This window comes from Lygodium microphyllum, unplaced genomic scaffold (genome assembly GCF_053477565.2).
Source record: "Lygodium microphyllum isolate KBCC unplaced genomic scaffold, Lygodium_microphyllum_v1.1.10 scaffold_32, whole genome shotgun sequence".
NCBI lineage: Eukaryota > Viridiplantae > Streptophyta > Polypodiopsida > Schizaeales > Lygodiaceae > Lygodium > Lygodium microphyllum.
Window position 1 is genome coordinate 213,439 of NW_028229515.1, and position 72,089 is coordinate 285,527.

Sequence of the window (72,089 nt, forward strand, 5' to 3'; positions counted from 1 at the left end):
ATATGGGTTGAGAATTTAAAGGATTGATGAAGCTCATAAAGGAAGCATAACTGAAGTAAAATCTCATGTTTGGATGCAAGCATTAGATTGCATGGAAAATGGAAAAACAACAAAGTCTGAATTGGCTGATGGAAGTCAGAATATATGAGGGAGAATAGGATGGAGTGCACCAGTGGACTCATTTTAAGCCTATGCTTATTTGGCCGAGGTTCATAATCAAGAAGCTCTTGTGGAAGAAAAGAGAAGAAGAGATGAGGACACTGCTGGTCCTTCCTCTTCAGGCCCATCTAAATGCATAAGACGAAGTAAAATTGAGCAACAAAAAGAGACTGAAAAAGCCATACCTGAGCATGTTATGGATTATGCATCTCAAAAGAATAAACAAGAAGGGAAGAAAAGGGGCAAGCAGCCCAGTTACAAGTTACTATCAAATCTTGAGACTGCCACAAATCTTAAAAAAGTCTTGGAAGATCACATAATTAGCAGTAGAGTGGAATTCACACTTGGCAAAGTTCTTAGAATTGCAAAGCGTGAATTTCATGATGCAATCATTGATGTACTGAAACGAAAAAGATAGTTTGATGGTGAAGTTTTGCAAGCATTGATGCAGGTTGACAAAGACATAGAGAAACATCTTCAGAGGGAATATGATGATGTATGTAATGCTGTTTTGGAACATGCTAATGCTAAAAATGGGTTAGATGGAAGTATAGATAGCAAGCTTGTGGGCTGAAAATGGTATTATGGGCAGCACTAAGCATAGAGAAAAGGCTATGTATAATAGGAATGCCCATCAACAAGCACATGAAGAAGAAGATGCTCATTTTATTCCAAGCAGTCATTATTCATGAACGCATTGGGCTTGTGCTACAACATAGACAATTATTCAAGTGGGAGAAAGAGAGACGCCTTGCATAGCTCTCTTGGATCATGGTTCTGAAATCAATGTTATGGCACGCAGTTTGTATGAGAATGGAGGTTGGCCAATTGATGTAGATCCAAGATGGTGCATGCAGGCGGCAAATAATTCAACATGGGATCTTTATACAGCTTGTCCGAATTTACCTGTGACTATTGGAGATGTTAGGGATGAATATCATTTTTTTGTGCAAGATTCATGTAGTTATCCAGTGATTTTGGGGCAGCCCTATATTTCAGAATCAAGGCTAGAAACAAAAGCCTTGGATAATGGTTCTTCGTATGCTTGCATTCGAAGTAAAGATAATACAAAGGCAATACAATTTCTCACTGTTTGTGTGAATCATCCCCGCAATCGGGATAAGCTGTGGGATAATCCCATGCCACCTAATGCACAAGATTTTAAGGCTTTTTAGATAGCACTGTTGTAAGGGGAGGCTATGGCAGTGCCTCTAGGAAGATAATTATGCCTCTAAGAAAGGGGGAAACTATGTTTGTGTCTAGATCGCAGGAATGTATAGCATGTAGTCTTGATAGTTTTAAGAATGTTTCAGCTATATGCAGGGCTGAAAAGAAATATGTAGAATGGGCTGAAAAAGAGCTGAAGACATATGGTTTGATGGCTACAAATGAACGTATTTTAGGGTTGTTTTCAGGGCTAATTGATGTTGATACAATGGCTAAAAATTTTGCATAATTTAATGCTGAAAGCATGGCAGAAAAAGAGGTTATTTATGTTGACACTTTAGAAATGTATGAAGTCATCCAAGAGTTTGCTAAGCATGAATGTTATGGGCTGCAAAATAGGGCTGAAGCAAGGGTGGATACAAAGTACAAAATAGTTGCAAAGAAGGTTAAGCCTATGGATTTACCTTTACCACCTAAAAGTGATGGGTTGGCTGAAAAAGTGATTCAACAGCCTAGTTTACGTGATCCACATGGAATGGGACATAACTTAACAGTTGAAACTTTACAAAAGCTAAAAATTGGTGATACAAGTTTTCTTTTACATGCAGAAAGAGCTTGTTTCTTGTAGATGTTGGCAAGGCATGGGAAAGCCTTTGCATTTCAGCCAGATGAAATTGGATGTGTTGATCCTTGACCATAGTTGCACCTATGGTGATCTTTACAGTACCTCATGTGCCATGGAATTTAAAGCCTATTCCAATACTTTGGGTATATTTGCCTAAGTTGTTGAAGCTCTTGAACGAGAAGATCAAGATGCAGATTTTGGAGCCCTCTTCAGCTCCATATTCAAATTGGTGGTTTACTGTTCCAAAGAAGAATGGTTCTTTGAGGTTTATACAGAATTTGCAACCAGTTAATAAAGTCACTATAAGGAATGTTAGATCAGGCCCGATAGTGGCAAAATTTGCAGAAGCATTTGTAGGCAAGGCAATTTACTCTTTGGGAGATTTATATTCAAGATATGATCAGTTCCAGCTTGCATTAGAAAGCTAGGATATCGCTACCATGAAGACACCACTTGGATTGGTTAGGATGTGTATGCTTCCATAGGGGGCAACCAATTCAGTAGCGCATATGATGAATGCTATGCATAAAGTTTTGAGGGATTATATTCCTCAGTTGACCTTACCCTTTCTTGATGATGTGCCGATAAAAGGGTGTGATATCCATGAGAAAAATGAAGAGCTGAATGATCAGGGGTGTAGAGGATTTGCAGCTGATCATATCACTGATTGTGACAGGATTTTGAATCGTCTTGAAGAAGTGCATTTGACTCTGTCAGGAGAAAAATTAGTTTTTGGAGTAGAGGAAGTATTGGTTGTTGGGCACATGTGTGGACCATATGGAAGAAAGCCCTCACCAGTAAAGATTGATGCCATAAGCAGGATAAGGGAGACATGTTCGAATATATCCGAGGCAAGAAGATTTTTGGGTGCATGTGTCTTTTATTTGATATGGATTCCGCATTTTGCTCATGTGGCTGAAAGTCTATATCAGCTCTTGAGAAAAGGGCAAAAGTCTTGGTGGGGAAAACAACATACAAAGGAAGTTTAGAAGTTAAAGAGCTTATTGATTTCAACCCCAACACTAAAGAGAGCAAATTATGAGAATGGGCAACCTATTATTCTCACTGTGGATACAAGCCCAGTTGGCATTGGTTGGGCAGTGGGTCAGGATGATGCTGATGGGAATAGATATGCCATTCAGTTTGGAGCAAAGGTCCTCAATGAACATGATGGGACCTCAAATGGGCCGGCACTGGCTATGGCACTAGCCGGACCTCATGCTCATAATAGACAAACACATCCTCACGGCCTCGCGGACCAGGAGCGTCTATATGCCTGCTAAAGGATGAACTGTCCTAAAGCCTAATCTATGTGTTTATAGTTTTATAATCCAACGTTTCCCTTTCTATAAACTCCACAGAGGGAGAACCCTTACACATTGGCAATAAATACCACGATAATCACATACATGGGAGGCAACCTCTCGGTGGAAATACCGCGGCCTCACTGCAGCTCTCCTACATCGCAGGGATTAGCCCCTTGATGTGCTGCTCAACATATAAAATAAACGAACAAACTCCACTCTTTCATTTCGAAAGTAGTCCAAGAGATACCATGTGTCCTTACCAAATAATTCCCCAAGAAACGAACGTCTATCCTACAGCTTAGGATGCCTTTCCACACTCAAGCGTGGGTCATCATAATCGAAAACAGGTGCTATGCATCCAGGTTTTTTTTTGTGATACCATGATTAACATGCACATGGAAAAGTGGATGATCCTAAAGTGCTCAAACATAATTTTCAATTAGAACCCTGCTATGCACAACCAGGCTTTCCAATGCTCATTCACTAACCCGTTACGGTGATGTAAGAATAGCATCGAGACAACACTCGTGCTACTATCCTCTTAATTAAAATATAACGAACTCTATGTCATGATATGCATAAAAAAATGAGCAACAATCAACACGCAAATCACACCATTCAAACCTTCCAACCCCCTACGTTTAGGTATTGCTTTCGTTGCATAGGTGTAGGGGGTTCATTTTGTCATGTTTTAATGTATAAAAAGCAATAAATCACAAAATTTGACAAGGAGATAGGGTAAACTGAGGCTAAACCTCATGCTTTGCCACTACCATACATCCACAAACAATCATTATATTTTTCCTTATTTTTGTGAGACATATTTCTATTTTTTCCTTTATTTTCCCTATTTTCTTGACTTATTTGGCAATAAAATATGCTATTTTTTGATTTTTCTTGTTCCAATCACTTCAGCATACTAACATTCAATTTATCTTCCATTTTTTCCCCATGGAAACACCTTTCACCCACCTGAAACGGAAAAACTACCATTTTACTGCTTAAAGACCGCATTTCGGATTTACGGGAATTAAATAGAGCATGTAAATCATTGAAAAATCAAAATTTTTAAATAAAAAACAATTACTCATGATGCAACCAGCACACAAATAAAATTTCGTCCAATAAGAACATAATTATCATCATAAACTATCAAAAATCCTTCATTTTCTTTATAAAAATGGTCATACCGTGTTTTTACGTAACCCGAGATGCCTTGAATGAATGCATAACCAGTAGACGGAGCCTCCATTGCTCTCAATCCAATGCTGCCCATCAATCTTCAGCATCTCCATCAATCTCCATCACCACTTTCTTCATTCTCCCTCCCGATTCCTCCTTCAAGATGGTGCACATGAACAACCCATAGAGCGGAGAGAGAGGGAGGAGAGAGAAAGACTAGATTCTGATCTCTTCATCCAGACAGCCATATCTCGTGCGAAGACCAGCGATAGAGTCAGGCAAGAGGGAGAAGTTGAGGCCCAATCTCTGTTCCATGAGGTACTTGCAGCCTCCAAATCAAGATCCATAAGGGGGAGGGCGCATTTTTCGGCGCCTGCTCATGCCATCTTCCTCCACGCCATGCTCACGTTTTTCTTCACAAAATTTGGGGGGGGGGGGGGGGGGTTAAAAATCCCAAAGGGCACCCCCCCTTTTGTCCTAAATTTTGTCCACCTCTTCGAATCTTGGCCAATTTTCGGCCTCTTCCACGTCCGGGCTCTATTTCAGCCTTTGAAAAATCTTGCACGTCCATCTCGGCATCCCACACTAACTGGTAGCTCCCAGCATCCTGCACTGCAGTCGAAAAAATTATCAAAAATCCACAAGTGTCTCTCGAGCACCCTTTAAAAGCCGTCTTTCACTTGGTGCTTAAAATCGTCTTAGCTGTAGCCGTCGCCTTCGATGTTAAATATTTTTCCCCTAAATTTTAGATTTTTTGGCAAATTTTAGGCACATCCCGAGCTCAAAACTCTACTCTTAGAACACCAACGACGGTATTCTCAAGTCAAAAAAGAGCTTTGGGGTGTAGTGACAACCCTTAAGTGTGATAGGGAGTATTTTATGGGAGCTCATATAGCGGTAGAGACTGATTGTCTACCTCTATTGGGCATGATAGCAAATTGCTCAACTCCTGATATTGCCATGTTACAATGGATTGCATATATAAAGTCATTTAACCCTGATTTTCAGCATATTGCAGGTAGAGAAAACCTCATGGCTGACATGCTTTCATGAGAGAGGTTTGAAGATGAAGAGGAGTTGATGGAAGATGAAGAGGATGATGTGATAGGTGCTGAAAATGACTTTATGACAATAGGGAATGAGTATGCAGCTGTTGTTACTGCAGGTACAACTGTTGTAACAAGGATTTCAGCAGTAAGAAAAGGGCTTACAACCATGGAGAAGAAATGGGCAATAGAGAGAAAACATCATCAGTGTTATGCTTCAGTGAGAGCACAATTTTTGGAAGAGTTGTATGAGGATGATTGACTGAAAATAGGTCAATATCTCAGCCTCATGACAAAGAAGGCTGAATGGTTTGAAGCTGAATTCAAAAGGATTAAAAAGAAAGCTTATGAGTTTTTCTTAAAAGATGGATGTTTATGGAAGCATGCAAAGAAAAAGAGAGGAGCTCTAGTATGAGTTTTGGGAGATAGGGCTTCTCAACAACAGGTGATGCAGGAGTTTGATGAAAGCTTATGGGCTGGACATAGAGGAGTTTGGGGCACATTTTCCAAGATCAAAGAGAAGTATTGGTGGCAAAACAAGATGTGGAACATTTTGTGGAATCATGCAATGTTTGTCAGATGTATTCCATGGTAAAGCATAGAGATGGGTTACAACTGACCTATCCATTGTCTATGCATTACAAATGGATAGTTGATTTGGTTACCATGCCTATAGGTTTATGGAATATGAGATATCTTGTGCTTGCACAAGAAGACTTGACAAATCAAGTGGAAGGTCGAGCTCTTAGTACAAAAGACTACTCAAGCAGTTTGCAGGTTCTTATTGGAAGAAGTCTTTTGCAGGTATGGTTGTGTTGGTAAAGTGGTTGCTGATAGAGGAGAATTGGATGTGGATGATGCTCGTGACTTCTTTTCATGATTGGGTATCAAGCTGGCTTTAACTTCAGCCTGCAATCGTGAAGCAAATGGAAAAAGTAAAAGAGGTCATCAGCCTATCATTAAGGCATTAGCAAAGTCATGCAAGGGCAGGATGAAAGAATGGCCAAGAATGTTACCCTTTGCTTTGTGGGCTGATAGGACCACTCATAGAGTAGTTATAGGGTATATGCCTATTGAATTAATGTATGAACAATAGCCAATCATGCCTGTTGAGGAGACTATTGCTACTTGGAGTGCTCTACCATGGGAAGAGGGTTTGAATAGAGAAGAGTTGTTGATCCTATGCATTAGACAATTAAAAAGAAGGCCTAAAGACATTGAGATAGCCATGAAAAAGCTAAAGACTGCAAGGATCAAGAACAAGAAGAGGTTTGACAAGCGACATAGACTTCGACCATGAGCTACACAAGAAGGAGACTGGGTGCTAGTTTATGACAATAGCTTAGAAATCAGCATAGTGCCAGTTGGAAGATGACAAAGTGGTGGTTTGGTCCATATGTGGTAAGATTTGTTTTTGACAATGCTACCTATGCATTAAATGAGATGGATGGGACAACTCTAAGGATTCCAGTGGCTGGAAAACATATCAAACTCTTTAAACATATGGAGTCTTCGGCATATGAGCTGAAGGAGTTGGATACTCAGCATGAACATGAGAATATGGAAGAAGAAGAGGTTGAAGATGAAGACATTGACATGGCAGAGGATACTTCTTCTGACACTATGGATCCATAAGACTTTGGCACATGCCAAAGGATGTGCATGTTAGGAGGGGGTGGACGTCGTGCCACTACGAGCACACCATGTGAAAAACTCTAAAGTGTGGCTTTCTTATTGATATTGAAATTTAGCTTTAATGATGCAAGGTCACCACATCCTACATTGCAATCTAAAATGGTGTCACCTTCTTTTGTGTCCTGATAGTGCAGTGCACAGAATAGAGTGACATGTCCTGTGGTGGTGATGGCAGAAACCCATCCCATGTGTGTATAGGAAAATGGGAACATACTTGACTCCAAGTGTCATAACGTCCCTCAATCCTCACCTCTCAATAATTGATTGAGGAAACACTAGTCATGCTGAGTTCCCCCTCTATCTCATGCTCTGTTGATAAATACAGGAGGGCAGCCCATTCCTGAAACCCAGTAATGTAATCCTCACCATCACTTGTGCAGAGGGTGTATGCCTTGTGCACAATTGATGGTACAATTGTGCATCCTACTAGGTGCCAACATACGGTGCAAGAAGGAAGATCAGGAAGCCTTATAGTGCCGTGCACAAGAACAAGTTTGTGATTTGTGCATTGAGAGGCCCATCACCCGTGTGTGCAACGCTCCATTCACACATCTCACCTCTCTATTGAAAATCAAGAGCAAGGACTGGTCACTCACCCCACCCTCTGTCTCACACTCTGTTGATGAATATAGAGGGCATTCCATATTCACATCTCCATCTGGTTAGGATGAAAGTTCACTACGCTCTAGGTTTGGTGAGGAAGATTAGCTTTGTCTATTGCAAGTTTCAACATGGATTGGTTGATGAAGAAGCCTACCCAAGGAGGTAGCCAACCAATTCGGTGCTTGGATTGCATGTTGGAAACTTAGTCTATTTGTAGGAATTAGAAGCACTAATGAGGTTATAGGATTTAGCACACCAAGGGAGGCGGCTTGAAAACTTTGTCTGTAGGAGTTCGGCTAGAGATTTGGCGATCCTGGACTATAGGGTATTACCATCTTTTCCACATCCATCTTCCCGTCCAAGGGTGTGTGTGCCACCTTGTCTTGGAATGAGGCGTGTTATGATAGGGAATTGCTTCCTTTTCTCCCATAATAGTTGTATTTTATTTTCTTGTTTTCTTTTCTTTTCTTTGCTTTTCCTATTTTCTTTTCTTTTTACCCTACTCCCGAGGGTGTTTCCACCTTTTCTCAAGGAATAGGTCGGCATGACAGGGACCGAAGTCCTTTTCTCCCATGATTGATATATTTTTATTTTTATTTTTTCTTCTATTTCCTATTGTCTTTGAAGCATCAAATGGCAGGGACACCATATATCAAAACCATCCTCACCACCTCTGTTGCATTATATAGAAAGGAAACCAAGGGGGAGGAGAAGGTGGCTGCAAGGGGCTACAGGAAGAAATGAGAGCATCAAGATCAGCAAGAGAGTTATCAAGAGCATTAGGTAAGGCATATCAAGCTTCATACAAGGAATGAGGAAGCTATCAATGGTGATTGTCAGGATCCCGAGGGGGGGTAATACTTCTTGAGGCGATAGCCATTAATAAGAAAGGGATCATCTGAAGCATCGACTATCTGGACTGAGACATTTAGATTGAGGACAAGTACCTTATAAGGACCCATCCAACATTGTTGAAGATTTCCTGGAAACTTGCCAAATCGGAAATCATAAGTGAGGACTAAGTCACCTTCCTCGAACTCCTTTTGCTTGATGAAGCTGTCATGATATACTTTTCTGCAAGCTTGCATGCCCTCCATGCACTGTAGGGCCATCCTGCAGATCTCATCATGACACTCCAAGTGCAAGAGATGATGTTACAGGGACTCGTCATCTCCTAAGCCTTCGTTGATGGCCACGCATAGAGAGGGTAGCTCGAGTTCAATAGGAAAGACGGATTTTGTTCCATATACCAATGGAAAGGGAGTTTGTCATGTAGCTACCTTATGGGAGGTTCTGTACACCCAGAGGGCCTCTACCTCAGACATACCTAACCTAAACCTGGGACTTCATGCCTTGGACGCCGGTCCCCAACAAGAAAAGAAAATCCCCTACAATTACACAGACACATATAGCATAAAAAACACGTTACTCGTAAAGGAGAGATATCACCTGGAGAGGGCCACGAGAAGCTTCCGCGCGACATAGGCTCCTTCCAAGCTCTTCTTCAAACCTGTCTAGCACAGAACTAAAACAAGAAACCATTAACCGCACTTGTACTAAACAGACAACTGGCCCTCTTGGCCTAATGAAATATAGCATTGCACTACAAAAACGGATCGGCCCTCTTGGCCTAATGAAATAAACCATTAAAAACCTCGCAAAACTGGCCCTCTTGGCCTAACGAAATCAAATAGAATAGCACCTACACATCCCTCCCCGAAATAGGATAGATATACAATAATATACTCCTTTCCAAGGAGAAAAAAATAGTAGGGCTCACAGCCCTAAACTAAATGCATAAGATTATGACCCATCCCTCTTGCATATATAGCAAGAGGCGTATGCATAACATGTTGTCTAATCAGCATATGGGTCCAAGATAACAACGGTAGATTGGTCTCGGCTACTCTGTGCATCACCCATATCAACCATCGCCTACCATATATTGCATGCTCTGATAACATTCCCCACAAGCAACCGGGTCCTGTCTCATTATTGATAGCAATATCCAAACTAGGACCACAGTTGAAGAAAATATCTTCTTCATAAGCAAGATTTGCCAGTGAATCCGCAAACTGATTCCAGTAACGTGGAATTAGCTAAAAAGACACTCTCTCAAACTCCTCAAGTAGGGTCATCGCAGTTCGATGATACATACAAAGGATGGGATTCTACACTGTGTACATCCCATCTAGCTTATTCAAAATCAACTGGGAATCCCCTTTTACTAACAACCACCGAATACCACCTTGTTTGGCAATATGCAGTCCCATAATCAAGGCTTTATACTCCGCCATATTGTTAGTGAATCCTACCCCGAGATAAGCAACTAACTTCATCGTAACTCTACGTTGGGGATCGCGGATTACTACTCCAACACTCCCTTTTTTATTAGGGCCCCTAAACGCCCCGTCAAAATATAATGTGTACGTCCACAATGGGTTTACATAGCCTGCCATCACGAGTGTAATATCTCCGCACAATAAAAGTTAGTTGGTTGGTTCGTAAGTTAGTTAGTCAATTAATAAGTTAGTAAGATTACTAACTAAAGACTAACTAAGGTAAAAACTAACTAACATTAATTATTGATAATTTTTATTTAATTTAAAATATTTTATTTAGAAAAATCAAGAGTCGTAAATTCGATATTTTTCTCGAATTGGCAAAGACCGTAGCTACCCTTCACGTAAATTACAACGTGAACGAGACTTATGAATTATATTATCACTAAGTTCATGTGTATAGTTTGGAAGGTCCAAAAACATTAGATTTTGGGCAAAGCTAGTATATTTTAGATATTTTAGATATTATCCTTGAAAAAAAAAACGATATGGAACTGGATGTCATTTAAAAGAAAAGACAAGTGATATTTTAGTTAGTTTGAAGATTTTATAAAAAGAAAAATAAAGAAAAGTGACTGGCGAAATCGCGCGCGCCGCGATCGCAGTTTACAGGTAGTAGACAACACTTCGAACAGAGAAAAGAAGAAGGAGTGAACTAAGAGCTTTCTAACCAAGTGTCTTGGAGTTTTACCCCCCTTTCGGAGCCAATGGAACCATCAGATTTATGATCTGAGCATCAGATCATTGATCTTTCCAAGATCCTCCTCCACAAAGAGCTCCACTTCTCAACCACAAGCCCTCTTCTCTAATTCACTATAGATATGAGGCAAGAGAGAGGTAGAGAGGAGGATACTCCTCTAAGAGATTGTGAGGAAGAGCTTGAAAGAGAGCTTGAGAGAGAGAGAGAGAGAGAAGAGTCACCCCGAGAGGCTGCAAGGAAGAGAATTAGCTCAATTCCTTCTATCTCGATCCTCGACTTAACCAACTTCTCTTACGATCTTCCATCTTGAATCTATTCTACCTTCTTAATCTCTTGAGTCTACCTACGGACGATGGCCTCCAAGCAAAGAATGTCGCGTGTGGATGACAATCCTGTAACCAGCAACAAGGCTTCGGGCAAAGGCATCACTGTCAATCCAACTGCGGTTCCAGTCGTAAGTAATGTATTTTCAAATTAGATGCTTGCTTTGTTTCTCGTATGAGATACGTTAGGTCCCACACTACGATGCACGAGAATAGGTCATGGAAAAGTATAAATTTCATCTCACCTACTCGGAAGATGGAGTTTGTGAAGTGCATATATCAAGGGAAGAGATTTGCACCTAGTTACATATGACTTATTTGCTAGTAGAACAATTACAAGGAAGAATCAGTCAAGCGTTGTGAATGGCATAGTTGTCAAAAGAACGACATTAAAAGATTGGGCATATAAGTGCTAGATTAAAGTATAGTCAAGGGTTATAGATAGCATAATTGCTAAAAGAATATGACATTAAGAATCATGAATGGAGAAGTACTAGTTTAAAGTTTAGATACTTCAAAAGTACTTAGCCTAACATGCCAAATATTAAGAAAAACTAGATTCTAGGTCAATGCGAGGCCTATTGGAGTCTAATTACTTGAGATCATCTCGCACTTATCTTATCAAGTATTTATATGTTATGCCTATAACATGTTTGATATATGAGGATAAATTTCTATTTGCCTCATGACTTGACTAAGAGCTAGTACAATAAATTAATCATAAGGGTTAAAACTAAGATATCTTGAGATCCGTCGGATAACGATGACTTTTGCTAATCCAAACTCAGGGTTGGGTTATCAATCAAGGTAAGTGACCTATAGAATTGACATCATGAATAGTGTTTGAACCCTTAACATATACCCTAGCCGAAGGAAGGAAGTGTTAAGAACATTTTTGCATAATATTACTCTTAGATCCCAAGGGGAAGAGCAATTATGCAATGGAAAATATTATTTCATCTACTCTTGCATTGTTTTGGAAAGAATGCAATTGGTTTTGTTGGTTGATCAAACAATATCCTAAATGCTTTTACATTCAACTGGTTGTTAGTTGTTATTTGGATGATTATTCCAAGTGCTTGTGATTTATGGTAAATGCATGGCAAGGGTCTGTGATGACAAGACGCCATGGGAATAAAGGAATGTTTTCTTGGAAAATGATATTAGGCTGAATGCCTTGTTTGTGCTTGATTCTTAAAGGATTTAATTAAGGAAGGATATATTGTACGGGTGGATCACCTCCATGGTCGCACCGCGTAGTAACCCGAGAGGGCACTGCTCGATTCATGGGCCGAAGGTCGAGTGGTGAAAAGGCCAACCACGGGAATGATGTTTCGCTCCTAGACAGCTTGCATGTCAGTTGGAGCTCTAGACACCCCTTGCTAGGTCTAGAATGGAGTTGAAGACCTTCGTGGCCCCCAACATCTGGGCATGTTGGGAGATCCTATTCTAGATAAAGGATTGAGTTTTGGTGCCATGTGAATTGGACCAGTTACTTCTGCAGGGCAGAAGGGATACTTCTATTGGACAGAAGCGAAACATAATTTCTCCTGTATGGGCGGGAGACAAAGATTAACTTGAAGATAAGTTAAGGAACTTGTTTGATCTTGTTTGTCAATAGATTGCTTTGCTCTGTTTTCGTGTCTGTGCTATAAGTTATGCGAACGAACCCTGTTCCCTAAAAGGCTTAATTAATGAATTTGATTTTAAGTGTCACACATAAATGTGGTAGGACCTAATTAGAAAACTAAAGCTATTAAGGGAAGCGGGTGGGCGGAATCCCCGACGGGTCCGTCCTATGGCAGGGTGGTCCCAGAGAACTGGGAGGCTTCTCACAAGGTTTACCGTCTTCGACCTTAGAAATTGTTAGGATAGAACCTCGATTCATGCCGTTTTAGAGGACCGGAATGGGACTATACCCTATGGGCAGAGAGGTTGAGCAGCGCATCCCTCTCGTTTCCCATTCTCTTTGAACCAAGTGCGGCATGGGTCTGCTTCGGATTGGGTATCTCTGCATAAAGTAGGATGTCCAAAACCCGATGCTAGAATGCTAATAGGAGACCTTGACAACTAGGAACCCAAATTTCAGGTCGATCCTAGTGGGTTCGGTCGTGAACGTTCCGTTGCGAGGCGGATTCGGGAAACCCTAGGCGACAAAACTCGGAACATTCCTTGGGAGTGCCGAGCAGCGACTCTTAGATTTGTTTCTCGATAGACCGCTAAAAGAGTGCTTGGAATGTCGATGGGCGGGCACCTCACAACGAGCTCCTCTATTCGTAATTATGATAGTCAAAATTTAACATGTTTAGAGAATGAACTGACGGCTCCATCCCACCTTCATTAAACTCAACAGGGATACTTGTCAACATTCGTAAGCAGTGATGGCAGAAGACTTTGATCTCCCACACAAAGGTTCCGTCTTCTTGCTCAATCACTTTGTATCCTTTGCTCCACCAGATGAGTTTACCCTGATGGTATCCCTACTCCAGATATGGGTGCTCCAAATAAGGAATTAACTGCCCCATCAACCAGCTTTAAGCTCTTTTGCAGGTCTCAAATCAGCCCCAGCATGGACTTGCAATGCATTTCTCTGTATTAGCATACTTAGAAATAATAAGGTTTAATCTTATTAAGATTAACCTTATTTTTAAATTCTACTCACTGCAGATCAGCTAGTAGAGCCGTAGACCTATTTTTTCCTATCCTAACAATCTTATAGGGGCCATCCCATCTAGGTTCCAGCTTCCCTAGAAACAACTCCCTACGCGCATCATAGTACAGAACTAATTGCCCTTTTTTAAAGGTATACTTCTTTGCTTTAAGGTCGTGCAACTGCTTCATCCGACGTTTAGCTACCTCCTGGTGTAATAAGCTCTGCAATTTCAGTTCATCCAGGTGGACTATGGTCGTGAAACGTTTAAAGAGTGAATCCTCATCTCCCAAAGAGTGGTTAATTGCAAACCATATGGTTGGCAACTCGATTTCGAGAGGTAACACACACTCTTCCCCATAAACTAATTTAAATGGAGTATGGCATCACTTGAATGTTGTATTATACGCCCATATTGCCACATACAACTTCCTATCCCAGTCTCGTTTCTTCTCCGAGACTATTTTAGACAAGATACCCACAAGCTGCTTATTAGTACTTTCGACTTGCCCGTTTGCTTGCAGATTATAGGGGTTCATTTTATTGTGCTTGATTTGCCAAGCTTCAGTCAAGCTTTTGATCACTTTATTCAAAAAGTGGGTTTCACGGTCCGACACTAGTTCCTTCGGTGGACTGAAACGGCAGATAATCTGCTCTAAAAGGAAACTTGCAGTCTCTTTTGCATTTTTCTGCCTCGTCGCCCGTACTTCTGACCATTTTGTAAAATAATTAGTTGCTACTATAATGTACCTCTTCTAGGTAGTAGACGACGAGGTGATAGGACCCACAAAGTCAATGCCCCACTTCTCAAATGGAAGGATAGCCATACTAGGCGTAAGTGGACGTTTCCTATTCTCTTTGTTGTCATGTCTTTGATAGGTATCACATCTCTTAACGTACTCAAAGGAATCTTGGAAGATGGACGGGCACCACTATCCAGCTCTTAAAGCTTTTTGTGCCGTCCCAACCGTCCAACGAAGTGCCCTCCGCACGCAGAGTCATGGCACTCCTCCAAGATAAAAGGAACCTCATCAGGCATCACACATCAGTGGTAGATATCATCAACACCCTGCTGTTATAGTGTTCCTACGATCAAGGAAAACTTCAAAGCCTGTTGTCTGATTTTTCTCTTCTCAGATTTTGATAAACCAGCTCCAGTCTCTCCCGTTGATAGATAATGTGTTATAGCAGCATACCAAGATGGAATAGAAGCTATATCAATTTTAAACATTTCTTCAATATTCACAACCATGAAGACTCCCTTGGGGTTAGTACAGATGTGTACTCTCCCACAGGGTGCAACAAACTCAGTGGCACACATGACAAATTCTATGAATAGGGTACTTAGGGATTTTATACCACAATTGACAATGCCCTTCTTGGATGATGTTCCAATCAAAGTCCAATCAAAGGGTATGCAATGGATAAAAAGAATGAAGAGATGGATGCTCATGGATGCAGACAGTTTGTTGCAGACCATATTATGGATGGTGAGAGGATTTTGACGCGTCTAGAAGAGGTGCATTTAACTCTTTCTGGACAAAATTCTGTCTTTGGAGTTGAAGAGTTTTGATTGTTGGGCATTTATGGGGAGTTGTGACAGCCCTTAAATGTGATAAGGATTATTTTATGGGTGCTCATGTAGTCATTGAGACTGATTGTTTGTCGGTATTAGGTATGATTACTAGTTGTGCTACCTTGGACATTGCTATGCTCCTGTGGATTACATACATCAAATCTTTGAACCCTGAATTTTAGCATATTGCAGGAAGAGATAACCCAGGGCAGATATATTATCTCGAGCACGCTATGAGAATGAAGATGGGATGGTGGATGAGGAGGAATAAGATGACTTTCTTGCAGGTGAAAATGATGTTGTAAGAGTGAATTTAGCAATGCAAGATGTTGCTACAGCATTAACAGAAGCTTTGACAACAAAGAGAAGACACTTTAGATGTTTTGCATCTTGTGTAGAAGTGTTTCTGGAAGACAAATATGGAGGAGAGTGGCTAAGAATCGGTCAATATCTCAATACATTAACAAAGAGAGATGAATGGTCAAATGAGGAGTTTAAGAAGATCAAGAGGAAAGCCTATGGGTTTTTCTTTAAAGATGGATACTTATGGAAACATGCTAAAAAGAAATAGGGTATGCCATTGCGAGTTTTGGGTGACAAAGCTTCACAAGTAAATGTTATACAAGAGTTTCATGAAATCTTATGGGCTGGTCATAGAGGTGTTTGGGGTACTTTTGCAAAGATCAAAGAAAGATATTGGTGGCAGGGTATGTATAAGGATGTTGCTCACTTTGTGCAAACATGTATGACATGTCAAATGTATTCATCCGTGAGACATTGGGATGGATTGTAGCCCACATATCCATTGTCTCTTCATTTTAAGTGGGTGGTGGATTTAGTCACGATGCCTACAGGTCTTTGGAAAATGAGATATCTTGTGCTTTCCTGTGAAGACTTGACTAATCAAGTGGAAGGGAGAGCTCTACGTACTAAGACAACAAATGCCGTGTGTACTTTTCTCTTAGAAGAGATCTTTTGTTAGTATGGCTGTGTGGGAAAAAATATAGCAGATAGGGGTGAGCTAGATGCAGATGAGGCTCATGATTTCTTTGCACGGTTGGGGATAAAGCTTGCTTTAACTTTAGCCTACAACCCTGAAGAAAATGGAAAAAGTGAAAGAGGTCATCCACCTATTGTGAAGACATTGGCAAAAGCATGTGGAGAGAAGGTAAAAGAGTGGCCACGATTGCTCCCTTATGCCTTATGGACTAATAGAACAACTCATAGTGCTGTTACATGATATATGCCTGCAAAATTTATGTATGGTCAAAAATCTATCATGTCGATAGAAGAGATGGTAGTCATATCGAGTGTGCTACCTTGGGAGGAGGAGTTGAATCAAGAGGAGTTGTTGGCCTTGTGCATTAGACGGTTGGAAAGAACGTCAGAAGACATATAGATAAGAATTGCAATATTAAAGGCAACAAGGATATAAAACAAGAAATAGTTTGACAAAAGACATAGATTGAGACCAAGAACCATACAAGATGGGGATTGGGTATTGGTTTCCATGCACAAAGTTTCCAAAAGATGGTTTGGACCCTATGTGGTAAGATAGGTGTTTGATAATGCTACTTATGCATTAGATGAGCTAGATGGGATAGTCATAAAACTTCCGGTAGCATGGAAAAGAATCAAATTATTCAAGAAGTGGGAACCTAATGCCTATGAGTTGCCAGAATTGGAAGAAAATAGTGGCCATGATACATGGGGAATCCAGGAGGATATGGAAGATGAAGAAGCAAAGGATATGGTTGTAGAGGATGAGGAGGACTCAAAATCTGGTTGACAATTAGGATTTTTTCACATACCGAAGGATGTGCAGGTTCAGAGGGGGTGGATGTCGTGATGCTATGCAGACACAGTGTGAAAAAAGCATGGAATGCATCATCATCCAACTTTCTTATTGTTCAAGAGAGTCAATGTGATCTGAGTCATTAGTACTAGTGTGAATGGCATGAATGGTCCAAAAATACTAGATTTTTGGAAAATTTTAGCCTATTTTTTATCTTATTTATTGTAAAAATCCAAAAAAGTTAGAAAAACTTCTAGATTAAGATGGCATGCAAAAAGCAAGTGGCTTTTTCAGCCAGTTATGGGATTTTTCATAAAAAAAGACAGATTGGCAAAATCCTGTGGGTCGCGATCGCTGTTGACAGGCTAAAAACTGCACTTTGAATTGGAAGAAGAAGAAGGAGTAAACTGGGAGATCCTTGAGTAGGTATCCTGAAGTTTTACCCCCCTTTTGAAGCCAATAGAGCCATCAGATTTGGGTTCCGAGCAATAGAGAAGGAGCTATTATTTTGAAGCATGTTTTTGGTCTACAAAAGAGCTCCAGGAGATCTAATACCTGGAGATTGTTTCTGAGTAGTGCCAGACAAAGAATTTCAGGTGTTGTCTATACATATTGATTCAATTTCATTGTGCTTTGTCTTTGTTGTGTTTACCTCTTGTCTATTCTTTTTATTCTCTTCCATCTTCTATCTCTACTTTCTTCTACCTCTGATCCCCGGTGGATTCAACCTTTTGACAAAAACCCCTCCAAAAGTGTATTTAGGGGTGGATTTAAGCTATCAAAAAATTTGGATACTTGCTATGAAACATCCATCGTAGGTGGATATTTTAGAAGACTTGCTACAAATTTGGAGTAGTAAGATTCTAAGCTTAGGGTTAGCTACTTTAGGTTGAAAAATTCTTTCATCTTTTGGGCTTGATATGGGGTGGAAGGTATCTTCCACATACACCATCCTTAAGCTTGTCCCAAGTGATAGCGATTTCAGATGTTCTTTGGTCCTTGCACCACTGTTTCCTCCACCAAAGACAGGCATCTCCTATGAGGTTTAGTTTCGCGATCATTGCTTGATTTGACACTATAGTCCCTGCATCAATGAAATAGTCTTCCATAGATTCAATCCATGTTTCGGTCTCGATTGGAATATCCCTCCCCTTACCATCAAATTTCGATAGCTTGTACTGCTTAAGAAGAAATTCCTTCTCTTGGGCTTCTATAATATTGAGGTTCAAGGTGACATCCTAGGGATTTAAGCAATTTTCATGATCAATTTTTTTCCCAATAATAAAAAGATAATAACTTGCTTAATCTATCTCATTAATTTAGAAAGGGAATTATGTACTAATGAGTATTTTTAATAATGATTAAGGTTTACATATTAAGAGAGAGTTTTAATCTCAGTCAGACTTACATGTGGATCTTTGGTAACTTAGCAGACCCCATCAGTTGGAGTTTATGGGCTGTATATCCATAATTTGATATTTTAGTGGAAAGGTCTAGATATTCTTATGATGAGGGTTACTCCCTAGAACAACAATTCCATTGATCAAGATGAACTTAGTTGGTTTTCTGCTTATGCAATGATTTTAGTGATCTAGTCGGTCATTAGTATGAAGAATGGGATCCTATCTAGGGTTGTCAAGGAGGAATGGTTCAACAAGCCTTTGAGTTCTCCATCCATTAGATTCACCTAAGGTTGATCTTTGGTATAGTCAGGGTAGTGAACTTCAACGTATCCCACATTGCCATTCTGGATATAGGAGAGATAAGAATTGTATATTCATTATAAGATAGTTATAAAATTATTTGGTTGTTTGAATGCATGGCGGATATATACACAACTTGAAATGCAAGGAATTTCTTCTGAATTTTTCACCTCTATTAGTTAACTCTATTTCTACTAGGGTTTAAAAATTTCATCAAATGGATAATATATTATTATGGGAAGAGGATTCCCTACTACAACCTAGGCATGGCATTGCGATACATCCATTACATAATAATTAGCATTCTGGGAATAGATATCCAGAAATCTATATTTTAGGGGAAGATCAGGTAATCCATCTTTCTTGTAGTTGTGACAATTGGAACATCCTACAACCATTACTCGTTAGCCAATATAACCTTTATAACCTCCTCATAGATGTACTAATTTAATTTGACTTGTCGTCCTCCATTGAACATGTTCGAGTTTACTCTAGCCTCATAGAAGAGATAAATCTTAGCATTCTTAAGGTTTTCCATCCATCTTAGGCTTTTTAAATTGTTTTGGAGCTAAGCAAGACAATTTGCATCAATGTAACAATACCCTTTTCTTAACATCCATTGTCTTTTGTAATATAAGGGCAAAGGATTGTACATCTAATCTAATATTTGCATCATATGGTTTCTCCAATAGAGAAGTGCATTGCTGACATAAACATAACTTGGAAAATCAAGAATCATTCCCAAGGGTTGTCCCTCTACCAAAATCAAGGACATATATTAATAAGAGAAGAATTCACTAGTTAAGGAAAATATATCTTACACTATAGAAAATTTTTAAAAAGAATGAGTTTTATATACTTGCGTCATATCCTATATCAATGTACACTCTGGTACGAACTGTAATGTGCCTGCTCGAGCCAATTCCTCATTGGCACGTTCTTAGTAGCCCATCAAGTCATATCCTAGAAAACATAATCTAGGATTCAATGAGATACCTTCGAGTTTGCTATCTAGGCTCACTCGAGTCTACCCAAAGAAGCATAAACATTCAAAAGTTTGATGCCCCAAACTATGAACAGCATGTCTATCCACAATTATGAATCATGGCTAATTATTTTTGCCCCAAATAGTGCCCAAGAAAAAGTACACTAAGAGAAATGCCCAAAATCTAAGCAAGGTATAGGAGGAGTGCCAGGAGCAAGAGGCTGCAATGGATACAAGAAAATTGCTTTAAAAATTGTGCTTGAATTTTTAGGTTGCTATCATAGGGGCTATTTCTACTATGTCTAATCCCAATTATCATTGAGCAAATGATTACATTTCCCTCTTGGATTTGGGAAAGAAGTTGGAGAAAGTGGGGAGTTACTGCATATCTCAAATGGAAAAAGAAATGGTTGCAATGAAATCTTGACTAAAGCTCTATTTCCAAGGTGGAAATAGAATGGTTGAAGATCCTTGAAGGCTTGATACCACATGAAAGGGTGAGTAGGAGTGAGAATGAGAAGGAAGAGCACAAGTGAAAGTAAGAGAGCTATGGCTATAAAGATTTGAACTCAAGAGAGTAAGACTGATATGTGAAACTCCAATAGTCACAATGTGTGACATGCCTTCTCTTTATTATTCCATAGTATAGAATAAATAATAGAGATGATAGCGATGGGTGGCCACCACTTGCAATGTACAAAAGTTCATGCATTGAGTGCAAGGTAAATATAGGCGACTAAGTACGGGTGACCTTTAACCCCCAACAATAAGTTTTAGGTGATCAAATAGATTGAGCAACACTGAAGCTTTTCAAGAAAAGAGAAATAAGCATTCTCTTCCATTTTCTTTCGAGCATTCACTTTAAAGCCATTGAATCCATTTTGAGCATTCACTTCCATTTTCTTTCGAGCATTCACTTTGAAGCCATTGAATCCATTTTGAGTGGATATAGTGCATGCTATAGAAGTCATGGATAATTATGGTGGCAACTTGATAGCACTTCTATATTTTGGCAATAACTTTTGCATATGAAATCATATTGAGGTGTCCTATAACTAAAAAAGAATAGTGCGATAAGATCTAAGCAATAATAGAGTTGATTCTAAGTAATTTTTAGTTCTCTATTTTACACAAAACATCATAATTTTGATTTGGACAACACTTTTGGGTAGTGACTCTCACTTAGAGGCTCCTAGACTACTCTAGACTTAGGATTTAATAAAAATTTTGATGGAACTTGAGGATTTATCATGTTGGCATTTGCTCATTTTGCAAAGACGATGTAGGCTAAAATTGATATGTAAAAGTAAATTGGATGTATTGGATCTCTAGTGGTTGGTTGTTTTATGCTCAAAAGCTTGATGCAATACTTAGAAAAGCTTGCAAATAATGTATATACCCTAGGATATACTAAAATATAATTTTTGCATCATCTTTATACTAGTTTGATATTTAAAAAATTGTTGTTTAGCATTGTAAGACACTCTATTTGCAAATTTTTGGTCTATTTTGAGCTTGCAGTTGGGTATTCCTTATTATTTTTAGTATGCAAACATACTTTTGTCATTATGGCTTCTTCATTAAGTCCAAAGAATGCATTTTTAAATATTGAAAATCTTGATGCTACAAAATTTTCATACTAAAAAGAGAAAATCTACAATGTATTGGTCTAGAGTAAGTAGGTAAATTCAATCAAATATAGTGGAATTACACTTGAGACATGAGTGCAGATATATGGGAGAAATTAGATGAGTTGGCATGCTCCATTATTATGGTGATTCTCTCAAACACTATATATTTTAATGTGAAAGACATGGTAGATATATATGGTATAAGGAAAAAAGCTTGGTGACTTGTATGAAAAAGTAGTTGAGAAAGCTCATTGATTTCCAAATGTAGGAGGGGCTGCAATACCTAAACAACTCAGTGAGTTCAACATCATTTTTAGTCAACTAACATCTCATAATATATTTTTTCATTATTTAGTTTACTTAATCTTGTTAGATACATTTCTTGAGAGTTGTCCATTAGTAACTCCACACCCACATGTCTTCTTACAAGTGCTAATATTGAGCACAGTTTGCTTACTGAGGAGATGAACAAAAAGAACAATGTAAAACCAAAGAGCACCAGTGCAATTATGGTGAGAGGAAGGTCAAATGCCAAGGGAAACTCTCTTAATATAGGCAAGTCAAGAAGCATGTAGCAAAAATAATGTAGAATGCTACTTCTCCAACAAGAAGGGACACATAAAAAAGGACTTTCAAATGGAAGAACAAGCAAAAAGGAAAGAATGAAAATGAGAATGATGGAAAAGAGAAAAATAAGGTAAATTTTGAGGAGATAGATACATATGGCAGCTCGATGATGGTAATGTTTTATTTTTATCCTCTTTTGGTAACACATTTTTGGTTGCCATAGATAATGGTGTGTCTCAAAACAAGTTGATGGATTATGGAGCATCATTTCATGTTACTCCATGTAGGGAGTAGTTCTCTACTTATGATATTGGAAAGATAGGATGTGCCCATCGTAGAAAGAACCATGCATGTAGTGTTATTGGCATCTAGATATACATTTATCATTGTATAATAGTTCTTATTTTGCATTGCAAAATGTACAATATATTCCAAACTTAACAAAAAGTGTGATCAATACATGACAGCTTGATGATAATGGCTACAAAGTGATCTTTTGGTGATCATGTGTGAAAGATTTGCAATGGATTTGTTGTTCTAGCTAGAAGTCCAAAATTCAATACTTTGCATCTTTTACATAAATTTTCTATTAAAGGATCATGTTGTGGCTATTACTAAACAACATATGTTTCTTTATGGCATCACTATTTGGGGGAAATATCAGTCATTATAATGAAAGCTTTGGGTCATTTAAACTATATTCCTTATCTAAAATTTTTTAATCTTTCTTTTTGTATGAGCATTATCTCTTTAGAAAGTAAACAAAAATGCCACATAAGAGAGGTAGTGGGATTAGAAATCACATTATCTTAATTGGGTTTGAGAAGGAAAGACCTCTTTCTTGCATAGGGACTTGCAAGAGGATATTTGCATGCAGCATCCTAAAGAATTTGTTGCAAAAGGAAAGGAGTAGTTGGTATATAAGCTACATGAGAGCTTATATGGTTTAAAACATGCTCCCAAGGAATGGTATCATAAGCCTAATGCCTTTATATAGTCTTAGGGGTACACTAGGAGTGAGATTTATTATTGTCTATACATGCAGAATGCTAGGGATGGTGACCTTATGGTCTTGATTCTTTATGTGGATCACATATTAATTATTGGAAATCATTCATGGATATGGATCATTTAAAGAAATATTTTCATGAAACCTTTGACATGAAGGACTTAGGGAATGTTGGCTACATTCTTAGTATGTGCATTATGCAATATCAAGACAAAATGATAATGCAATTGTCTTATAAGGAATACATTGGAGGTATTGGAACATTTCAATATAGAGAGAGGAAAGGCTATTATTGTTCCATTGCCTCCATATTTGAAAATTAGCCAAAAGGATGACTCCCAGTTAAATGAGTAGAAGACTAAAATGACCAAGGTTCCCTATGCATCCACAATTGATAATTTGATGCATGCCATAGTTGCTACACGTATTTACTATGTAGTGGGAGTGGTTAGCAAATATATGGCAAATCCTAGCAAGAAGCATGGGGAGGAAATAAAGAGTATCATGAGATACTTGAATGGCACCAAGTCTATGTGCATATGCTTCAATAGAAAAGATACATCTATTCTTGGTGGATATGTGGATGTTGATTTTGCAAGGAGTGTAGAAGGTCTACTACAAGTTTTTTCTTCACTTTCTTAGGTGGTGTAGTCTCTTGGATCTCTCAATTGCAGTCATACATAGCTTTATCTACTAGCAAGACATTGTATATTGTAGCAAAACTGCAACCACATTGTAGCCATGTACATCTTGTTAAGAATCCCAATATGGGGTTAATCATGTTGTGTACAAATTGATTAGCATATAATTACAAAGGATTATAATAGACAAGGAAATTCATAACAAAAGATAGAGGAGACATGCAATATGCACACTCAACAATTGTTCTCTGTATTTTCATTGCATACAATGGCTTTATAGAGAAGATAAGTGTCAAGAATCATGTGGTGGGGGGACTTGCGTGAGAGCTACTGTGCCAAACACACATCGTATACACAAGAGGTAGCTCACTCAAGAACACAAGAAGAGAGATGGAGGCAAAAAAATTTGTTTGCTGATTTTTTATTTTTCTTCCACACACAATACAATGTACACAAAGTATAAATAAGATACAACATAAATGAAAGTGGCCTACTAAGTCAAATAGTGCATAACTAACTATACTAGTTAACTCGCGCTATAATTATGCTAATTGTAGGTAGGCTCAACAAATTAAATATAATAAGTGATAAGTCAGTGGCCATGTGAGAATCGTAATGACCATTTATGTGCTAAGTGTAGACATGCAAACCCATCTAGCGACACAGTCCATCATCAATGTCTACATGTGTTGAGCTTGCCATCTCAAGAATAAGACCTCATTTATGTACCTTCACACTTTCCACGTCTTTCCCCATATGACACACTATTACTTACACTTTAGATGTGTGCACCTATGTGGCATACTTCTCTCCACACCTTATGTCTATATTCTCACACTATACAATCTCCAGTACATAGAGTGCTTTCACACACATATACACACACCCACACACACTGAGATTACATTCTCAACTCCCACTCTTAAGCAATGTGTTTACCTTGTCTTGTTATACATCCAATGTAGCATTGCACAACTACAACTGTTACCTTTCAACACTCCCCCAAATGCTATATTGGAGTGCTACCACATGACTAGACACATCTAGTCTTTTTATGCATGTCTCCTATGCATGTAGGATGTTTGTTCGAGCACCAAATGCTTGGGTGAATCTAGCCCATCCTCTTTGAACAACCATAAGTGTTCTGGAAAGGTATGACAAACCCATATCTACATCCAACATGTGCACAATCTCTCATATCACACACTCACATACTTTTGAGATATCAATCTTGAATAGAGAATCCCATACAACCCAATCCTTGTGCAATCTCATATTGAACACATGTCGAGATTTACTTGCACAAAAATAACCACTTTTGAGCTCTAGGTGGCTTGATTGGAGAACCCTTATGTTGCCATGGGCGAGTTACAATTTTTGTTTTCAACTCTTGGGGATTGGATATGGTTATCCACAATAAAATGTGATCATCTTACATGGGAATACGTGTATAATTATTCACTGATATTTTTCACTTGAGACATTTATATGGTTTCACCTTTTTTTCCATGCAAAATAGGTTTTGTACATTCATTTTTCCTTCTAAATTCTGGAATGAGGATTTTGTGGTGAGCTTCATGTTTGTCTACTGCCTCTTCTTCTTTGGCTCTCTATTTTCCTAGGCCTACACATACTCCTCTCTCCTTCTTTCTTTAGATCCGATTGGATGCTTGACACTTTATGATGTTGCAAATGTGAAAATTTGGCCTTGAGCTCATGGAAAACCAAAGAGTGGTACTACTACTGTTGCAACACATATGTAAGATGCAAGGTGACAATCATCAGCTCTCACAATTATCAACCATCAACTCATCATCATGAGCCATCTACTCCACTTTATATTGGAACCTCTACCTAACTTCCTACTTGGAATGATTAACTAACCCTACTATAAAGTTTTTCAAGACCTTCTTAATGTTTCCCCTAGTAGGTTGTATGGGGTTTGGTTCAATGGTGGTGCATGCTCCTTCAAACAAAGGAGACTAAAGAGTAGCAAGCATTCCTATGATAGACATGGGAGGTTGTCCCAACAATTGCACTATACCTCTCCTTTCTTGTTAGCATTGCAACATGCCACACGATTTCATCTACATTTGCATCTCCTTGATGGACTTCATAATCCAGGCTGTGCAACCTTCTTCTATCACATCTACTATTTTATTCTACCTCTTAGCATCCATGCCACTTTTTAGTTGTGTGCAACTACCTCCAATAAATTTGCCTCTTTCCTTGAGCTATTGCATGGCAATCATCAAAAGTTCTTGCTTTAACACTTGAACTAAGAATCTTGTACTCATAGAAGTCTTGTCTCTCCAAATTAGGTGCTCTTTATTGAGCTCTAGGATTGTTATCACTCTTCATTTACTTGCTTTTGAAGCCAACCTACCTTTCATTTCTCATGCTCAACAATTTAACCATCCACAAGATCATCCTTGTTTTGATGCACACACATGAACTCTTAAATAAGCCATGTCCTAGTAACAAGCTTATACCTTTGTGAATTCTTGTTATCCAACCTATATGTAATATCCCCCCCCCCCCCCCCCCCCCCCCCCTTAAAGGTTTTTTTTAAATTTAAGGCAAATTTTTTTACTCTCCCTCTCTCTCCCCCTGCCGTACGCATGGCCAGGGGAGAGAGAGAGAGAGAGAGAGAGAGAGAGAGAGAGAGAGAGAGAGAGAGAGAGAGAGAGAGAGAGAGAGAGAGAGAGAGAGAGAGAGAGAGAGAGAGAGAGAGAGAGAGAGAGAGAGAGAGAGAGAGAGAGAGAGAGAGAGAGAGAGAGAGAGAGAGAGAGAGAGAGAGAGAGAGAGAGAGAGAGAGAGAGAAGGGGGGCATGCAGCCCCCTAGATGGAGGGTGGTGCTATCTCCCCCCCTCTATAAAGCCCTCGTGGGGCTGAGGCACAATGCCCCCTACTAGGGCTGCAGCAAGCCCTCCCCCTTAGACTACAGCACGCCCCCCCCGCCCTCATCATCCTAGACGCCCTCCCCTCCGTCTGGATAGCGCAGCCTCCTCCTCCTCCCCCGGCTGGAAAACAACCCCCCTTGTGGCCTCCAGCAGGCGCCGCCCCCTGGCCGTGAAGGAGAAGAAGAAGAGGGAGAAGAAGAAGAAGAAGAAGAAGAAGAAGAAGAAGAAGAAGAAGAAGAAGAAGAAGAAGAGGGAGAGGGAGAGAGAGAGAAGGAGAAGAGAGAAGAAGAAGAGGAAGAAGAAGAAGGGAGAGAGAGATGAGAAGAAGAGAGGAAGAAGAAGGGATAGAGAGAGGAGAACAAGAGAGGAAGAAGAGGGAGAGAGAGAAGGAGAAGAAGAGAAGAAGAGGAAGAGGAGAGAGAGAGAGAAGGAGAAGAAGAGAAGAAGAAGAAGAGAGAAGAAAAAGGAGAAGAAGAAGAAGAAGAGGAAGGAGAGAGAGAGAAGGAGAAGAAGAGAAGAAGAGAGAAGAAAAAGGAGAAGAAGAAGAAGAAGAGGAGAGAAAGAGAAGGAGAAGAAGAGTAGCAGAAGAAGAAGAAGAAGAGGAAGGGAGAGAGAGAAGGAGAAGAAGGAGGAGGAGAAGAGGGAGAGAGAAGAGAAGAAGAAGAAGAGAAAGAAGAGAACTTGAAGAGAAATCAGAAGGCCAAGCACGAAGACTCATTTGCGGCCATCGAGAAATCAAGGGCACTCAGGGTTATGCGGACGCATGAGACTAGAAGTCTGTGGTCATGACACCTAGCAAGATGACATAGACTACCCACTCGAAAAGGGTGTCCTCTAAACCTCCCACTATTCTTATTACTTATTGTTCATGGTTTTTCTTCCATACTTAAAGTGCATGATTATGAAAAGTCAGGTGCATGAGTTGCATGAAATATTGACTAGCCTAGTACATGAAATATTGTTGCATGAAATATTGCAAATACGGGATGATTGCATGAGAGTCAAGTGGACAAATAGAATGGATTCTGCATGGATTGATGCACATGAAATGATAAGGTTTTCATAAATTTTTACATAAAATGATAGACCTTTGCATAGAGCAATGACGATTTGCATCTTCTGTGTTTTACCCAAAACTGGCACTTCAAGGGATTCAAGGAGAGATTATACAATCTAATTGGTCAAAGATTGCACAAAGTTTATCTAGGTGTTCCCTCCAACTAGAGTGGACACATAGATTGTCAACGAGTACCTCCAAGTCTTGCCTAAGCATGTCTTTGAAGATGGCACACATGAAGCACTGAAATGTAGTTGGTGCATTTGTCAACCCAAATGGCATGATTATGTAGGTAGATATACTCCATTTGGCCACAAATGTTGTTTTATGTCTATCGTCAGTGTGCACCTGCACTTGGCTGTTGTAGCTTGAGAAGACTTCCAAAAAATTGTAGGCTTCTTTCCTTACCACTCTTATGAGCATGTGCTCCATGTAGGGTAATGGATAATTATCTCTCTTAATCGTAGTGCATTGACCATTTCATAATTCATAGGCACTCTAATCTTTCTATTCTTCTTCAAGACCATTACTATAGATGACATTCAATCTGTATGCTCAATTTTGTAGATGAATTTGGCCTTCAATAGATTATCTATCTCCTCCTTAATGGCATGTGCATGCTTCTGATTCATCGAGTATGGTTGCTACTTAACTTGAATTGCATCGAGAGTCATAGGGATGTTATGAGTCACAACCCTCATATCGACTCCTTTTAGTTCATCTAAGGACCAAGCAAACAAATCCATGTACTCTAGTAAGATTGTAATGAGATCAACCTCCTCTTTCTCAGTAAAGGTTGTCTACTATGAACATGGGTTGATGCTTTTCCCCTTCCCATGCTAAGTTAATTTCCTTGACCTTAGCAGGCCCTTCTATTTGTTTTCTTGACTATCCTTGGCTCTTAGCTCCCAACAAGATCACTATCATGTCACCCTTTTTGTACCTCATGAAGCGCTTCCATAGATCTTGGGGCTTTCTTTGGTCTTTGGTTTTTGAGCCCTTTGACTGCATCCCCTTTTCCTCCTTCAATTGCCCATGCCTTATGTGGACTAGCAGGTCCCCTTTGGTGTGTTTGGTACTAGGTGGTCGACGTATTTTTGAATCACTTTCAAAGCTCACTTTTGACTCAAAGTTAAATTTGTAACCTTCACTAGAAGAAGATGTTTCCCCTGGTGGTGCAACTCTGAGGCTGATTCAGTTCTAAAGAGTGGTGTGGTACTAGGTTGAACTAATCCGGCGGCTTGCTCATTGTCTATTATACCTAGGGGGTCCAACCAAGTATGGTTGCATTCTATCCTAATGACTCCTCTTTTAATCCTAAAGATGTCAACTTTTTGTGGCTTGGAGTCTACTCGTATCTATTCAATCACTCGATCGTTTGTAAGTATTGTATTCTATTGTCTCAACCTCTTTCTTATTTTTCTCATTTGTAGAGTGGAAATCTTCATACTCGTCTCCTGAATCATCATATTCTAACTACCTGTCATTTCCTAGGCTTTCATTATCATCCTTTTTTTTATTTGTAATTAGTACCAAATTGCACAATGTGTTCAAGTCATGCACTTTGGTCCACTACCACTTTGGCTCCTCCATTAGGTCCTTGAGGGGTTTGAGATTGGCAACTGGCTTACTAGCTAGCTCTCTCATCAAGTGTTCAAGAATCCCATGGAGTTTGAATTTGTTAGATAGAACATGATGTCAAGATTGTGGGAGAGAAGGAAGGAGTCTCACTTGTAGCTTTCTTGCTTGCACAATGGGGGAATACACACAGAGGTGGAGGCTGAAAACAGTTTTCCTCTTCTTAGTTGTGTAAGCCAAAAGAACTCTAGTACAAAGAAATAGAAGAAGTCTCAAACCAAACTCAACTAACTAAGGTGGCATACTAACTGAGCCACGAACTAGAGTAGATAAGGATAGCTATCATGTAGCTATTATTCATGGGCGGTGTACCAACCGCATCTGCAACTAACAAGTCGGTGACATAAATACACAACGGTCACCCTGGCGTATCACGAGTGGAGCTCGATATCTCAACACTCCCCCTCGAGCTCAATCCCAATTCCTGCACACCAAGTAGGTCTCTGAACTTGGGCAGCTTCTCTGCGCCCAATGCCTTCGTGAATATGTCAGCTACTTGATCCTCTGTGCTGACATAAACTAGATTAATAAGACCTAGTAAAACCCTCTCTCGCACATAGTGATAATGCACCTCAATGTGCTTTGTTCTAGCATGATAGACTAGGTTATTTGCCAAGTGTATACTACTCATATTGTCACAATAAATGACAACTGGTCCGTCTGTAGACTGATGCATATCATAAAGTAGCTTATGCAACCAAGCTACCTCACATGCAACCATTGTTGCACCCCTGTACTCAGCCTCTGTGCTCGACAAGGCAACTGTAGGTTGTTTCTTGCTGCTCCAAGTGACTGCAGCACTCCCAAAAGAAAACACATATCCATTGGTAGATCGTCTATCAGAAATACTACCAGCCCAATCAGCATCAGTGTATCCATGCAACTGTATCTGAACCCCAGTCTCATAAAATAGTCCATACTGTAATGTGGACTTCACATATCTGAGTATGCGTCTAGCTACATCCAAATGTGATTTCCTTGGAGCCTGCATAAACTAACTTACCAATCCAACAGCATAGCTCAAATCTGGCCTGGTAATAGTCATATAAATCAAACTTCCTACTATGCGTCTGTACATAGTAGGGTCTTCTAGAAGCTCACTTGCATCTGTGCTCAGCTTCACATTCTGCTCCAAAGGAACTGAAATAGGCTTACAGCCTGTCATCCCATATTTGGACAGCATGTCCAATCCATACTGCCTCTACAAGAGCTGTATCCCACTTGGTGATCTAATCACCTCAATACCCAAGAAATAACGCAGCTCTCCCAAATCCTTCATTTCAAACTTCTGCTTCAATAGCATTTTTACATGAAGGATATCTTCATCACTGTCACATGTCACAATCAAATCATCAACATAAATGACAAGTAGCATAATACATTTCTCTGTTTTTCTCACATAAAGTGAGAAATCTGCCTTGGAAATCTGAAAGCCAATAGTGACAAGATACTGTTCTATCTTGTCAAACCATGCTAGGTGCTTGCTTCAAGCCATTCAAGGCTTTCTTCAACCTGCAAACAAACTCAGGATGAACAGCATGCACATAACCTGGTGGTTGCTCCATATAGACCTCTTCTTGCAAATCACCATGCAAGAAGGCATTCTTTACATCCATCTGATGTAAAGACCATCCCTTTGATGCAGCCATAGCAATGACTGCTCTTACGGTTGCCATCCTTGCAACCGGACTGAATGTTTCTTCATAGTCAATGCCATATGTTTGTGCATACCCCTTGACTACTAATCTTGCCTGGTATCTGTTCACAGAACCATCTGCATTGTGCTTCACCTTATAAACCCACTTACAGCCAATTGCATTTTTACCTTTAGGCAAAGGTACCAATTCCCATATAGCATTTGCTTCCAAGGTATCCATTTCTTCATCCATGGCTTTCTCCCATTTTTCTTTTCCCATGGCTTGCTCAAAAGAAGTGGGTTCTAGTTCTTGTATCACTTTGACCATATATGCATAGTGAATGGCTGTAAATCCATCATATTTCAACCTATCCACAGGATACCTAGCTCTCGTAGACCTGCGCAAAGTAGGTTCACTCCCAAGTGCTCTCAAAACATCCCTGGTCTTCCTTACTCCAGGTGTAACAATAGAAGGAATACCCAATTCATCATCAATGCTCTGTTCTGAGCCACTGGATTCACCATCCACATAAGAGTGACCTACATTCACATCAAACATGGGCTGATCTACCTTCTCTTTTCCTTTTCGTGATACCTGCATACCACTATCTGCATTACTTTGAGAAGATTCTCCTGATCTCAATCTGCTTGTCCATGGCGAAGAATGTGAACCACTGCTAGAGGACGCTCCAGGTCCACTAATATTTTGTGACTGCTGCTGTGAATTCTGTGCAACATTACCATTTTGTGCATCTACATCATCAATCACATTTATTGGTTTATACCAGCTACTCATCTCATCAAAAACAACATCTCTGCTCACTGTAAACTTACGAATAGAAGGGTTATAGCATCTATACCCTTTTTGCTGCAGAGAGTAACCAATAAAGATGCACTTCTCAGCTTTTGGATCCAACTTGGATCTCAACTCATCTAGCACATGTACATAGGCAATGCAACCAAAAATTTTCAAATGAGAAATATCTGGTTTCCTACCAGTATACCTCTCCTCTAGAGTCATTCCATGTATTGTTGCAGTGGGTGTCCTATTCATTATGTAGACTGTTGTAGCAATTGCTTCAGCCCAATAAAAATCTGGCAAGTCTTTTTCATTGAGCATGGCACGAGATACCTCTCCAGTATGCCTGTTTTCCTTTATGCAATTCCATTTTGTTGTGGGGTATGACTGCATGAATATTGCTGCTTTATGCCATGCTCCAGCATGAACCTTGCAAACTCATTTGAGAGGAACTCTCCCCCTCCATCTGACCTTAGGCATTTTATTTGCAGGCCTGTTTCTTTTTCAACCATAGCTTTAAGGGTTTTGAAATGCCCAAAAACTTCACTTTTCTTTTTCATAAAATACACCCAAACTTTTCTGCTATAGTCATCAATAAAAGTGACAAAATAATGACAGCCTCCAAGAGATGCAGCTTTAGTAGTCCACACATCAGAGTGGATTAATTCCAATGGCTTCTCACTCTCTTGAACATGTCTAGGAAATGGTTTCCTTGCCTGTTTTCCAAACTGACAGGCTTCACATACCTTATGCATTTCTGCAACCTTGAATTTTGGCAATCCTGCAACAATATTTTGGGCCTGCATTGATTTAAGTCGCTGTACATTAACATGACCAATGCGTTTATGTCAGATATAAATATCTGCAACTACACCAGTCCCATGTGCAAACATTGCTGCACTCAATTCAGACATGTCTGCATCCAATGTAAACATTCTGCCCTTCTTCTTTCCTTTTGCTATCAAGCGACCTTTATTTTTCATATCCTCAACAAAGCATCCATGAGGATTAAATCTGACCTGCAAGCCCTGCTCAACCATTTGACCAACAGAAACCAGATTCTTGGTGATATTCGGGACGTGAAATACATCGGACAGGTATTTCTTTTTCCCATCTTGCATAGACAAAGGAATTTTTCCAATCTACATAATAGGATGTGCAGTATCATCACCAGTCTCCACAAATCCTGGTTTTTCCATTTTTTTTGCATCCTCCATCCATTCTGCATGACCTGTCATGTGGTTTGAGGCACCTGAGTCAACATACCATACATTATTGCTTTCTTCTACACTTGTCACAGAATTGTTCATGTGTTGCACCATAAACAAGAGCTCATTTCTGTCATCACCCTGTCTACTAGAAGATGCATAATTCCCTTGTTGCAGTTTTCCATTCATGATGTCATTCTGCTTTTTATAGCAGTCTTTAGCCATATGACCCATTTTACCACAGTAGTAGCATTCAACATTACTGTTTGCATTTTGGCCTCTTTGCCATCCACCACAACCTCTTTGGCTCCCCCTGCCTCTAGAGTTACCACGTCCTCCTCCATAGGACTGGTTTTCTTGAGTTTGCTGCATATTCTGATTTCTACCACGGCCTCCATATCGGCCTCCTCTACCTCTGCCTCTACCTCTTCCAGCATTTGAGTAGAAGACAGCTTCTTTTGAAGTTCCTCCTGAAGAAGATGCACCACCATTTCTCTGCTCCTCAGAAATTAGAAGAGCAATCAACTTCTCAAAATCAGGAAATCTTTCACGGATGGAAATGGATGTTCGGAACTGTGCATAATCCTTTCCTAGACCATTCAAGGTCACAGAAACTAAATCATCATCTTCCACTGGCGACCCAATGGAAGCAAGTGCATCTGCAATCTTCTTCACCTTCATGTGGTAGCCATTGATGCTCATATTTTCTCTTTGCACATTAAGCAACTCTTGCTTGAGCTGGATTTTCCTGGCTTGCGTATTTGTGCTGTACATTTTTAACAAAGTATCCCATGCCTCCTTTGGTGTACTTGCATCTTGAATATGCACAATCATAGAGTCTGAAATGCTGATAGATAGCCAGTACATAACTTTCCTGACTCTCTCATGCCATGCTTTAAATGTCTGCATTTGCTATTGATTGGGAACATCAGGAAGAACTGGTTCTTCTTCATTTCCTGCAACAAATTCCCAATATCCTTTTCCCATAAGGAAATTCGTCATTGTAAACTTCCATGCTTGGAAGTTATTCTTGTCAAGCTTTTCAGTGACAATCTGTGAGAGAGAATTAGACGCCATTACAGAACACTGCAAAAAATTCTGTCACTGCAAAGAACACAGCTTCAGCCTCACAAAGGCAAATCTGCAAAACTGACGAAAGTGGTATTTGACCACATAGTCATTTCCTAGTGATGATTTTGCATCAACAGGCAACAGGGATGATTCTGTAACTCCCAATGTCTCTGCGCACAAGCATACGATGCAATTTCTACAGTAACTTTTCACCGACCTGTAGAACAGTGACTGCACAGCATAAAACTGGGCCTTTTCCAGAGTGCGTGCAGAAAACTTCCGCCTCCAAAACAGGCCCGGAAATGGCCTCAAATCAAAAAAACAAGGTCGCCGAGGGCTAAAGCCATGTCCCGCAGCATATACTGCCCTCTTGCTTCACCGCGAAGGGCGTCTCAACCTGAGACAATGCACTCTTGCAATTTCCGACTGTGCTATCTGCAGAGATCTGCTCCCAAAACAGAAAATGAAAGCAAGATTGCTCCTCTTACCAAATCACCACGAGCTTGGCTTGCTTTCTTGAGCTCCTTACCACGAACAAGGCTCTGATACCATGTCAAGATTGTGGGAGAGAAGGAAGGAGTCTCACTTGTAGCTTTCTTGCTTGCACAATGGGGGAATACACACAGAGGTGGAGGCTGAAAACAGTTTTCCTCTTCTTAGTTGTGTAAGCCAAAAGAACTCTAGTACAAAGAAATAGAAGAACCCTATATATGGGTCTCAAACCAAACTCAACTAACTAAGGTGGCATACTAACTGAGCCACAAACTAGAGTAGATAAGGATAGCTATCATGTAGCTATTATTCATGGGCGGTGTACCAACCGCGTCTGCAACTAACAAGTCGGTGACATAAATACACAATGGTCACCCTGGTGTATCACGAGTGGAGCTCGATATCTCAACACGTGGAAAGGGATATGTTTTAGTCGATTGCTAGAGCTCGTAGTCATCATGTAGAGTGGTATGGTGTGGTCCTAGTCCTTGGTAGCTAAGATGGTGTGGCTTTATGGCACTCATCGATTGTCCTCTTGCAATCTACCTATAATCATCCTCATCATTTAGGAATGATAGATTAATAGTGGCTAGCACATGCATCCAATCCCGCTAATCCTTGGGGCAAGGGATATACTTTGTTAGTGGTGCATAAGAATTTCTAACTTGTGAGTCTCCTTTCAAGATAGTAGAGATGGCATCTAGGTTGACCATCATGGTCTTCTAGGTGTCCATCTCGACTCTTACAACTTTTGATCTATTGCCTAAGACTATTAGGCCATTACCCCAATCCTCTATCACTCGTGCATTTCACATCCAAGGTCAGTCTAGTAGGATGTCATAGTCCACTCCCTTCATGACTATGAAGTTCACTAAGAACTGAACTCCTACTATCTTCAAGGGCCAATCTTTCAGTACTCCAAATGGTCTAAACTTCATTCCATTACCCAGCATGACATTAAATCTTGTAGCCTCTACAAGTGGATTACCCTAGGCCCGCAAGACTGTATGGCTGAGTACATTGACTATTGCTCTTCTATCTATGATTTCCTTTCTCGTGGTGTCTCCTAATGCTACTATTGAGACTTGAAATAGGCACTAGTCGAGCCTCTGACACTCACAAGACAACTTCACATGGCCTCGCGGTCAACAGGAGCATCCAAGGGATACACTACCCTGATTGCTAATGTAGATATTGCATTTATAGTGGAACGCAGTCCAATGATTGCCCTTCCTTACTCCTCAAAGGGATATCCCACACATCTTAGTGTAGTACACCAATGTGATATAAACATAAAGGAAGCATCCCTGGCTAAATGCCGTGGCCCCACTACAACTCTCCTACACCTCGAGGATTGGCCCCAAGATGCGCTACTCTAACATAAAGCACATACAAACACACTCCGCTCTTATATATTTCAAATGCTCCAAGATATTTTGTGTTCCCTTACCAATCTCACCCGCAAAGATTCAATCATCTAGCCTACGACTTGGGTTTCCTCGCACACTCCACGTAGGTCATATGTTTGGTAACCAATTGCAATGCATCTAGGAGTTACCATGTGATATGCACAATGCAATTGCGAATGACACACCTCGTGCTCAAACATTTTATGATAAAAAACTAGCAACGTGAGGTGCAAAGACAATCCTTTAATGATTTCCAAGATACTCATAATTGCAACATTGCTAGAGACTAGCACCGAGTTTCCTCATGCTACTAGTCTCTCTTAAATTTAAGTGGTGATCGGCCTGTGTGCTATGCATAATCAAATAAATCATCATTTAAAATTTTTTAAGCAAACCACTCACTTTTACAACCCCTCTTTCCTCCTACTGTTTAGGTTTTGCATTCGTTGGATAGGTGTAGCGTTCATTTTTGTATAGTTTTTCATGTAAAAATCGATAAAAACCATACTCTAACATAGAGACAAGGCTAAACTGAGGCTTATCCCTCATGCTCCAGCCTTGTTATATGTTCAATAACATGAAGTATATTTTTTCTTAATTTTTTAAACAAAAAACCTATTTTTTTCCTATTTTTTCCTCATTTAATTATACATAAAAATGTGTTATTTTCTTATTTATGTTTCTTGACTGATCATATTGATTGAAAAATGGTTTTTATCAAATTTTTAATCCCTATGAACTTCATTCCCCAACCCGAAATGGAAGAAACTCTCATTTTCCCTCTTAGAAGACGCATTTCAGATTTTAAATTATTTAGTATGCCCATGTGTGATTACGGATTTTGCATTTTATCATGTGCAGCCCTCAAACATACTTCAAACATGATTCATACAAGTTTTCTTTCCATGTGCACATCATTTAAGTCATCAAACATCAAAACAATAAAATTTCATTCGTAAAAAATGAGCACACCGCTTATTTGCATGTTGCATGTTATTATAAATAGCTTCAGGGCAGTCAATGGGCCCATAATCAATTCCCCAATAGTGATGGAAATTGCCTCTTAGCATCATCTTGGCTTTACAATAATCTGATCCATGACAGACAAGCATTCTTTATTCCCTTTTCTTCATGATTCTTTGTGTGTGATCAGCCTCTTGGACGAGAGAGGAGGGAGGAGAGAGAAAAACTAGGTTTCAAGCTCCACCATCAAGCAGCCATTTCATGAGTGGAGACGAGCAAAAAGAAGCAAAATTTTACTAGAATCCATGGCCAAGATTTGTTCCATAGCTTCTTTGCAGGCCACCAATGGCATCTTCCACAAAATCGTCGCCATATGGAGAGGGGCCGACATGTCCTGAATGGCACTATTTCAAATGGTGTCGTCCTCCCCCCCCCCCCCCCCCCCCCCCCCCCAAATCATGAAAAAAAAAATAGAAGGGGCCTTTTGACCCCCCAAAAGGCATGCTTAAAACTCTTTAAAATCTTTGGCCATTTTGACTTGACAATGTTCGGCCTCCTACATTTCTCACGTCCGACCTTCGAATCATGTTTCAAAAGGTTTTGCCTACCTGACTCGACATTCCGAATGATTGGGAAGCTATCTTTTCTCCATCCGATGGTTGAAAATTTTACTAAAAATATGCAACCACCACAACAGTCAAAGTTTTGCATTTCTGTCTTCCTTGGTCTTTCAAATTGTCGGATCTTGAAGTGCAAGAGTGCATTGTCTTAGATTGAGACGCCCTTCGCGGTGTAGCAAGAGGGCAGTATATGCTGTGGGTGAGGGCTTTAGCTTCGGTTGCTCTGTTTTTTTGATTTGAGGTCATTTCAGGGCCTATTTTGGAGGCAGAAGTTTTCTGCAGGCACTCAGGAAAAGGCCATGTTTTATGTTGTGCGATCACTGTTCTACAGGTCGATGAAAAGTTACTGTATAAATTGCATCATATGCATGTGTGCAGAGACATTGGGAGTTATAGAATCATCCTTGTTGCTTGATGATGCAAAATCGTCACTAGGAAGTGACTGTGTGGTCAAATACCACTTTCGTCAGTTTTGCAGATTTGCCCTTGTGAGGTTGAAGTGGTGTTCTTTGCAGTGACAGAATTTTTTGCAGTGTTCTGTAATGGCGTCTGATTCTCTTTCACAGATTGTCACTGAAAAGCTTGACAAGAACAACTTCCAAGCATGGAAGTTTAGAATGACGAATTTCCTTATGGGAAAAGGATATTGGGAATTCGTTGCAGGAAATGAAGAAGAACCAGTTCTTCTTGATGTTCCCAATCAACAGAAAATGCAGGCATTTAAAGGATGGCATGAGAGAGCCATGAAAGTTATGTGCTGGATGTCTATCAGCATTTCAGACTCTATGATTGTGCATATTCAAGATGCAAGTATGCCAAAGGAGGCATGGGATACTTTGTCAAAAATGTATAGCACAAATACGCAAGCTAGGAAAATGCAGCTCAAGCAAGAGTTGCACAATGTGCAAAGAGAAAGTATGAGCATCAATGACTACCACATGAAGGTGAAGAAGATTGTAGATGCACTTGCTTCCATTGGGTCGCCAGTGGAAGATGATGATTTAGTTTCTGACCTTGAATGGTCTAGGAAAGGATTATGCACAGTTCCGAACATCCATTTCTGTCCGTGAAAGATTTCCTGATTTTGAGGAGTTGATTGCTCTTCTGATTTTTGAGGAGCAGAGAAATGGTGGTGCATCTTCTTTAGGAGGAACTTCAAAAGAAACTGTCTTCTACTCAAATGCTGGAAGAGGTAGAGGCAGAGGTAGAGGAGGCCGATCTGGAGGCCGTGGTAGAAATCAGAATATGCAGCAAACTCAAGAAAACTAGTCCTATGGAGGAGGACGTGGTAACTCTAGAGGCAAGGGGAGTCAAAGAGGTCGTGGTGGATGGCAAAGAGACCAAAATGCAAACAACAATGTTGAATGCTACTACTGTGGTAAAATGGGTCATATGGCTAAAGACTGCTATAAAAAGTAGAATGACATCATGAATGGAAAATTGCAACAAGGGAATTATGCATCTTCTAGTAGACAAGGTGATGACAGAAATGAGCATTTGTTTATGGTGCAGCACATGAACAATTCTATGACAAGTGCAGAAGAAAGCAATGAAGTGTGGTATGTTGACTCAGGTGCGTCAAACCACATGACATGTCATGCAGAATGGATGCAGGATGCAAGGAAAATGGAAAAACCAGGATTTGTGGAGACTGGTGATGATACTGCACATCCTATTGTGCAGATTGGAAAAATTCCTTTGTCTATGCAGGATGGGAAAAAGAAATACCTACTGGATGTATTTCATATCCCGAATATCACCAAGAACCTGGTTTCTGTTGGTCAAATGGTTGAGCAGGGCTTGCAGGTCACATTTAATCCTCATGGATGCTTTGTTGAGGATATGAAAAATAAAGGTCGCTTGATAGCAAAAGAAAAGAAGAAGGGCAGAATGTTTACATTGGATGCAGACATGCCTGAATTGAGTGCAGCAATGTTTGCACATGGGACCAGTGTAGTTGTAGATATTGATATCTGGCATAAACGCATTGGTCATGTTAATGTACAGTGACTTAAATCAATGCAAGCCCAAAATATTATAGCAGGATTTCCTAAATTCAAGGTTGCGGAAATGCATAAGGTATGTGAAGCCTGTCAGTTTGGAAAACAGGCAAGGAAACCATTTCCTAGACATGTTCAAGAGAGTAAGAAGCCATTGGAATTAATCCACTCTGATGTGTGGACTACTAAAGCTGTATCTCTTGGAGGCTGTCATTATTTTGTCACTTTTATTGATGACCATAGCAGAAAAGTTTGGGTGTATTTTATGAAAAAGAAAAGTGAAGTTTTTGGGCATTTCAAAACTCTTAAAGCTATGGTTGAAAAAGAAACAGGCCTACAAATAAAATGCCTAAGGTCAGATGGAGGGGGAGAGTATCTCTCAAATGAGTTTGCAAGGTTCCTGCAGGAGCATGGCATAAAGCAGCAATATTCATGCAGTCATATCCCACAACAAAATGGAATTGCAGAAAGTAAAAACATGCATATTGGAGAGGTATCTCGTGCCATGCTCAACGAAAAAGACTTGCCAGATTTTTACTGGGCTGAAGCAATTGCTACAGCAGTCTACATAATGAACAGGACTCCCACTGCAGCAATACATGGGATGACTCCAAAGGAGAGGTATACTGGTAGGAAACCAGATATTTCTCATTTGAAAATTTTTGGTTGCATTGCCTATGTTCATGTGCCAGATGAGTTGAGATCCAAGTTGGATCCAAAAGCTGAGAAGTGCATCTTTATTGGTTACTCTCTGCTGCCGCAGAAAGGGTATAGATGCTATAACCCTTCTACTCGTAAGTTTATAGTGAGCAAAGATGTTGTTTTTGATGAGATGAGTAGCTGGTATAAACCAGTAAATGTGATTGATGATGTAGATGCACAAAATGGTAATGCTGCACAGAATTCACAGCAGCAATCACAAAATATTAGTGGATCTGGAGTGTCCTCTAGCAGTGGTTCACATTCTTTGCCATGGATAGGCAGATTGAGCTCAAGAGAATCTCCTCAAAACAATGCAGATAGTGGTATGCAGGTATCACGAAAAGGAAAAGAGAAGGTAGATCAGCCCATGTTTGATGTGAATGCAGGTCACTCTTATGTGGATGGTGAATCCAGTGGCTCAGAACAGAGCATTGATGATGAGTTGGGTATTCCTTCTGTTGTTACACCTGGATTAAGGAAGACCAGGGATGTTTTGAGAGCATCTGAAAGTGAGCCTACTTTGCGAAGGTCTACAAGAGCTAGGTATCCTGTGGATAGGCTGAAATATGATGGATTTACAGCCATTCACTATGCTTATATAGTCAAAGTGATACAGGAACTAGAACCCACTTCTTTTGAGCAAGCCATGGAAAAAGAAAAATGGGAGAAAGCCATGGATGAAGAAATGGATGCTTTGGAAGCAAATGCTACGTGGGAATTGGTACCTTTGCCTAAAGATAAGAATGCAATTGGTTGTAAGTGGGTTTATAAGGTGAAGCACAATGCAGATGGCTCTGTGAACAGATACAAGGCAAGATTAGTAGTCAAGGGGTATGCACAAACATATGGCATTGACTATGAAGAAACATTCAGTCCAGTTGCAAGGATGGCAACAGTAAGAGCAGTCATTGCTATGGCTGCATCAAAGGGATGGTCTTTACATCAGATGGATGTAAAGAATGCCTTCTTGCATGGTGATTTGCAAGAAGAGGTCTATATGGAGCAGCCACCAGGTTATGTGCATGCTGTTCATCCTGAGTTTGTTTGCAGGTTGAAGAAAGCCTTGTATGGCTTGAAGCAAGCACCTAGAGCATGGTCTGACAAGATAGGACAATATCTTGTCACTATTGGCTTTCAGATTTCCAAGGCAGATTTCTCACTTTATGTGAGAAAAACAGAGAAAGGTATTATGCTGCTTGTCATTTATGTTGATGATTTGATTATCACAGGTGACAGTGATGAAGATATCCTTCATGTGAAAATGCTATTGAAGCAGAAGTTTGAGATGAAGGATTTGGGAGAGTTGTGTTATTTCTTGGGCATTGAGGTGATTAGATCACCAAGTGGGATATGGCTCTTGCAGAGGCAGTATGGATTGGACATGCTGTCCAAATATGGGATGACAGGCTGTAAGCCTATTTTAGTTCCTTTGGAGCAGAATGTGAAGTTGAGTGCAGATACAGGTGAGCTTCTCGAAGACCCTACTATATACAGACGCATAGTAGGAAGTTTGATTTATATGACTATTACCAGGCCAAATTTGAGCTATGCTGTTGGATTGGTAAGTCAGTTTATGCAGGCTCCAAGGAAACCGCATTTGGATGCGGCTAGACGCATACTCAGGTATGTGAAGTCCACATTGCAGTATGGACTATTTTATGAGACTGGGATTCAGATACAGTTGCATGGATACACTGATGCTGATTGGCCTGGTAGTATTTCTGATAGACGATCTACCAATGGATATGTGTTCTCTTTTGGAAGTGCTGCAGTCACTTGGAGCCGCAAGAAACAACCTGCATTTGCCTTGTCGAGCACAGAGGCTGAGTACATGGGTGCAGCAATGGCTGCATGTGAGGTAGCTTGGTTGCATAAGCTACTTTATGATATGCATCAGTCTACAGATGGGCCAGTTGTCATTTATTGTGACAACATGAGTAGTATACACTTGGCAAATAACCCAGTCTATCATGCTAGAACAAAGCACATTGAGGTGCATTATCACTATGTGCGAGAGAGAGTTCTACTAGGTCTTATTGATCTAGTTTATGTCGGCACACAGGATCAGGTAGCTGACATATTTACGAAGGCATTGGGCGCAGAGAAGCTGCGCAAGTTCAGAGACCTGCTTGGTGTGCAGGAATTGGGATTGAGCTCAAGGAGGAGTGTTGAGATATCGAGCTCCACTCGTGATATGCTAGGGTGACCGTTGTGCATTTATGTCACCGACTTGTTAGTTGCAGATGCGGTTGGTACACCGCCCATGAATTATAGCTAGATGAGAGCTATCCTTATCTACTCTAGTTTGTGGCTCAGTTAGTATGTCACCTTAGTTAGTTGAGTTTGGTTTGAGACCCATATATAGGGTTCTTCTATTTCTATGTACTCGAGTTCTTTTTAGCTTACACAACTAAGAAGAGGAAAACTGTTTTCAGCCTCCACCTGTGTGTGTATTCTCCCATTGTGCAAGCAAGAAAGCTACAAGTGAGACTCCTTCCTTCTCTCCCACAATCTTGACACATGGTGCGTTTAATATATTAGTACATCCTAATCGACCTTTAACTCTCTTCATACCTGGCAACGAATACTTATTCCTAATGCACTGGATCTATGTGACTTGAGTATATGAAAGTCTAGGTTTCTATCCATCGGTGCAATTGCATCCTATGAACGGAAACTAACATTCCATGTGTTTTAATTTAATCACGATTGCGAAGCATGAATTCTAGATGACTATTCATGCACTGAACTGGTTTAAAAACTATTTTTTAATGTGAAATAATGCAAAAACCTTATCATTTTATGTGTGTAAAAGATATCATTCTATGCATATAAACTTATGCGAACTCCATGCTCTACCATTTCATGCATGCAACCTATCACTTGGAGTAAAAAATCCTAAGGCTTGTTCTTGTTCCATGCATGTAACTACCCCTTTATTTCTTCTTCTTGAAATAATACAGAATTAATTATAAAGCTTAGGATATCAAAAGAACCTGGGTTTGATTCATGATTGTAGGGGCATTTGTTGCATGTGGTCGCTCCGCTTGCCTCTCCCGCATTACTGGTACCATTGGTAGCTCTAGCACTTACACTTCTCGCAACTCTCTTTTTGGGAGCCATTTACCATGCGGAGTTTGGATAGTCCTGACCTTAATGAACCTTCAAGTTGAAAGGCTTGGGAAAGGAAAGGTCATGAGTAAGGTGACCTTCGCCGATGAGGGGGTGGCTTGAAGAGCGGCTTCACAAACACCTCAAACACGGCCCTTGACATCTTCTCTGCACACCAACTCTCTCTCTCTCTCTCTCTCTCTCTCTCTCTCTCTCTCTCAATCTCTCTCCTTCTTCTTCTCCTCTTCTCCTTCTCTCTCTCCCTCTTCTTCTTCTTTTCTTCTCTCCTTCTCCTACTCTCTCTCTCCCTCTTCTTATTCTTCTTCTTCTTCTTCTTCTCCTTCTCTCTCTCCCTCTCCTTCTCTTCTTCTCTCTCTCTCTTCTTCTCTTATTCTTCTTTTTCTCTTCTTCTCCTTCCCTCTCTCCCTCTCCTTCTCTTCTTCTCTCTCTCTCTTCTTCCTCTTCTTCTTCTTTCTCTCTTCTTCTCCTTCCCTCTCTCCCTCTCCTCTTCTTCACTCTCTCTCTTCTTCCTCTTCTTCCTCTTCTTCTTCTTTTTCTCTTCTTCTCCTTCCCTCTCTCCCTCCTTCTCTTCTTCTCTCTCTCTCTCTTCTTCTCCTTCCCTCTCTCCCTCCCTCTTCTTCTTCTTCTTCTTCTTCTTCTCTCTCTCTCTCTCTCTCTCTCTCTCTCTCTCTCTCTCTCTCTCTCTCTCTCTCTCTCTCTCTCTCTCTCTCTCTCTCTCTCTGTTCATGGGGGGGGTTTTCTCCGCTTGACAAATGAGGAGGGGGGGAGGTTTCTGACGGAAGCCCCAGGGGGGGTGCTGTTGCTGCTGTTGCTGCAAACGGAGGGGGGAGAGTGACGATGCACGAGGGGGAGAGGACCTACCACTCAACGTCAGGGAGAAGGGGGGGAGTCTCCCTTATATGGTGGAGGGGGGGGGGGAGACGGCCGCCATCCCTCCCACCTGGGGGCCTGCATGCCCCCCCTAACACTAGTTCACTCCCTCTCTCTCTCTCCTGGACGTGCTGTCGATGGGGAGAGAGAGAGGGATAAAAAAATTTGTATTAAAGTTATTTTTTTTATTAAGGGAGGGTATATTACATCCTCTCCCTCTTAGAGGAATTGAGATGTCCTCATCTCGAGAAGACTTGGGGATATTGTTGATTGAAAGTATTTTCATCCATCCAGGTGGCATCCTCTTCGGGATAATCTTTCCACTGGATGAGATATTCTCTCAAGGTCCTTAATCTCAAATTCCTCTCTCTAACATCTAGGACTCTATCAGGCCATAGCTCAAGGACTCCTTGGCTAGGCATTACAATTTTCTGGTCATCATGTACATGATTCGGATTAGGTAGATACTTTTTCAATAGGCTAACGTGGAATACATTATGAATCTTTATAGTTGCGAGCAGCTGTAGTCTATAAGCATTAGGTCCTAGGCACACTGAGTGATATTGTAAGGTCCACAATACCTTAGACTTAGCTTCTTGTACTCTCCCAAGGACAGTGAGCTCTTTTTAGGGCGTACACGGATGAAGACCATATCACCTTCGACGAAGGATCTGTCTTGCCGTCTCAAGTCAGCGTAAGCCTTCTGTCTATCCTTGGCAGCTTGAATGTCTTGTCTTATTGATTTAATTTGATCATCCATGTCTTCCAGCATCTGCCTTGAGGCTTCTACCCTCAAAGTTGGATCTGAGAAGTTCAAAGGGATATGACAATCATGCCCATACAATGCTTGGAAAGGGGTCATCTGAATACTCTATTGGTAAGAAGCATTGTAGGCAAACTCAACCAGTGGCAAATATTGAATCCAATGTTTGGGTTCATGACAGTAGTATGCCCTAAGCATATCTTCAATGACTTGATTGACTCATTCTGTTTGACCATCAGTTTGGGGATGTTAAGCTGTACTGAAACAGAGTTGAGTTCCAATAGCCTCAAAGATATCCCTCCAGAAGTGTGATGTGAAGAGAGAGTCACAATCACTAATGATTCTTCTTGGTAACCCATGCAGTTTGAATATGTCCTTGATGAATAATCTTGCGATGTTTGAAGCTTTATAGTTTGTCTTGACAGGGATGAGATGTGCGACCTTGGTGAGCATATCCACTACAACCATAATAGAGTTATATCCTCCTTGAACTTGGGGTAGGCCAACAGTGAAGTCCATACGAATGGACTCCCATTTCATTTGTGGAATGTCAAGTGGTTGCAATTTCCCAGGCATTTTGACATCTTCTGCCTTAATGCGTTGACAAGACAAACATGCCATGACATATTTGAGAACTTCGTCCTTGAGCTTTTCCCAATAATAGCTCTTTCTGACCCCATTAAGGGTCTTGGCATAGCCAGGATGTCTTGAGAAAGGGGATTCATGGGCTTCCCAAAGTATCTTCTGCTTGAGAGTTTGGCTTGCAGGGATACATAATCTTGTCCTAAAGTAGACAAGTCCACTACTGAGACAGAGAATTCTTGATACTTCATCTTTAGCTTCGGGTCTTGATCCTTGATGGGGTTAAGACTATTGTGGTCCGTCACTAAGGAAAAATTGTTACCTAGCAAGTAATGCCTCCAAATTTTGAGGGCATGGATGACAACCAATAGCTCCAGATCGTGGGTAGCATAATTCCTTTCATGGCTCTTCAATTTTCTTGAATAATATGCTACGGGATGACCTTCTTGCATAAGTACACATCCTAAAGCAAGTGCGCTAGCATCAGTTACCACTTTGAACAGCTTACTAAGATCATGAAGTTTCAGGATGGGTGCTGATACTAAGCTTTGCTTTAGTTTGTCAAAGCTGGTCTATTCGGCAAGTGACCATACAATTGCTACTTGCTTCTTTAGTAGATCAGTCAGATGTGTTGCAATCAAAGGATAATCTTTGATGAAAATCTTGTACCATCCTGTCAACCCAAGAAAACTACGTATTTCTTTGACAAAAGTTGGTGTTGGCCATTCCAGAATATCTCTGTGGATCTACTGGAATTCCTTCCGCTAATATAATGAATCCCAGATATTCAATTTGTCACTTGAAAAATGCGTACTTCTTCTTCTTGGCATAAAGCTTGTGTGCTCTCATTGTTTCAAGAACAATGCGAAGCTGGGGTTCATGATCCTTTTCCTGTTTTGAGTAGACTAGGGTATCATCAAAGAAGATGAGTATGAATTCATCAAGATAGGGCCTAAAGATATCCTGCATTAACATGTTGAAGGTAGCAAGAGCATTCATTAGCTTGAATGACATCACTAGGAATTTGAAGTGTCCATACCTTGTACTGAATGCAGTCTTCGGGATATCTTCTTCCTTGATCCTTATCTGATAATATCCAGATCTGAGATCTATCTTAGAGAAGATCTTTGCTCCTTGAAGATGGTCAAGTAATTCATCTATTCTTGGAATGGGGTATTTATTTTTTATGGTTGATTGATTCAACCCTCTATAGTCAATGCATAGACGAAGCGTTCCATCTTTCTTCTTTTGGAACAGTACTAGGGCTCCCCATGGTGAACTGCTAGGATAGATGTAGCCTTGGTCTAACAGTTGCTTGAGTTTCTCTTTTAGTTTGATAGCTTTTGGAATGGACATCTTATATGGCCTCTTTGCGACTAGCGTAGCTCCTGGCACAAGTTTGATTTCGTGGTCGGCTTCCCTTTGAGGAGGAAGTTCTGTCAGATCTTTAGGAAGTACGTCTGTGTATTCCTTTAACCATGAAGGTTCTTCCCCAAATTCTTGATTCCGATCTAGCTTATTCAGTTTAATCAGATAGACAGGTAGGCCCTTTCTAACACCTTTTATTATCCGTGTTGCTTTTGCCAACTGTATTTTTGGCTTACCATCCTCTCCTTGAGTCGTGACTAGTTCCCCTTCAAAACTTCGGAAGGAGACTTAGCCCTTCCCACAGTGGATGTGGGCATCATTGGGTATTAGCCAATCCATTCCGAGTAAACATTCGTGGGCACCTAGGTTCATTATCCTGAATCTCACTGAAGTTGGCTTCCCACCTAGTAGGAATTTCACCTTAGCCGTTTGCCTAGTACAAGTGACCTCAAGACCATTTGTTAATTCCACAAGTAAAGTAGGTGCATCTATTGTGGCTACCCCTAATATTTTTGCACAGATTGGTGAAATGAAGGAATGTGTATTGCCACAGTCAATCAGGGTTTTGAAGCTTTTAGCTTGATAATCTGATGGAGTTTCAATCACCGAGAATTGGCGATTCAGACCCTTCTTGTGAAGAGCGGTTTGAACTGTTGCCCTCTCAATGTCAGCATCCATGGATGGATCTTCTTCATCGTCTAGCTCCTTGTTGGGAAAACTGGAGGTTCTCCCTCTGACCATAACGGTGGTTCCTTGGCCATGACCGGCTCTATTTTGACCTTGGAATTGCCCTTGGTGATCTCCTTTGCTAAGCTTGGGACACTCCCTCTTGAAGTGTCCGAGCTCGTTGCAATGGAAGCAACGTGGGTTGCGATAATTGCCTTGTGTAGGAACAAAGTTATTGACATCATTGGCCCTAACTTTCTTTCTTTGGCCCTGATTCAGACTCTGCGCTCTCTTGGTTTGAGCCTTAAACATACCTTTATTATGATCTCTGTAAGGCCAAATCCTGTTGTTCCTTGGTTTGGTCTGCACCTCCTGTATTATTGAAGCAGCTCGAATGAGTGTGTCTTGTAGGTCCGTTGAGCGCATTGATTCCAATCGAGTGTTTATGGGTGGATTCAACCCAACACAGAATTTTGACACCTCTTGTGTCATATCTATTGTGGGTGCATAATTTAGGAGTGAAATGAACTTTGAATAATATGCTTCTAGGGATAATCCTAGCTACTTCAAGTCATAGAATTCGTTCATCTTTTATGTGCGGTAGGCAGGTGGCAGATACCTCCCTCGCACAGCTTCTTTAAGCTTATCCCAAGTGACTGTCCCCTCCGAGATCGCTTGGTCTTTGCACCACTGTTTCCACCAAAGTCTTGCTTTGCCTGTAAGCTTAAGTTTGGCAAGCATGGCTTGGTTAGCATTCCTGCTGCCTCAAAATAGTCCTCCATGGACTCAATCCAGATCTTGGTGTCGACTTGAATAATCCTTCCCTTGCCATCAAACTCAGGTGGCTTAATTTGTTTGAGAAGGAACTTCTTCTTTTGAACACCACAACTGGACTTAGTGCAGGAGTCGGACTTGGAACCTGCTCTTGGGGTTGCATCTAGACAATAAGATTCTTTATGCTAACATCTTATCAAACGACTAGCATAGCTTTTAGCCAAGTGATTTAATCACTTAACACCTTAGCTAATATTTACGATCAAGATAGACAATTGTAAAAAGTCTTATTCATTCATGAGGGTATAACCTTTGAGTACATTTATTTTGGATAAGTAGGACAAGCTGATTGATACTTAGTTTGGGGAAAATAGGATTATGTTACAATCGGCTACAGGAACGGAATAATCATATGGAGTGGGGTCATGGATTTTTAGGAAATGGTAAGTCATGGGAAGCTTGGGGTATCCCTTCCTTTGATACTCGTTTTTCTCATATCGCCCTGACACTTTGATTCTGTCGGTAGATATCACCCGTGTCACTTCTTCATAGACATACTTGTTCTGCTTGACTTGCTGATCGCTAACGTGCAAAGTTGCGTTTACGTGAGCTTCGACAAAGATGAACAGCTTCACGATTTTTAAATCCTCCATCCACTTGATTCTCTTCAAGTTGGTCTGAAGGTACACTAGTCGGTGGGCTGCTATCTAGTATATTCCTGAGTCTCCCGTCCATCTTCGTTCCACATACAAGGGCGAAGGATTATAGATGTGGTCTAGAATATTCATCATGCCTAGCCTCTGACGATAATTAAAATCACGCATTGCAGTCATGAACATAACCTGGAACACCAAGAACTTGCTCCATGCTTCGTGACTCTGCAATCTAGCATCCATAAGTGAGTAAAGAAATGTTTTCAACATAAAACAGTGCTCTATTCTATTTACCTTCCCCTGTTTGTCCCCTTAGTCCCTTTATTTTTCTCTATTAAGTTCCCTTGTAATCTTTGGATCTCGTTGGTTCGCTCTGATACCAACTGTAACGTGTCCGCTCATCCATTTGTGGGACACGTCTTAGCAGCCCATCAGGAAGAGGGTCTAGAAAGCTCCACCTAGCACTTGTAAGGAATGTCACATGGTTTGCGATCTAGGTCTTCCCAAGTCTACCTCGAGCGAAAGTGTCCGACCGTTCCCACTTAGGATCGACTTGAAGTTAGGGTTCCTTTCCTATCAGCAAGGTCTCTACGAAGTAGCTAGCGTCGAGCTCCAGATAAACAACTTTGTATAGGAACAACAGAGTCGAAGTGGATTCATGCTGCACTTGGTTCATGGAGAATGGGAAACGAGAGGGATGTGAAGCTCAACCTCTTTGCCATAAGGCATCATCCCATTCCTTTCCCCTAAAACAACATAAATCGGGATTCTAACTCTACTGATGCTAGGTCTTCATAGTCTCGTTATCTCATTGTTAAGAAAAGTTCCTACCTAACTGGGACCACCCTTCCGTAGGATGGACCCAAGTCACATCCATTGCACTCTCCTCGGTTTGCTTAGTTATCTAATTACCTATCACATTACGTTTGACATGCAAAAGCAGCTTCCTTAATTAATCAATTTAATCACTGATTCCTTCACGTAACTTAGGCACTGACACAAAAACAATGTCAAGCAAGTTCCTTTTTTTCAAATATCTGATCTTTATTTATCATAATCCCGGAATATATCAAGAATCATGCCCGAAGGCTAACCCAGCAATCTACAGGATTGTTGTTCCAAGTTGTGCCCGTAGACTAGTACATGGGCCTCGAGATCCCATCTCGAGTCACGTCGGCCTCTTGTGCGGGATCGGAAGGCAAGGAATTTACAGCCAGAGCCTCCCCTGGCACCCAAGTGTCCTCCTACTCCAAGCAGCACCCATGGAGAGACCTCTCGTGGCGGGTTAGGTCCATATACCCGGCGTAGCTAACAACCCCCTTGGATAGGGCCAGGCAGATAGTCGGAGGTAACTGTTCCTGCCTCTCCCTCTAAGCTTTTAACCTGAAGCATTAAGTGTTTTTTCTTGACATAGTTCCTTGAGAAAAGGAGTACAAATAATTTACCTAAGTGTACAATCACGAACATTTCGGAGGCCGTTTGTATGACCAACTGCTAAGGTGTGATTCCTTTTTCCCGAATGCTCCTAGCATCCGATCCTGGATCGTGCGTGACTTGGAAGGATCCCAATAATCTCAAACAAGAACATGCAAGCAAATGTTCTTGGTAAGTTAACTTATTTTGACTTGCACTTCCCCTTTGGGTTTTACCTTATGGTATCTTAACCCTAACTCAAGCATTAACTGGTTAACCAAGGCAACGGACATGCCTTATTTGGAACCCAACCAAGGGTCTTTTATTCTTCCAATTCTTTACTCATCTCCCTCTAGCCAAGTTTAGTTAACACTCTTGGCAACACAAGACTTTTCATTTAGGCCTTCAGGATACAGTCTAGATATATGAGTCCCTTCCATCTCTCTTAGTGCGGTACTATGTAGAATTTTCCAATCAAACTTACCCATCATGCACATGGTGCGTTTAATATATTAGTACATCCTAATCGACCTTTAACTCTCTTCATACCTGGCAACAAATACTTATTCCTAATGCACCGGATCTCATGTGACTTGCATATATGAAAGTCTAGGTTTCTATCTATCAATGCAATTGCATCCTATGAACAGAAACTAACATTCCGTGTGTTTTAATTTAATCATGATTGTGAAGCATGAATTCTAGATGACTATTCATGCACTGAATTGGTTTTAAAAATATTATTTTATGTAAAATAATGCAAAAACCTTATCATTCTATGTGTGTAAAAGCTATCATTCTATGCATATAAACTTATGCGAACTCGATGCTCTACCATTTCATGCATACAACCTATCACTTGGAGTAAGAAATCCTAAGGCTCGTTCTTGTTCCATGCATGTAACTACCCCTTTATTTCTTCTTCTTGAAATAATACAGAATTAATTATAAAGCTTAGGATATCAAAAGAACCTGGGTTTGATTTGTGATCGTAGGGGCATTTTTTGCGTTGGTCGCTCCGCTCGCCTCTTCCGCATTACCGGTACCATTGGTAGCTCTAGCACTTACACTTCCCGCAACTCTCTTTTTGGGAGCCATTTACCACGTGGAGTTTGGATAGTCCTGACCTTAACTGACCTTCAAGTTGAAAGGCTTGGGAAAGGAAAGGTCATGAGTAAGGTGACCTTCGCTGATGAGGGGGTGGCTTGAAGAGTGGATTCATGAACATGGCTCCTCAAACACAGCCCTCGACACCTTCTCTACTCACCAACTCTCTCTCTCTCTCTCTCTCTCTCTCTCTCTCTCTCTCTCTCTCTCTCTCTCTCTTCTTCTTCTTCTTCTTATCCTCTTCTCCTTCTCTCTCTCTCCCTCTTCTTGTTCTTTTCTTCTCTCCTTCTCCTACTCTCTCTCTCTCCCTCTTCTTCTTCTTCTTCTCCTTCTCTCTCTCCCTCTCCTTCTCTTCTTCTTTCTCTCTCTCTTCTTCCTCTTCTTCTCCTTTCCTCTCTCCCTCTCCTTCTCTTCTTATCTCTCTCTCTTCTTCCTCTTCTTCTTCTTTTTCTCTTCTTCTCCTTCCCTCTCTCCCTCTCCTTCTCTTCTTCACTCTCTCTCTTTTTCCTCTTCTTCTTCTTTTTCTCTTCTTCTCCTTCCCTCGCTCCCTCCTTCTCTTCTTCTCTCTCTCTCTCTCTCTCTTCTTCTCCTTTCCTCTCTCCCTCCTTCCTCTTCTTCTTCTTCTTCTCTTCTTCTTCTCCTTCTCTCTTCTCTCCTTCTTCCTCCTCCTCCTCTTCTTCTTCTTCTTCTTCTTCTTCTTCTTCTTCTTCTTCTTCTTCTTCTTCTTCTTCTTCTTCTTCTTCTTCTTCTCCTTCTCTCTTCTCTCCTTCTTCCTCTTCTCCTTCTCTCTTCTCTCCTTCTTCCTCTTCCTCTTCCTCTTCCTCTTCCTCTTCCTCTTCCTCTTCCTCTTCCTCTTCTTCTTCTTCTTCTTCTTCTTCTTCTTCTTCTTCTTCTTCTTCTTCTTCTTCTTCTTCTTCTCTCTCTCTCTCTCTCTCTCTCTCTCTCTCTCTCTCTCTCTCTCTCTCTCTCTCTCTTTGTGTGTGTGTGTGTGTGTGTGTGTGTGTGTTCACGAGGTGTTTCTCTGCCTGACGAATGAGGAGGGGGAGGTTTCTGACGGAAGCCCCTCGGTGAGGGGGTGGGGGGGCGGTGCTGCTGCCGCAAATGGAGGGGGGTGAGGGTGACGATGCACGAGGGGGGGAGGACTTGCCGCTCAACACCGAGGAGGAGGGGGGGAGTCTCCCTTATATGGTGGAGGGGGGGGGAAGACAGCCCCACCACCCCTCCCACCTGGGGGGCTACATGCCCCCCCAACGCTAGTTCACTCCCCCTCTCTCTCTCCCCGACGTGCTGTCGACGGGGAGAGAGAGAGGGATTTAAAAAATTGTATTAAAGTTAATTTAAAAAATTTTATTAAGGGGGTATATTACAGTGCTCTTGGGCTTCTCTCATCCACTCCTTGATCTTATCTACTACTTCTAATTGGTGCCTCAAGTTGAGATACTCCCCAATCTTTGCACTCCCCTTTTGGCTATCTTAGGAGCATATGTTTATGTTTTTGCATCCATGACTTGCTTCCCTTTGGTAAATGTGGTGGTACTGTCTATCTTGAGTGTAACCGTCACCTCAACCCTCTTTCTCCTTCCACTACACCTCTTCTTCCCTATCGAAGATGCATCAAGGTTGCTAGGTCTACCTAATGAAATACGAGCCTGCTTAGTTTGTCCTCAAGTCATGACATTCAATGGAATTGGTGTGGCCTCACCATCAAGTGTCTCAACTCTGAACAATCCCAATGGTATGCATGGCATGATTGCCAAATTAGTGGAGGCTTTTCACCTAGGGCACCCAATGTATAAGTGTGTGATTCCATACTCTAGACATCTCAGGTTAGTCTTTTCTTGATTTGCATGCTTCCTTTTGGGGAAATAAGATGAGATATTCCCTAGGTGTCTCAATTGGCTTGCTCCCTTTTGGGGCAATGAGATGAGATATGCCTTGGGTGACCACAAGTCTACCATGGGATGGGTTCTTGAACTTATCCTCCTAGACCTTTACCTCTTCCTTTGCCTAGCACCATCATCGGCACTAGTCTAAAATCCATAAAGATGGGATAACCATCTTTGTCATATGGGACATAAGAGTTAACATATTATTTGTCCTCATTCAACTCTTCTATGTAATGTATTGGAGTGTCACTTGATGGATAGGTCACAATGGGTTTAATATCCATCCTAAGGATGAATGGCTTTAAGTCGTTGGGTGCTAGGAGAGCTAATGGAGCTCCCCTTCCAGAGTTTAGTAGCCTATTCCCTAGGTAATATGGTTGATTGTATGGTTGTAGGTATGGGAATCATTCTTAGCAATCCATGTATTGCATTGCATCATGGCCAACCTACTATTGTTAGCACATGGTCTCAATCTAGGATCTAGGCACTCGGCTGGAAGGTAATTTCCTCCACAATGCACGCATTGCACGTGAGGTTGTATGGGCCTTCTCATCATATCTTGAAGTTTAGCCAATTGTAGCTTCATGTATGCTAACTCCTAGCCTTGGTCCACACTCTTTCCCCTCTTTTGTGTGCTCTGGCTGGATCTTTTGCTAATGGTCATAGCTCTCTCTAAGGATCTAGAGGCAGTGCTATCTCGAGTTGTGGCTCTTGAGCTTCTCTCCTTGAGCAAGATGGCTTCTTTGAAGACCCTAGCTAGCATGTCCCTTTGCAAGTTTGAGTTGCTCACCAAGGCCTTGTAAAGCTCTTTGCTTCAAATTATGTTTATAAATATAGTAGAGACCACTCATTCGTTAGGTTGTTCTACCATTGGGATTCTCTTAAAAGAGACTCTCCACATGAGTGACATAGTCTCGGATATCCTTCTTATCCCTTTGGCTAACATTCATCAACTTGACAATGAGGTTGTCGGATTATCCTGCCTCTCAGAGAATCTCTTAATGAATAGATTCTTTAGGTTATTAAAATTATTATGTCTCTTAGGCAAATTCCAAAATCTTGTTCATGTTGAGCAAGGTCCATGAGGTTTTTCACCTCACATACTTGCTCAAACTGCTCTATCAAGCTATATGGGTCATTTTCGAGTTGATACTTGTCGAGTTTCTTAGCAACCATAGGTATCTTGGTTTAGCTCTTAGAGTTTGGGGTGATTCCAAACCTCAATAGCAACATAGTTACTAGGGCTGCTCTTCTATGCTCTGCATCTATATTAACTAAAAGTCCCTTTATAAGAAGCTTATTTAGTGTAAGATCTGCCTCCTAGCACTCTCTCCCTATCAACATTCGGTCCTACCCTAGTTTTGTTAGTGAGATTTAGGACCTCACACATTTCTATGTCTTATCTCACCTTCTAAGCTTGTTGCTCTTAGTTATAGGTGGCTATGTGTTGTAGCACTTTTCTTGCTAACTTTCTCTCTTCATGGAGATCTTCTATGATCTCCTCGGTCAGTAACCATGATGCACCATTTTGGTTCATATGTCATACTGGTTTACAAGCTACCGAATATTGGTTGGGAGTTCCCCTAAGTTGGAGTTCATTGTCTCCAGGGTTAGTGCTAGTTCCTGACATGTCATCAATAGCAACTAGGGTATTGATGATCAGGTCAATCATATTAGGTAAAGCTATGTCCCTAATCATGCCAGTCTTTTTTGCTCCCTAAGAAGTTCAATGACTCCAGCCTCTCATTCTTCTGTGATTGATTTTTGTGGTCACTCATCTTATGTCTAGGGTTCTCCTCCTACTAGTGGGTTCATTGCCTTATGTTATCTTATATGAGTTCCTTGTTATTCAAAACAATCCTCAATGTTATATGCACTTAGATATTCAAGTGGTGCTTATCGATGTGCACTATGCAAAATTAAGATTTTTGTCTTTCTAGTGCACTTCAAATGTTTAAGTGATGCAGTATGCCGATGTGCAAAGTTCAATGGAAGCAATGTAGATCACACTCTCTCTAATTAGATTTAGCTAATTAGAGCTTCTAAGTATGGATGACGGCCACTCTTAATGGTCCATCGTTTTGGTCTCTACTACATTCTAGATGCGACTAATGATCAATGACTACAATCATTTCTAGACCATCAAGTCACAATTCTTGAGTTTGTCAGTTCTATGAGTCGTTCTATGCATTTGGAGGTTTACGAGGGTGTCACCTTAGGCTCTTCCAGCCCCAAGATGGGTTTGATGTGCCAAAAATGTTATTCTATATACTTGTCTAAGTTGTAGTGTCTGAGTTGCAATGTCCAAGTTACAGAATCAGACGTCTAAATCTGAGTCATGTGTCCATCCGAGCATAATGTCTTGGCCTGAATGCATGGGCATTTGAGGCCGAATGCATGGCCAAATGCATGGCCGTCCAAGACCAAATGAGGTTCAGGGTTCAAGTCTGAGTCTTGGACTCAAAAAATTTTGTTCTCATCCAAATGAACTATGACTTGGACTATCCAAGTCAATCAAGGCCCTCCTAGAGTACGCAGACAGCATCCAAGTGCAGTGATGGGGGTCTAGAACATTGAAAATTTGATCAAATACTCCAATATTGCAAGCAAGGTCTTGAATATAATCAACAAGCATCAAATGATGCTCAGAGCATACATGTAGGGCTTAGGGATGCAAGAATAGAAATCGATGAGCAAATTTGTGCTTTTGCTCTCTCTCTCTCTCTCTCTCTCTCTCTCTCTCTCTCTATCTCTCTCTCTCTCTCTTGGCTCAATACACACAAATGAACTCTCTCCCCCTCTTCTTGGCCTCTTAAACCCCTTCTCTCTTGCTATTTTACTTTCCCCCTCTATCTCTTTCCTCCCTTAATACATTTATGTCATTTTTCTCCCTATTTTACTGTAAGGTGCCCGCCCATTGGCTATCTAGGCACGCTTTTAGCGGTCTATCAAGAAATGAATCTAAGTGTTACTGCCCGGCACTCCTAGGGAATGTTTCAAGTTTTTTCACTTAGGGTTTCTCGAATCCGCCTCGTAATGGAAGGTTCACGGCCGAACCCACTAGGATTGACCTAAAATTTTGGCTCCTAGTGGCCAAGGTCTCCTAACAACATTCTAGCATCGAATCTTGGATACCCTACTTTACGCAGTGATACCCAAATCGAAGCAGACCCATGCCGCACTTGGTTCAAAGAGAATAGGAAAGGAGAGGGATGCACTGCTCAACCTCTCTGCCTGTAGGGCATAGTCCCATTCCGGTCCCCTAAAACGGCATAAATCAGGGTTCTAATCTAATAATTCCTAAGGGTCGTCGGACGTTGGTAAAACCTTGTGAGAAGCCTCCCAGTTCTCTGGGACCACCCTGCCATAGGACAGACCCGTCAGGGTCTGCCCACCCGCTTCCCTTGATAGCTTTAGTTTTCTAATTAGGTCCTACCACATTTATATGCGACATTTAAAATCAGCTTCATTAATTAAGCCTTTTAGGAACATGGTTTATTCTTATAACTTACACCACATACACGAAAACAAAGCAAGCAATAACAAGTTCAAACAAGTTCCTTAACTTATCTTCAAGTTAATCTTTGTCTCCCACCCATATAGGAGAAATTATGTATCCCTTCTGTCCAACAAAAGTAACTGGTCCAAATCACATGGCACCACAAATTCCATATCTTTCCGACCCAGTGAAAGATACACAGAATTCTATGAGGGTATTTTTCCCACCAAGATTCCACCCTTGTAGCTAGTATTTAGGGTTCTAGGTTCCCATCTTGGGTCACGAAGGGGCTCGTCACATTCTAGGAACAATGCAGGATTTACAATTAGAGCCCCCTCTGGCACCCACATTTCCTACTGCCTGAGACTATCCCTACCTACAAACATTTCACCTATGCAGCCAGTCCAAGCCTCTCATACCGATAATCATGACCCCCTTGGAGTAGGATCTTGCCGCTAGCTTGGGGGTAGCCTAGCACGATCCTTCCTTAATTAAATCCTTTAAGAATCAAGCACAAACAAGGAATTCAGGCCTAATATCCTTTTCCAAGAAAACATTCCTTTATTCCCATGGCAACTTGTCATTAGAGACCCTTGCCATGCATTTACCATAAATCACAAGCACTTGGAATAATCATCCAAACAACAAACCAACAACCAATTGAATGTAAAATCATTTTGGATGTTGTTCATTCAACCAACAAAAAAAAACCAATTGTATTCTTTCCAAATAATGCAAGAATAGACGATATAACATTTCCATTGCATATTTGCTCTTCCCTTTGGGATCTAAGAGCGATACTATGCAAAATGTTTCTTAACACTTCCTTCCTTCGGTTAAGGCATATATTAAGGATTCAAACACTATTCATGACGTAAGTTCTATAGGTAACTTGCATTGATCAATGACCCAACCCTGAATTGGATTATAGTTATCCAACAAATCTCAAAACATCTTAGTTTTAATCCTTATGATTAATTTCTTGTATTAGCTCTTAGTCAAGTCATGAGGCAAATAGGAAATTATTCTCATATATCAAAACATGTTATAGGCATAACATGTAAATACTTGATAAGATAAGTGCGAGATGATCTCAAGTAATTAGACTCCAATAGGCCTTGCCTTGAGCTAGAATCTAGTTCTTCTTAATATTTGGGCTCTTAAGCTAAGTACTTTTGAAGTATCTAAACTTTAAACTAGTACTCTCTATTCATGATTCTTAATGTCATATTATTTTAGCAATTATGTTATTTATAACCCTTGACTATGCTTTAACCTAGCACTTGTATGCACAATCTTTTAATGTCATTCTTTTGATGACTATACCATTCATAACCCTTGACTAATTCTTCCTTGTAATTGCTCTAATAGTAAATAAGCCATATGCAACTAGGTGCAATTAACTTCCCTTGATATATGCACTTCACAAACTCCATCTTTTGAGTAGGTGAGATGAAGTTTATCCTTTCTAATGGCCTATACTTATATATCATAGTATGGGATCTAATGTATCTCATACGAGAATCAAAACAAGCATCTATCAATTTGAAAATACATTACTTACGACTCTACCGCAGTTGGATTGACAGTGATGCCTTCGCCTGAAGCTTTGTTGTTGATTATGGGATTGCCATCCGCATGTGACATTCTTCACTTGGGGGCCATTGTTCGCAAGTAGACTCAAGAGATTAAGAATGCAAAATAGATTCGAGATGGGAGAGGGTAAGAGAAGATGGCTAAGTCGAGGATTGAGATAGAGGGGAATTGAGCTAACTCTCTCTCCCTTGCAGCCTCTCTCTCTCTCTCTCTCTCTCTCTCTCTCTCTCTCTCTCTCTCTCTCTCTCTCTCTCTCTCTCTCTCAGATGGGTATCCACCTCTCTACCTCTCTCTCATAGCCTTTCAGGGTCTTCTTATACTCCCTTGTGCCTCCCCATGCCTCATATTTATAGTGAATTAGAGGAGAGGGCTTGTGGCTGATAAAGAGGAGCTCTTTGTGGAGGGGGATCTTGGAAAGATTGGTGATCTAATACTCAAATCATTAATCTGATGGTTCTATTGCTTTGAAAGGGGGGTAAAACTCCAAGACACTTGCTTAGAAAGCTCTTAGTTCACTCCTTTTTCTTTTCTTTATTCAAAGTGCTGTTTTTTGCATGTAGACTGCAATCGCGGCACGCTCGATTTTGCAAGTCACTTTTCTTTATTTTTCTTTTTATAAAATCTCCAAAACTAACTAAAACATCACTTGTCTTTTCTTTTAAATGACATCCAATTTTAGAAATCTCCATATCTTTTTTAAGATAATATCTTAAATATACTAGTTTGCCCAAAATGTAATATTTTTGGACCATCCAAACTATACACATTAGTAATAGTGATTAATATAGCTCAGAAGTCTCATTCACATTGTAACTTACATGAAGGGTTGCTATGGTCCTTATCAATCCGAGAAAAATTATTGCAGCATACCAGGAGGGAATAGATACCGTATCTATTTTAAATAACAACTCCATGTCACTACCTTCAGCCACAGATTCTTTCCGCTCCCCAAAGTCCACAAGACATTCCACGATGCCTTGCAACCTTGGTGGCTTACTCTTGATTTCATAATCAAATTCCTGCAAAGTGATTAACCACTTTGCTAGACGATCAGGCGGCTGTAGCTTATTCATCAATAATCGAAGTCCCTCCGCCTTCGTATAAAGCACGACTTTCTCATAGAGAATGTAATGCCTGAATTTCTTGGTCCCAAAGACCATCACTAGACACAATTTCTCCATGTAAGTATAATTGATTTCGGATACCCCTAGCTTCCGACTAGCAAAAGCAATCGGGTGGTACCACTTCTCTTCCCAAATTTGGGCTAAACAACAGCTAATACTATACATGGTGGCTGCTGAAAATATATAAAACACCTCACCTCTTTTAGGTGCTTTTAAAACGGGCGCTCTTGCTAGCTCCTGTTTCACATCCTCGAATGCTATCTTACAAGGGTCACCCCATACAAACGAACAGCTAAAGGACAATAAATTTGTAAGTGGCAACGTTCTTTCTACTAAGGCGTTGATGAATCTACGGTAGTAACCAACCGAAGACAGAAAGCTATGAACTTCTTTCGGAGTGCATGGTGGACCCATGGCAACTATAACTTTGACCTTCTCGGGGTCTGTCGCAATTCCTACCGAACTGACCACATGACCCAGCAATAGTCCATAAGGTACTCCAAAAACACACTTTTGTGGGTTTAGGGCGATGCAAAATTGTCTACAGCGCTCAAAGCATTTTCTTAGAATGATCAACCGCCTTTCTCTCACGGTGGCGGCCCCTAAGTCATCAATAAACACCTTCAACTCTTCAAGGGATATGTCACCGAATGTCTTATCTGCTGTTCGTTGCCACGAACCAGGCGCATTGCATAAACCAAAGGCCATCACATGGTACGCAAAAGTACCAAATATAGTGATAAAAGTTGTTTTCAACTTATCCTCTTCTGCAATTGCCATTTGGTTGTATCCTGCAAAGCAATCCATAAACGAATATATCTCCCTACCCGCTAATTGATCCAAAATCTGGTCAATAAATGGCAACGGGTAGTAATCCTTAACTGTCTGCTTATTCAGCTCCCTAAAGTCTACACATAAACGGATTTGATTATTCTTATTCTTTCTAATCACAACTAGCGAACACCATTCCGTGTGTTGCACAGGAAAAATCAAACCTGCTTTTCGAAGCTTCTGTAGCTCTTCAAACAGCCCGTCCCTCAGTTCAAAAGGCATATGCCTTACTTTCTGCCGTACAGGATGACTGCCCTGTTTCAACGGAATTGTATGAACAGCAAGACTAGGAGGGATGCCTCTCAACTCATCATAACTCCAGGCAAAGATATCATGGAATTCCTGGACCAAGGCTACATAGTCCTCCCTTTCTGCTGAACTGAGCATAGAACCTAATTTGATTGGCCGCGAATCATCAGGCGTACCAAGGTCTAGCTCGATAACGTCTGCATCTCTTATACGCTCTTGGACCTCTATCGGCTCGTTCAAAGTGATCTGATAGATGTCTTCCATGGTGGATCCCTCTTTAGACTCATCACTCGATGATGTCTCACTGGCAGATAAATCTTCTAATGTCTCCAATTCTGTAGAAGATAGAGGAGCTCTCTCACTCTGCTGGGACTCATGATAAGCATCAACCACCACACGCTGGGCACCTCTACCGAATATTAGTCGACCGGCGGGTATATCCACTTGGCAGTCCGCTTGCAAGATCCAAGGTCATCCGAGTAATACTTGGTAACTTGGACGCCCTGCAAAACGAATCACCCTAAAGTCCAACAGGCATTCTACATTTGCAACAGTGACATGGACCTTAGTAATGCAACCTTTGTTGAGAATCAGCAATCACACTCAAACAGCCTCTTTGTATGGAGTCTCAGGGTCAAGGACATGCAGGCTAACTTATCCCATATGCACAATGGTGCCTACTGCAGTTTCCTACTTTCCTATAAAGCATTGTACTTGCTTCCTTTCTTAATGCAATGATAGTACTCTTTTCATTTCAGTAAAGTGTCAATGTCATTGTCCACATACACAAGATTGTGTTTATGAGTCCAAGTCTCAATCTTGGAACCTAATTCACTTGTGTAACAAACAGTGTCCATTCCATCATGAGTCTACACTTCTCCTTCCATCCTCCATAGCTTCCGGTTATGTCATGCTCTAGATCCCGCATTTCTAACATGGTATCAGAGCCCAGTTGGGCATGGCATTGCTTCTCCAGCCTCTCTTGATTCTTCTGAACCTCCATCCAGCTCAGTGTCAGTGTATGACTTCTTTTCTCAACTCTACTCTCACTGAAGCTTCCATGGCAGCCATAGCCAGCAGCACCTTGTCAGATTGAACTGCTTATATCTCACTCCACAGGTCAAATCTCTTGGAGCTTCCTTCTGGAAAAGTATTCCCCAACTCATAAAGCTTCCCTGTATCACATCAATCCAGGACATTGGACCATCTGGAGCTCAGCATTGTGAAAATCCCCAATCTCCGTTCTGTGTCTGCCATAGCCAGACAGGACCTACCTTGCTTGGAGCTTCCATAACTCTTCAACTAGGCAGAATTTCAACACGATTTCTTCTGGAGAAATGTTCCTTGGCTCAGGGTGCAGCTTCCTGTCACTTTAAACACCAACATTGATGATCTACAGCTCCAGCATTGCTCAAATTCGACCTCGCTGTCCAGATCTGCGCCGATTCTGTTCGCGGCACCTGCGCACTGTATACTGACCACGATGTTGACAATGTCCATGGGGCTTTGGTAGCCCATGACATAAGCTTCCTAGATATGTAAAAAGTTTTGAAAATGATGCAATGTAGCTCCTGCAATCAGCAAAAAACCAGGCCCCTGTCTCAGAAACCCTAATTCCACCATAGCCAAAAGCTTCAAAATCTTGACATTTTTCACTATTTCTCTCACTGAAGTTATCAACAGTGATTTTAATCACTGAGCAATACTCTCTGAAGTTCGTTAAAGTACTGTCACTCAGATCTGAAGGCATCAGCATCAAATCAAGAAGGGGAAGATCACTTGGAGTAAAAGACTTTTGCAGATTTGGTATTCATTGACACTCAGTTAGTGCTTTTTAGCACTTGTGTCTCTCAATCAATTCTTCTGTTGCTCAAATCTAATAAATTATGAAGTTGATTTGCTACTGTTCCCGTAAATCTAACATGGGCAAAGACTCGCCAAATGCTCGATTCAAAGGAGTCGGATTCCACACTTGGCAAACCCGCATCAAGCTCATCCTGATGAAGAAGGGTCTCTGGGCCATCACAAATGGCAAAGAGAAGAAACCGCGGGACGCGGACCTTGCAACTACTTGGCAAAAGAATGATGACAGAGCCCAGGCCATTATCAAATTGGAGCTAGATGACAGTTATATCCATCACATGGATAACTGTGAGACCTCACAGGATACATGGAAAAGACTTGACACCCTGTTCGGTGCACAATCTAAATCATCAAAGTATGGTCTCCTAATTGAATTCTTCAGGCTTGAAATGAAGTCCAGCACATCACTTGCCACACATCTTAATTACATGGAAGGACTCCTAACCCAACTTACATGAATCAACATTAAAATGGATGAAGATGTTTGCATCGGTGTTCTACTTAAGAGCTTGCCTCCTGAATATAATAACGTATCAACAACTTTAATCAACATGCCAAATCCTGAACTTGTTGATATCCAGGCATCACTGTTAGAAGAAGAAAAGAAACTAAAAACTAAAGAAGAACCAAGTACCTCTAGAGATGAGCATGCATTATATGTTGGCAACAGGTACAAAGGCAAGAAAGATCAGCTCTTTTGTGACTTCTGCAAAAGGACCGGACACACCGAGAAGTTCTGCCACGCAAGAAAGAGATCCCAAAAGGCCTATCTAGTCGCAGTCAAAGAAGAAGAAGAAAATGAAGCAAAGGAAGAAGAAGATGAAGATCACCAGGATCGGAAGGACAAGACTCATCAGTCCTTGTACTCTCATAATTCTGATAGACTGTTTTAATAGCCTTGTATTTTTCCTTGCCCTAATGCTTCCTGCCATAAGCTATGTAAACTCCTTATGTAACTTGGCATTACAGTCCCTGTACACTTTGTGAGGCCCCTGCTACAGCCTCTGGATGTCCACCATGTTTATGGTACCCACACTTAGCTTTTTCTGCGACAGCCTCTGGTGTTTTGCCATGTCTGTGGTATACCCACACTTTGCAGGTGGTTCTCATTACAGCCTCTACACACTTTGTGCCTTACCTAGTTGTGATTGAGGAGGGGTGTTGAGAATCAGCAATCACACTCAAACAGCCTCTTTGTATGGAGTCTCAGGGTCAAGGACATGCAGGCTAACTTATCCCATATGCACAATGGTGCCTACTGCAGTTTCCTACTTTCCTATAAAGCATTGTACTTGCTTCCTTTCTTAATGCAATGATAGTACTCTTTTCATTTCAGTAAAGTGTCAATGTCATTGTCCACATACACAAGATTGTGTTTATGAGTCCAAGTCTCAATCTTGGAACCTAATTCACTTGTGTAACAAACAATGTCCATTCCATCATGAGTCTACACTTCTCCTTCCATCCTCCATAGCTTCCGGTTATGTCATGCTTTAGATCCCGCATTTCTAACAACCTTTTGGCTGTCTCAAACTATCATCTGCCATTCTGAGAATTGTGGAGGTATCCTTCTGAATCGCAAGACCCAACCTTTCCATCAGTTCGGAACTCATAATGTTAACAGATGAACCCGTGTCGACAATGGCATAATCTACTAATATCCCATCGACATAGGCTGCAACCCTTGGACAATGCTTCTTAGCATGCTCGAACCAATCATCACCAACTCCCGCAATACCCAAAGGTTCTACGATATACCCAGTACATAGGATCTTTCTAAATTCCTTGCGTACTCCTGGGGAAAGCTTAATAAGCTGTAAGAGATTCACATCCGGTTTGACTTCACAAAGAGAGCTCGCTAAATCGAATTCATGATAGTTTGATAGAGCTCGCTTTTCATGCCAAACCATCCGCTCTTTAGGCCGCTGAAATGGCTTTAATGCCTCCTTTTTAACTTTCACCTTCTTCTTTGGTGGTTCCTTATCGGCTTTACTCTCTACGGGCTTCAAAGGTCCCCCTTCCATGGAAGGGTCCAAAACTTGCGTTCCTTTATCGCCTTGTTTAGGGTTTCCGTTGACAGGCTTATCCTTGTCGGCTTCTCTACCCTTTTGACCTCTTGTAAGGACAACTCGCAGATTAGAGGTTTTAGCATCATTAACGCGTACAACCTCAATCAAACTAACCCCACTACCACTTGGTAGCTTCTCCACTGTAGTCTTTGGTTGTTGAAGTATTTGTTTAGGACCGTCCTCTCGCTGGGAATCATTTCCTTGGGCACGATGATTAACAGGCCCTGGTTGCCGACTTCCTTGCTGGAGGGAACTGATCTTACTCCAGCAAGTAGCTGCTAAATGGCCGGATTTTCCACAGATGTCGCACTTAACATTCGGGCAATTCCTTGGATAGTGTTGCCCACCACACCATTTGCAACTAAACCTCGAAGGTGCACCCTCCTCTGGGTATCTACTTCCTATCAAATTTTGTTGTTTTTTAAGGAAGTTGACATCAATGGCTATTTGTCGATACTAATCCGTAATCATGTCGGTATAATGCTTCATCATGTCCTTAACCTCGCCAAGAACATTGGAAGAACTCGACTCATAGCCTTGGTCATTACCCTGTCGTTCCATCAGCCTAACAATTCGATTAGGCACTGGTTGTTGAGCCATAGGCATGGTATTAGAATTGACCGCCTGGCCTCCACCACTTGGAGCCATTTGACTGCCCGTAGGCATCGATATGCTAGGGGGAGCTGGTAATAAAGGGACATTCTGCATCATGTTTCCTCTCCCATTAGGGTTAGCCATCGCCATCCCTTGACCACCACTGCCATTGGCCATTGCCACATTATTTCCCAATACTAAACCCATGTTCGAATTGCCTCAAGAAGCATAGGCTGCTTGTAGTCGGGATTCCACCTCTTGTGCTCATGTAATGACAGTATATATATCCCCCAAGGGAACACTACTCAACTGCAATTGGATATTAAAGTCCAAACCATGTAGGAAATATTGCAATTGGGCAGCTCCGGGGATAGGAATAGAGGTGTCCAACTTATGGAAAACCTCTTTTATCTTCTTCGCATAAGCACGAATATCCTCATGTGGTTCTTGGCGGGTCACGTTGAGTACACACAACCAATATTGTCCACCCCTTTCAGGGGCAAACTCCCTTCGAAAAGCTCCATAAAATGCATCAATGTTCAATATGGTTCCGGCTTCTAAACCATGATACCATATAGCGGCTCTTCCTTTGAGAGTCATATTGAAGAACATCATTAAATGTCCTTCTTCTTGGATGCGATAGTTAAACATCAGCTTTTGAAACTCCCTAATGTGGAGTTCCGCATCTTCCTCAACTAGCCCATTAAAAATGGGTAGCGGGTAACCTAGAGCCGGCAAATCCGTCGTTCCTGCTGGAATTGCAAAAGGCTGCGCCATGACAAGGATTAGATTTGCACTAGGAATAGGGGAGGGTGGGGTTACACCTCCCGTACTTGACGTGGACTGGCTTATAGAAGGAAGGGGAGCACTAGAGCTTCCGCCTTCTCCTAACTTACTGCTTGTGGTACTAAGACCACTAGATCCACTCCCTTGTAAGGGTTCAGCGCCGCTACGCTTAGGAGAATATCTCCTAAAAATTTCAGCACGTCGCCTAGCTCTTTCGTCTCTTTCTTGCTTTTGGATTTCTGCTAGACGATGCTTATCAATAAATAACGGATCAATCTCAGTATCCTTTGGCATAAACTGCTAGTTGGTCCCTAAACAACCAGGATTCGAGAACCGCCACTTTTAAGCGGCTCCCAGCAGACGCACCACTGATGGACCTAAAAACGGGCCGGCATTGGCTCATGCACTAGCCGGGCCTCGTCACTACGCACAAGACAACCCCTCGGCCTCGCGGCCAGGAGCGTCTATCAAAATCTCTGCCTTCCTAAACATTGCGTTTGTAATACGTTGTAGTCTAACTGATCCTAACCCAATATTACTCCTCAGAGGGAGTCCCTTTTACATAGCCAAAAGGCTCGAATCACATACACATGGGGTTCCTCCTACGGCTGAATGCCGTCAACCCTCTGCGACTCTCCTACACCTTGGGGATTGGCCCCTCAGTGCGTTGCTCAACATTTAGACATTTCACACAAAAGTCGCTCAAGGTACCAAATAAACGTGTCCAAGAATGTACCATTGCTTCCTCACGTACTTTCCCCTTGACCCCCACGACTAGCCTACAGCATGGGTACCTCACTGCCTCTCATCGTAGGTCATGTTCTAATAAACCAATTGCAATGCATGTCCAGGAGCTGATCACTGATACTTTTAAATTCTTTTTCATACTCCATGCATTTGGTGGATGCCTAGTGCTCAAACATTTAGTAAAACAGTATTGTGCACAAGTGCAAAAACATTCTTTTAATGGTTTCCAACTACCTTCGTGCTTCGTTGCATGGGCCTAGCACCGAGGTGATCCTCGTGCTACTAAGCTCTTAATTTTAATTATCATCCGTCCTAAATGCTATGCATAGAAATCAACAACTTTCCCATCATCTCACACGGCATTTAGACATATTTCAACTCCTCTACCCTTCCCCGTTTAAATAGTGCATCGTTGGATAGGTTTATAGGGTATTTTGACATCATTTTATGTGTAGAAAGCGGAAAAAGACACACTAGAACAAGAAGGTGGGGTTGAACTAAGGCAAATCCTCATGCTTCAGTCCCCACAAACATTCACAAACATTGTTCTTATTTATCCTTATTTTTCGAAACCCAAAATGTATTTTTTCCTATTTTTAGGGTTTTTCCACCCTTTTCTTGTATTTTCACTTATTTTCCTGCATTATTTAATTACTGAAAATTCAAAACAGGTTATGGGCTGTGGCCCTTAGTTCCTTCTTGCAGAAAAGTGAAAGCTTAGTTGATGTTCCTATTTACTTCCCCATCTTTATGCCAAAAAACCATCATTTTCCCTTGATTTTTCATGTTTTTCGTGTTTTAATGTATTATTTTGAACCACAAGATGCATATTTTTCTGATTCTCTGATTATGACCAGCAAGAACTCATGAAAAACAGCAACATACATAATTTTTAGCCCACATGAACAACGTTTCATCAATCAAAAGCTATAGAATCTCAAATTTCCTTTGAAAATTTTAAATTACCGCTTATTTGCGTGTTTCGGGTTTCATGTCCATGGCTGCAAATTTGGAAATCAGCAGCACTTCATGTCCAGCACAATCACCAATCACCATTTCCAGCCCGTGGAGCAATCCGATCCATGCCGGACAAGCCTCCATCATTCTTTCTTCTTCCTTCTTCTCCCCACATGAACTTGCCTTTAGAAGAGAGAGAGGGAGGAGAGAGAAAGACTGATTTTCTCTCTCCCTCTACAGGCCACCATTCCCCGCGTGGATCGAAGCGATATGGAGCGTGGATCGAATGTGGAAGCCCTCTGCCCCATTGGATTCATGGCTTGCTTGACAGCAAAAGCCTCCATTTGGGGGGGGGGGGCAGCGCGTTTTTTCGACGGCTGAAAACAGCCGCCGCCCGCCCTCCATGACGTTTTTTTTTTTTGAGGGGGGGGGGGGTGCCAAAGGTCACCTCCCTCTCTTCACACCCTTTGAAATTTCCCCTTTGGCCCCTTTTTTGGGCACCCTGGCCGGTTGTTGGGCCACTACTGCATAAGGAGTCCGATTGTCGTGCTGTAAATTTCTGGGCGTCCCTGTCGGCATTCTGGACCGGCTGCAGCTCCCACATCTCGTCCTGACTGATAGAAAAATTACTAAAAATCTGGATGTGTCACTTGGGCGCCCGTCGACTGCTTATGCTTAATATCGTCCTAGATCGAGCCGCCGCCTTTGACGGTGAATATTTTTCCCTTGAAATTCATAATTTTTAGCTATTTTTAAGCATTTTTTGGCACCTAAATTCCGCTCTCAAACACCTCAATAAATAGGCGCAACAAAATATAGGCGCCATGCCTAAGGTATGCGCCCATCAAAATATAAGTGATAAATCAAATACTCGCTATCCTCCAATGCTTTCCTCCGCCACTATTGCTATCTCTACACATCAATTGAAGCATTCACAATCGTTAGTAAAATAATACAATTAAACCGACAAAAGTGAATACCTAGCAGTCTTCAGCTACATAAATAAATCAACTGGTTAGAAATCAATCCTAACCTTAATTTATTACGAGTGCGCACTCTAAACTCATAAACGTTTATTAATTTAATATGCATTTTGTGAAATCACCCGCTATGGAATCACCCATGTACACACTAAATTAATGAAACGCCCGAAAAGGATAGGCGTCCCCATCAACTTCTCGCACAAAGAATCCACTTTGTATATGAGCCCCGGTCATCAAAGTTTATGGAATCCACCGTAAAACCTCACGAAATCCACCGTGGTAGGGAATCCACCGTGAAATATGCCTCCTGGCATCATCTACAGTGCAAACTAGGGCAAAATTAGCTAATCCTCCAGTCAAAATTCCACCCTTGAAGTAGGGGGAGAACTGCACTAGTGAAATGTTGATTGGGGTAGAACTTTTCCAATACCATTCGGTTCCCAAGGATCAAATTGATAACCTACATAATAAGCATCAAGAGCATAAGGGATCAAATTGATTGGGGTAGAACTTTTCCAATACCATTCCTCGGGATCAAATTGATAACCTAGATAATAAGCATCAAGAGCCTAAGGGTCATCCATACAAGCATGGGTCACCGCACTACCACCGCAGTCAAAAGGATAATTGTGATCCAATGCATCAATTGTATCATAGAAGTAATTCATGGTGTCATCTTCAAGCACTGATGGTAGCATAAGATCCTCACTAACCTAGACGGTAGCATCCATTAACTTGTCCATAAACTCATTGGGAACCACTGTGCCAAGTAGAACTGGAGCAAACGAGGCTGCAATCGCTACAGCATTCACTGCATCAACCCCTAGGCATTTCATGTCCATGAGTCCCACATGTGTGGCTACTACTACTAGGCATTCAAAGTTAAGGGCCTTGGGCTGATGGGGCACCTTCTCATGAAGCTCCAGTGAGTGTCAAAATTGTGGGAGAGAAGGAAGGAGTCTCGCTTGAAGCTTTCTTGCTTGCACAATGGGGGAAGACACACAAGGGTGGAGGCTGAAAACAGTTTTCCTCTTCTTAGTTGTGTAAGCCAAAAGAACTCTAGTACAAAGAAATAGAAGAACCCTATGTATGGGTCTCAAACCAAACTCAACTAACTAAGGTGGCATACTAACTGAGCCACGAACTAGAGTAGATGAGGATAGCTATCATGTAGATATTATTCATCGGCGGTGTACCAACCGCGTCTGCAACTGACAAGTTGGTGACATAAGTACTCAACGGTCACCCTGGCGTATCACGAGTGGAGCTCGATATCTCAACACTCCCCCTCGAGCTCAATCCCAATTCCTGCACACCAAGCAAGTCTCTGAACTTGCGCAGCTTCTCTGCGCCCAATGCCTTCGTGAATATGTCAGCTACCTGATCCTCTGTGCTGACATAAACTAAATCAATAAGACCTAGTAAAACCCTCTCTCGCACATAGTGATAATGCACCTCAATGTGCTTTGTTCTAGCATGATAGACTGGGTTATTTGCCAAGTGTATACTACTCATGTTGTCACAATAAATGAAAACTGGCCCATCTGTAGACTGATGCATATCATAAAGTAGCTTATGCAACCAAGCTACCTCACATGCAGCCATTGCTGCACCCCTGTACTCCGCCTCTGTGCTCGACAAGGCAACTATAGGCTGTTTCTTGCTGCTCCAAGTGACTGCAGCACTCCCGAAAGAGAACACATATCCACTGGTAGATCGTCTATCAGAAATGCTACCAGCCCAATCAGCATCAGTGTATCCATGCAACTGTATCTGAACCCCAGTCTCATAAAATAGTCCATACTGCAATGTGGACTTCACATACCTGAGTATGCGTCTAGCCGCATCCAAATGCGGTTTCCTTGGAGCCTGCATAAACTGACTTACCAATCCAACAACATAGCTCAAATCTGGCCTGGTAATAGCCATATAAATCAAACTTCCTACTATGCGTCTGTACATAGTAGGGTCTTCTAGAAGCTCACCTGCATCTGTGCTCAGCTTCACATTCTGCTCCAAAGGAACTGAAATAGGCTTATAGCCTGTCATCCCATATTTGGACAGCATGTCCAATCCATACTGCCTCTGCAAGAGCTGTATCCCACTTGGTGATCTAATCACCTCAATGCCCAAGAAATAACGCAGCTCTCCCAAATCCTTCATCTCAAACTTCTGCTTCAATAGCATTTTCACATGAAGGATATCTTCATCACTGTCACCTGTCATAATCAAATCATCAACATAAATGACAAGTAGCATAATACCTTTCTCTGTTTTTCTCACATAAAGTGAGAAATCTGCCTTGGAAATCTGAAAGCCAATGGTGACAAGATACTGTCCTATCTTGTCAGACCACGCTCTAGGTGCTTGCTTCAAGCCATACAAGGCTTTCTTCAACCTGCAAACAAACTCAGGATGAACAGCATGCACATAACCTGGTGGCTGCTCCATATAGACCTCTTCTTGCAAATCACCGTGCAAGAAGGCATTCTTTACATCCATCTGATGTAAAGACCATCCCTTTGATGCAGCCATAGCAATGACTGCTCTTACTGTTGCCATCCTTGCAACTGGACTGAATGTTTCTTCATAGTCAATGCCATATGTTTGTGCATACCCCTTGACTACTAATCTTGCCTTGTATCTGTTCACAGAACCATCTGCATTGTGCTTCACCTTATAAACCCACTTACAGCCAATTGCATTCTTACCTTTAGGCAAAGGTACTAACTCCCATGTAGCATTTGCTTCCAAGGCATCCATTTCTTCATCCATGACTTTCTCCCATTTTTCTTTTCCCATGGCTTGCTCAAAAGATGTGGGTTCTGGTTCCTGTATCACTTTGACCATATATGCATAGTGAATGGCTATAAATCCATCATATTTCAGCCTATCCACAGGATACCTAGCTCTCGTAGACCTGCGCAAAGTAGGTTCACTCCCAGGTGCTCTCAAAACATCCCTGGTCTTCCTTACTCCAGGTGTAACAATAGAAGGGATACCCAACTCATCATCAATGCTCTGTTCTGAGCCACTGGATTCACCATCCACATAAGAGTGACCTGCATTCACATCAAACATGGGCTGATCAACCTTCTCTTTTCCTTTTCGTGATACCTGCATACCACTATCTGCATTGCTTTGAGAAGATTCTCCTGATCTCAATCTGCCTGTCCATGGCGAACAATGTGAACCATTGCTAGAGGACGCTCCAGGTCCACTAATATTTTGTGACTGCTGCTGTGAATTCTGTGCAGCATTACCATTTTGTGCATCTACATCATCAATCACATTTACTGGTTTATACCAGCTACTCATCTCATCAAAAAAAACATCTCTGCTCACTGTAAACTTACGAGTAGAAGGGTTATAG

At 41.2% G+C, this 72,089-nt stretch overlaps 1 protein-coding gene across 1 annotated transcript; it reads right to left on the reverse strand.

The window, feature by feature from the left end:
• Positions 1–4,982: 4,982 nt before the first annotated feature.
• LOC148009215 (uncharacterized) lies at positions 4,983–52,419 on the reverse strand (the record flags this gene model as incomplete). Its single annotated transcript, XM_087673645.1, has 3 exons — positions 4,983–5,047; positions 52,026–52,086; positions 52,360–52,419. Coding segments are annotated over 3 exons (186 nt in total), but the record flags the coding sequence as incomplete, so codon positions are not given.
• Positions 52,420–72,089: the final 19,670 nt, after the last annotated feature.